Genomic DNA, 72,089 nt, shown 5'->3' with positions numbered 1-72,089 from the left:
CTCTCTGTCAGTCTTATTTCCTTATTTCTTGATGTAATGAGGTGTCTAATTACTGCGACATCAATTCCTTAAGGAACTTCAAATAATTACATCTGTGTATTTCAATGACATCCTGAAGAGTTTGGGGGAGGTTTGCTTCAGGCTCAATAGCATCAGGTGCCTCCTGATACATACACTTTCTGCCAAGATCTCCCTTCTTTCCTACTTGCTGAAACATCTAGAAACAAATATATGTCATTCCTAATTAAAACAATCACCCAAGTACTGGATATGACTCAGAGATTGTCATTGTAATTTTAAGAGCTGCTTTCTCCACACAGTTGTACAAAGCATCTCATTTTATTTGGCATCTTTATATTTCAGTGAAACCACATCTCAGTTTTTCCTTCCTTTAATTTTCAAAAAGGGTCAAATTATACAGTTGCTTTTGCTGTAGTTATGTATACTCAAAAGAGGAACAGAAATAGCAATTGGCCAGAAAAAATTGCTTTGTTTTTTTGCAGGATCGGTATAGTGTGTGATGTGTTTTCTCTTTCTTAATGCGCAAGCAGAGCTACGGTCTTGTTTGCCTTTCCCTGAGCCAAGGAAGGGGCAGGGGAAGCTGTTCAGGAGCAGCGGTGGAAGTTGGCCACTGCTCTGGTCTCTAGGTAAGACCAGCTCTTGAAACACAGTGCCTTTTAGTACCGGTGTCAGCTGAGACATCCACGATATGGGATACTGCCCCTGTTTCCTGTACTATCACTTTACGTTTGTAGGAAAACAACACAGTAGCGCAGTAGACGTGCAGGCCACTGCTCCCCAAAATGAGCAGCCACAAAGCATCTGAACAATGTCAGTATTCACCCTTCCTAGCTTCTCACATCTATGCCTGTGCCAGTCACCTAAACTCTAAGGCAAAAGAGGGTTTTCTAGGGTGGATTAATCTCATCCTAATGCAGCTATGTAAAATAACGCAGGTACATTCTACCACAGAATGCCCTTTCTTCCTCTTCCCAGACTATAAAGTCAAGAATAAAACCTTAAGTGTTGTAAGGTCAATCTTAACTTTCGTTAAGTGCATTTGGGAAAGAGCTTGTGCTCTTGATAAAGAGGACGCATGGGGGAAGAAAGAAGGGAAGAAGGTTGGTGGTGTAAATGTACTTGACTACACAGTCAGAAGGCTACATTCTCTATAACCTTGGGCCCTTCTTACTAGAACATTGTACGAGGATGTGGGCAGAGGCTTTTTTGAACATTAATTGTCCTTGGCATATGTTCCAAATAAATGAGCAGAATGAAAGAGCATGGAAAAATATTTTGTACTGGGATTATTAATCTCTGTGGATTCAGCCACTTCTTAGCAACAAACATTCCCCTGAGGAATTATTTCAATTGGAACTCACTTCTTGGTCTCTGAGTCCTTTTGGGCGTATTTGAATTATACATGGTGCATGAAATATATTTTCCGGCATAACCACAGGGCAGTTTGGAAACACCTTGGGGTTAGTTTTGTACATACACTGTGAGCAGATAAATTGCATTTAAAATCATTCAGTTGGAATTCCAGTGTTCTTGAGGAAGCTGCTGCTTGGGTTCAGCATGAAATGTCTCCCAGCTGAATCCTCCTACATACCAACAAACAGCACCCTACCCGCAGCAGCAAGGTCCAACTAAAACACAGCTCTGTGTGTCATATGCAAACATGTCTTATCAGATGCATAGTATCTGTTTTAAATTGCATTAAAATCAGTGATTAAAAAAGTTAGGGAGCCGTTTACTGATTGGAAGATTAGGTGATTTCATTCATACTTCAGAGATGGTAATGAACATTCTTTGGCATGGGAAGCAACAGTATATTTTTTTTCTTTAAAGTATGTCAACAGCTTGAGAAGATTACTTCATCGTGCAGAAGACTGTACAAAAGGCTACACTGAAGATAAGGAGGGATTTTATAAACAGATTTTAACTACACATTTGGATAGTAAGTTGGAAATTGCATATTCAGTGATCACTCCAATGGTCACTTATCAGTAAACTACTGTGACTCTGTGACTATTCAGCACATTATGGGGTAATACTGCATAGAAAGACCACAGTGGATGATGTAGGGAATGAGTCCTAGCAAGGCCCTTAAGCCTCACACTTCTTTTCTGGCCTTCGAGACCAAAACCTATGCAAACAATAGAATCTGGGGATGCTTGCCATCATCTCTGCTTCTGTTCCACTTCTATGGAAGGGACCTTGTATTTGTAATAATTTTATTAGGAACATAATGTAGGTATTACATGCAACACCTATATCATATGTAGGTATAGGGAAAAAGTAACCTTTGGAAGGTGAAGTGCAGCCAGGTGTAAGTATTGCTGTAAATCTAGCCTCCTTCTTGCTGCTGCCAGGCTTGGTTCTTACACCGAGCTTTCCACAGCCAGATCAAAGAAACTGAGCGTGAATACTTTTCCCTCTAGAACAACTTCAAGCCAAATCTTTGACACACAGCCAGAATGGTGTGAGTGTGTATTCGGAAGTTCATAAAGGTCATAATCCACAGAGATTGTAAATGGGCCTCTGATCTCACCTAACTTGCAGATATTCTTACATTACAGACACACCCGAACCAGGCATCTAGGTTCTCTTCTTAGCCAGTGGGAAGAAATGGGCATTTCTACTGTGCAATTTCTTTAGAATGCAATTAATTATGAGCTAAAGTGCTGGGAGAGCCCAAAGAGAATCTCACTGTAGTCATCTAAGGCCAGGTGGGATTAGCTGGCCTAGAGAGTCAACATGCAGACCCAGTCTCATCTCTTTGACCCAGAATTAGTCTATCTACCTCCAGGCAGTCAACCAAAGCACCCGAGTTCAGAATCTGCTATCCCTCAGAAACTGTCAAAGACTGATACCTTCAAAGACCATGACATTATGATGGACACAAGTCTCCTTAGAAATTTCTCCCAATCACAGCGTGCCTTTCAGTTGAGATTTGTAGGCCAGCATACAGAGGCCTCTCATTGTGCAAAATATGGTGCTGTTACTGCTGCTACAACCTTCTGCTGCGTGTTCTCTCACCAAGCCCAGGGCCACAGAGCCGAACTCCATCAGCTGCTGCAAAGCTGCCCATCTCTCTGCCTCCCTCACTGCTGCCTTTGTGCACAGGACATCTCATCGCTCATCCGACTCATCCAGCATCAGATAAAGGCTGCAGAGCACTCCATCTCAGCACACAACTTAAGAGAACATTTCTTGGATAATTGCTATTGTTTTATCCATTTGGTAACTAATTTTCATTGTGTATGCCAAGTTTCAGAGGCCAGTTAAACATTTGGCAACACTTAACAATTAGCAGATTTTCATTTACGTAGCAGTAGTCTTTTGGCAATTGCATTGACTTACAGGAGAACACTACTTTGCAGTTTATTGATATTACATATATTTCAGACATTTCCTAAAATAAATACTGATCGATGGCTAGAAAGATCATTATCTAGAAAATTCAGTCATTGCTTCTCAGAATCTATTTCCTGTACCCGCAAAGTCTCCGTTAGTCTGCTAGCAGTACTAACACTTATTTTACTTCGGTGTGCCCATCCTGGGATTAAATAAATAAATAACAGAGAAAAATGTCAAATAAGGCCTTTGAAGATATTCATTTTTCTAGTATATTTTTTCCTACTGTGGGGAGACAGGCATTGTTGTTCAGTTGCTCTTTCAGTGTCAGCTCACATTTTGCTCTACTCTAAGAATAATATAGTCATTTATTTAATTTTGATGGCAGCTGGGCCAATAGAAGCTTTTGTATAGCTGAGATGTTAAAAAATTGTAAAATTTAATATGTTAAATTTTGCTTGTCATTTAATTTACAACAATTAAATTGACAGCTTAAAAATCCTTATTCCTTTGTGGAAAGCTCTGACCAAATAAAACAAAGGAGGGAGGAAAGAATGAAATACAGTTTTGCAAATATCCTTCTCTGGTTCTCTTGCAATTAGCTACCTGAAATTTAATTTAAAATATGTAAATATAGTAAAATATATCTCAGGTCGTAATTATCAGTCAACAGGCCTGGGCTGCATAGCACAACCTGCCAAAGACCATTTTAAAGACAAAGTCTCTCGCACTTTTCTAACAGGCCTAATCCTTCATATTAGAGAAGGTGGAGGAGACTTGTTATTTTGATGAGGAACATTCTTATCAGAAGCAGCTCTCAATGGAAGGGAAGGCAGCCTTTATTTCTTTCACTGCATTTTTGTTCTTTTTCTTTGTTTTCTTTAAAATTAAACTCCGGTAAGCTTAATTTTGAAATGGAAAAAAACCCAAACAAACAAACAACCAAAAACAACCAAAAAAACCCCACCACCAAACAAAAAACCAGTCCTCTAAAGAAAAATCTAAGTACAATTCAAAAGCTTTGAACTGAACTGTCATTTCTTTTTGAAAGAAAACAATGTAATGAATTTTACACAGATGTTTCAATTAACTTGAACGGATATTTCTTAAAGGAAAAACATCCCCTCCACATTCTTCTGTAGAACTAGTCTGTTAGAAACACACTTTGCTTTCACTGAAAGGTGTTTGCTGTTCTTGGTGCAGAAAGGCATCTCTGCCCTGATCCTTGCTGTCATCTGTGGCAAAAAGCTGTGCAGCTTAGCTTTCTCCGCTTCTAAATACAAGGTAATTGTTGAGGGTGGCTGCCAAATTGTATCCCTTCCTTTTTCATGCATTTGCGCAAAACCTGGGCTCAGGACCTCCTTTTCCCTACTTGTACCCCTTGTGCACACAGTGGACAGGAAGGGACTGGTTACGACTGAGGATGTTGTAGCCCACTGGGGTTGAGTATTTTTTTCTCCTAGTGTAAGAATGGGAGGGTGCCCAGGGAGGGAAAGTATCCAGTGAAGTTAGCAGATGGTAGGTTCAAAGACAGCAGAAGAAATCACTTTTTCATACATCAGAGAATCATTATGGAATGTATTGCCATAGGATATTGGGGAGGCAGGAAGAGTAAAAATAATTCAAAGGCAGATTAAAACAAGTTCGCTGGCAGCCTCTACAGCTATCATATGCTGAAGTGTAGAAACAATATCTGGCTCAAGAAGCCTCCACATTCCTGGTTTCCCAGCAAACCACTGAAAAGTATCTCTCTGTAATTGCCTTCTTCTGCTTCTCTTTCTCTAAACATCTGCTGCGGGCCACTGTCAGAAAATGCATGTTGGGCTGGCTGGACCTTCAATCTGATGCACTGTGGCGGTTCTTATGGCATACGCTGAGGGGATGAGACTATCTCACCCTGCACACCAGCCGCTGAAGCTGACAAGATGCAGAAAGGAGTGCAAACTGCGCCCTAATTAATAGTGATGCAGGAGCAGCTCTGGAGGCACTGTGCCTCCCTGAGACATGACAACTCCCAGATCTGGCACAGGAGTGATAGGGGCTCTACACTGTCCCTAGAGCATAGCTTGTTGCTTGATGCCGTAGTTTAGTACTAAGTATGCAAGTGCATTTTCAACATAGCTGGTGGCAGAAATTGCACTTCTAAGCTGTCTGGTGGATTTATATGCTTAACAGATTATGAATTATTGCAAACCAGTACCATTTGTGATGTTTTGCTTTCTATCCTACAGATCCAATTACTTGAGGGCATATTTGATTGTGTATGTCGTTAGGATAGGGGTTTGCTCTGGTTATTTTACATTTTCATTACAGTAAGTTAATACAGAGGCAGACCACAATCTGACAGACTCACACTAAACTTCAGCAGTGTTACTTAACAAAGTAAAGCTAAGTATATGAGTACGTAAAGGATTTAGCACAGGCTTCAACAATCTGACATCTCTAAAGATGGAACCACAACATAAATAAGCAAATCTGGAAGGATATAAACCACACCTAATCCTGCTTGAATGGCAACAATTGTTTGCACCTGAACCACTCACACACAACCAGATTTGAACAAACAATTTCTGGGATAGGAAGCAGAATCTATTGTATATAAAACTGTCCAAGTAAATAAGAAAAGACTGCCAGCCTTGCTTGAAAAATCCACCTGATCTCATCAGGAGTTCAAAAGTGGTGAAATCCATTTGCACAGGGCTGTTCATCCTGGTACTGAACTGGGAGGTGCACATAGCTCTTATCTTGCCAAGAAGGTAAGAGAAGAATGAACACACAATGTGAGCCAGGCCACAGAGGGAGATGAGAGATCTGGGAGAATGCAGAGAGACCTCTATTCCACTTGCATTCCAGAGAGACTGAGATCTCAGGGATCAGTTGTCTTGTATCAGTACCAACCCTGCGTGAAACTTTATATATCATAGAATTCCAGAAAGGAGGGGCTCATACTCTTCTCTGGTTTTCCTATTAGAACTAGCAGAGGGCATACCTGTCCAGGTGGAGTGAGCAGGACACACTCCAGTATGTCCATCTTCGGGTGAGAATGAATGCAGTGGACAGGTGTAGCTCACAGGATTGAACAACTGTGATAATTGTCACTGAGAAAAACCGACCCCAAAACCATGCAGAAGGAGGAGTAGGACATACAGGGCTCCTTAAAGGCAAGGTGTTTCCAAGCTACCATCTACTACCATTTGGAAAAACTATTATGTGGTACAACCGGGACAATTGTTGCACAACTGGCACAAAGGGGGAATTTAATTGTGAGCAAGAAGAGCTGTAAAGAGACACTTTGTTACCTGTATCGCCTTTCTTTTTGTATTCTCAGGTAAGGCCATTAATGTTCCTTCCAGCTACTCAGACCAGTTGTGCCTCCTTCCCGGCCTGCAGAAGCCTTTACCCAGTTCTGGTTTTAATGACTGAAACCTGACAACTATTCAGAGTACCTGTCTTTCTTCTCCAGCCGTTCATACAGCTCTGTAAACAACTGCAGCATAACTAAGCAATGGGTGGCTATAGATGAGACAGACTCTTTTTGGACACGCATAGTGATAGGGCAAAACCAAGTGGACACCAGTTGCAACAAGGGAAATTCCAACTAGATCTAAGGAAAAAATCTGCACGATGAGAAGGGTCAAACACTGGATCAAGTTGCCCAGAGAGGATGTAGAGCCCTGATTGCTGGCGATACTCAAATATCCACTGGACAAGGCCCTGAATAACCTGCTGTAACTTTGCAGATGGTCCTGCTCTGAGTTGGATTTTGGACTAGAGATATCCAGAGGTTCCCTTTTACCTAAATGAGTCTGTAGTGCTAGTAAACTTGTATCAAGTAAATGCACCTTTGTCACTAAGTACCAAAGGAGACATTTTGTTACTAAAGAAAAAAAAAGAAAAAAGAAAAAAGAAAAGATACAGAGTGTAGCCTCATGCTTTCCGTCATTGCATTATCTGAAAGTCTGGCCATTAGGTAGACGAAGCACTTTAAAAACAGTCTGTCTAGATTCATACTTTCGGAAGGAAAAAATAAAATAAAAAAGTAAAATAAAATAAAATAAAATAAAATAAAATAAAATAAAATAAAATAAAATAAAATAGTAAAGCACCAAACCATAAGTTCAGCTGTCACTTGTTCTAGTTTTTATGAACATCCAACATAATTCTCCTCAGTGCAAGAAAGATTTTGACCAAGTGCAGCAAGTGTGGTGGAGGACCACCAAGACAGATGGGGAGGGCTCCCCAGGCTACAGATGAGGAAGACGGGAAGAGCTTAAGCAGTGTCAGAATCCTCCTCCAGTTTCACATAGTCTGGTGCCCCCACACTGACAGACTGCTAGTCAAAGCCTGGGTAAACCTTTCATAGCTGCAGGAGTCTCCCCGGTCATGTTCGTATTTCATTCACTGGTTGTGTTTCAGATGGAGCTTGGTCACCAGGTCCACATCCATTGTATCTGATCAAAACTGGTTTAGATCACATCAAAAGATTACAATTACTGTCTTTCCCCTTTGTGATCCCTGGGTGCTGTTACCACGGTTTTTACCTTTCATGTCTCCTCTCCTACCTGACACATCATCCCTATCTTTTATCTAAAAGGATTCAGAACAGAGTGAGAATCACTGGTTCAAACCATTCCAGCTCCGGGAGGGAGCGGCAAGGTTGGAACCTCTGTGCGCAGTGTGTGCTCCCAAAAGCAAAATCAATAATACGGAGGGGGAGAAAGGAGAGATTTCCCATTACTTAAAGAGGAATTTCTACTCCTTGTTTGTTAGATATAAAATGTAGATACCGAAAAACACTGCTGTGGAACTCCAGGAGCTCTCAAGATCTGGAGAGACTGCCACAAAAAAGCAAGAACAAAAATCAAGGGATTGTGCATAACTTACTTGCTAAATCCACAGCAAACTGGGAACACTGCCAGACCAAACTGCTCCAATGAAGAGAGGCATTTGCCACAACAAACATTCCACTCCACTCCACATCCTGGATCACACAGTTTTAAAAATATATATTTGAGCAGCAAATAAAATGCAATGACAATATCAAATTTAACATCAGAGAGGAATCTCGTAGTACCTGCCAGTCCTTTGAGTGTCAAATACAGGGAAAAAATCAGAGAAGCCAGGGCTCTGCTTTTTGCTTTCCACTGTTTATGATGAAATGACTTATTCAGAGGACAGATACTGTGAATATGTGAGCTGTGCTGTGACCAGCTGGCCTATTTTGGATTTCAGCCGCAATACACAGATGGAAAGTATGTTTCTAGATTGCATGATTTCTTTTTAAAATCTGCCTTTTTTTTTTTTTTTTTAAGCAACAATTACTGAGGTTAAGGAGAAAGTGTTGCAGTTCCTTTGAAGCTTAAAGGGAGTCCAAAGATCATTCAAACACCTTTTTTTCTTAATGTTTTTCTAGAGACCTGCACATCTTTTGTAATCCTACTGTTGAAATCTCAACACAGGTGACAGAAATTATATGTTGTTTCACAGCTTGCCCTATGGAAAAGGCATGAAAAAAGTCAAAAGATTTCACAGGGAAATATGAAAGCTACCATGTGTATTTGCTGTCTCTGTCAACACGAGCTACATTTAGTTTGGGCAGGAGTCTTCCATTATTAACACCTCAAGGAATACGAGGAAGTGGAGAAAATAGAAAGTAGGACTGTTCTAGGTGCCTTGCAGCATTGCTAGAGTCAAGTTGTCAAAAACAATCTCTCTCCCTGTGCAAGATCAATTTGTGTACAAACTGCACAGGCTGAATCAGTCCTCTCTTCTTCCTTGGAAAGCTGTGTGGCAGCATTTCTGGATTAGCTTCCATTAAGCATTCCTGAATCCCAGCACTTTTGTTTCTTTTAAACCCTCACAGAAAACCTCACAAACTCACTCAGGCTGAGATCTTGTTTCAGATTGCAATTGCTATACCAATGCCCTGTTTTGGACCAGTATATTTTACTTCGTTGTTTATAGGAACATATTAAGAAGTAGATTTAGTCCTTCCAAAATGTAGTATTCACACACAACTAAACTAGGATGCTGTACGAGATACTGGGAAAACAAATGGTTCCAGGTGTACCCATACACCAAACTGATTTCTACTCTTACTCCTTCAAGACACGGAAAAGGAGGAATCTTCCCAAAACCAGGAAGCAAAGAGTTGTAGCCACGTCTTTCCTACCACCCCTCCACAAATCCCAAGGGTGACAATTGTCCCATAATCTGCATTTGGAAGAAACTGAAGCTCAAGATTTGATGTTTTCCCTACTTAGAGAAGAGCCAGCTCAGGCCTCAGCAAATGAAGAGCAGACCTTGTTATAGAACAGATAGATGTTTACTTCTGGAAATGACCCCCACTTATATTTGATCCAGGCTTTGTTACTCTGGTCAGGTAAGGCTTGTTAAAGAAGGATTTTATTCCAAAACCTGAAGATGAATCAAGCACAGTCACTTGCTGGTGAAACAAGCACATAAATAACATGATTTTATTTTACAGGGAAAAAAGCCCAACAACTCTCTGCCTTCCCTGTTCTTCCCCTCCCCACACACAAAGCACTCTAAAGCCACAGGATTTTTATTCGCCCATAAACAAATTGGCGGTTTAGTTCTCTTCTTGTACTGACAGTAAATGGTCTACTCTGACCTGGAAAACTCAGCAAGTTTCTAAATAGATACATCCACATTTCTGGGTTGATTTTTTAAATTTGTTCTTAAAGACAAGCCTACAAATGTATTTTTGTCAAAGTCCTTGGCCCTCCTGTAAAGAAAAAAAACACATTGTAGAAAATATATTTTTGGGATCTTCAAAGTTAGCTTCATAATGAGCCATTTTCTCTTTCTTTACAGGTTGTCTGTAAAACAGTGAAGAGACCTTGAGCAAGTAGACCTGTGCTGTAATGTTTTGCCATGCGCCATGATCATGTATTTTCAGTGATCTAGTATTGAGCAAGGGTAGCGACAGACCTAGAGAAAACAAAACATGAGTTGCATATGATAGAAAACATCTTGTTTATATGCTCTGTAAAAATGCATTGCAATATTCCCAAAACGGTAGACGTTCCTTTGGACAGACAGGCTTTCTAAAGAGGGGAAGAGAGAGTATAGCCACAGCCACAAAAAAGAAATACATTTGATCATGTCACGTACCAAGAAGTACCTTTGCTCTTCAATCAGATTCAGCTCTTTTAAAATCATATGACCGAAGTTTTGGCTCATGCTGGTGCACATAGGCAGTGCTCCAGATATATTATTATTATTATTATCATCATTATTATTATTATATTTTTAATAGATCCAGATATATTATTATTATATATATTCTCCACTAAGAATATAATTTTAAAATTAGGTGAACAAACAAAAAGAAAAGCCTCTTGAATAGGTTTAACTTTCTAGAATTTGCCAAGGCTGCTTTTTGCTAAGCTGCTCTCCCTGCAGCACTATTTTCATGGCTAGACAGCCCAAGCCCCCTGGTTTCTTCAAGCCTTCTGCCTTGTAAGCATTATGCTCATAGAATGGCCAACAATACACAATTATTGGAAACGTCAGAACTAAACAAAACAATTCACATTTTCACTATCAGATATCAACTTCTCATAGCGAACCATTTGCAACTTACCCTTCCAACAGAAAAGTCAGAGAAATATTTTCTTTTAAAACTTATGACAGGAATTTTATTTAATTCATTCAGTTTTGTATGGGGGCTTCGCATCATTTCAGAAGAGTTAAGAAAGCCATACTATGAAGAGGAACAGTTTCTCAAAAGAGTAACTCCCCCATCAGGTTATTTTCCCCATGCCATCTTATAGACATATCTGTTGATTTTTCTGCTTAAATTTATTTTTAAACTTGTCAGTAGAACGTTTAGAAGTATTAGAGGCCTAATACTCTAATACTTTTACTAAAGTTACTCCAGTAACACTAATACTTGGAGGAGTATTAGAGGTCAGGATAGACTGAGAGGGGTTATATTTTCCTTGTGCATCTTCAGCAATATTGCTTTTAAGATTTGAGTCAACAATAAGCGAGATAGCCCATTAAATGGCAGGGACCTATCTCTGAGTCCTCTTTAATCAGGTACATACCCAAGCACTTCAATGTGTAAGAAAAATCAATAGATACTCCTTGTTTACAATACCTGTGTCAGTAGATATTCATGGTATTTCCCTTCATAAGACTCAAGTACTGAAAGAAGGATTTGAGTCAGCGTGTAACACTCAACGCAGGTCTGCATTCTCCTGTTGTCTTACATATGAGGTTAAACAAGAAACAGAATTAGAAAGAAAAACAGGGACCAATAAAGTAAGAATGCGAGACATACATTTCATGCTGATGAGAGTATGACTCATGTTTGCCCTCATCTTTGTATAAGCTGCTCAGGAGCTGTGGAAAGTCACTAGGAAAGCTTTCAATATCTACTTCACTACTTCTCCCTCCATTTAAAATACATCTCTTAGTCCTGCTCTCACCATATTGTAATTTAATCCTGAACTGATATGAACACAGTTGCACAAATACTAATGTTTTCAAGCTTTTTCCTGTAAAATATATTCTAAAATATTTGTACTTCTCTGGTAGTTCCTTTATTTCTGATCATTCAACATGACATAAACCTGACAATCAGCGTTTGCACAATGTTTGTGTCTTAGCACTCAGCAGACTGAAAGGAACCCCACTTTGTTCCGCATACAATACAGAAAACAAGATACAGGCCAGATCATGCTCCCTAAAAGTTTCCCTTTTTGATTCTCACACCCACTTCTCTCCAGTCTCGGGCAGATGTGCCAATCCACCATATAAGCTGGCTGTAGTGCGGCGCCGCTGGGTTCGCCGAGGTGGCTGTCGGAAGGTGGCACCATGGAGATACAGTTGACAGCAATGTCCCCAGCAGCTGTGCTGCTCTTGCTCGTGACTGGCACCAAAGCAAAACCTCAGTTATATGTTGTTTTTTCCAGTAGGATAACAAAACACTAATCCTGGCTGCTGGTTGGCTGAATTATAACTATGTCTCTCATAGCAAAACAAAAGGAAGGAAAAAATGTTGTCACTACCTTCCAGTACTGGGTGGCCAATTGGGTGACATTGTACTTCAACTTGCTGAGAACAGAAGTTGTAGAGATTCATATTCTAGCAAGGAAAAAAGCATACAGAAGGTGGAAACGAGGTCGGGTTAGTAAGAACAACCATAAAAAATAGTTGAAGTACACACAGATAAAATTAGAAATGCCTGTGTGAGATACCTAATGAGGGATATGAGTAATGTCTTGTTATTCTTTCCATAACAATATCAGTGCTAAGCAGATGATCAGGAAAAAATTGGTCTGGTTGTTGAAGAGCAATTAATGGTATGGACAAACGAGACTGAGAACATAAACATGTTTAATTTCTTCTTTTCATTTTTCTTTTTCTTTTCACTCTTCACAACTGCAACCCAATGAATAACAGATCAGAGCCAAAGACTAAAACAGGTTACTAGCGCAGGTTACGGAACATGTTTGGCTGTTTTCAGATCAGCTATGCCAAAAAAAAGATTCGCTGTGGAATAATCTGGGTCAGACATTTGCCACAAGGAGATTTGCGATTATTTTTGAGAACTCGCAGAAGGGAGGGAGATACCAGAAGAACTGAAAAAGACAAACTCCTGTTTTAAATTGTGGATGAAGAAGAAGCTTGGAGGGGAAATCATAGACTTGTCTTCACTTCCATTTTCAGGACAAAAATCTCAAAAAAATAAAAATAAAAAGAATGAAGTGCAGTATCTTAGTAGTTAATATTTATTTACTTGGTAGAATGATGAGATGTGCTGAGAAGAGATCTGCAGTAACTTCTCTTGGACTTCTTAGTATTCAATATTTTTATTAGAGACATGGAAGATGGATGGGAGAGCCTGCAAACTTAACAAGCACACAACACAAAGCTGGGGATGACTGCTAGAATTGAGAAATACAGGCTTAGAATACAAATGAGCTTGACAAGATGGAGGAATGCCTAGAAAAAAGACTGGGTGCAGTTCAGTTAGAACAACTGCAAATATTTATACTTGGGTGAGAAAGATAAAGTGCACAAAAATGGAGGAAGAATAACTGGCTAAGCAGCAGTTTTACAGAAATGGATCTAGGTATTATAGGAAATCACAAGTTGATTTATGTGTCAACAATGTAACGCCATAATGAAAATGGCAAATCGTAAAAAAGATAACTGAGGAAAAATGAAAATAATTGAACCTTTTGAGATGGGGCATATTTGACAAAGGTAGAAAATGGACAGCAATGGGGAGTCTTTCAATTAAGAATGTGTAAACGTATTTTATTTTGGAAAAAAAATAAAATAACAAGGGAAAATACAAAAGAAAACAGACCAAAATAGGGCAAATGTAAGATATCAATTGTTTTCTTAAGGGAATTTAACCAACTGCAATTTCATACTTATGCTGTATATCAGAGGTTAATATCTGAGTAAAGATAGTTAAATTGGCTTTTTATTATTGAATTATAATCACTTGAGCAATTATAAAAACAGGTGTTGCTGATTGAAATCAATTATTCCTTCACCTGATCACTATACAGCTGATAAGAACTCAAGATTGCTACACAAGTACTCTCTCACTTCTACTAAAGCCTTCTTGAAAGGCATTTATTAAGCCAAGATGCTCTGGAAAGAAGCTCCACTGAAGGACAAGGGCAAAGATTAAAATCTTCTAAGAAAGAGTGTGCAGGCTGTGGTGTCTGCAGATCTTGATTTGATCATTAAGTAGCCTTGATACTTAGGTGACTGTTGAAGTGTTTTCAATATGTCTACAGGAATTTTCTCAGGCTTCTAGACCTATCATTTAATCTTAAATCTCTCAGTCTATGAAGTTTGCAAGAGTACACTGTAATAGTATGTTTAATGGCTCAGTTAAACATAAGTAGTAGATAGTGTGTATTTGGTTTAGCCTTAGCAATAAGATGACTGGAAAAACACCAGGGGGGTTCAGAGGCAGCAGAAATATTTTCCACAAGCAGCTGGAAAATAAGCTTGCCTGCAAAGGCAGTGGATATAGCTGCTGTGCTAAATGGAGTACCAGTGCTTTGTATGAAGTAGCAGGCATTATCTGAGATAATTTAATGGGATCAATGTAATTCTATATTGGTGATATTAAGGAAATTGTCTACTCCGGGATGGTTTATCTGCCATGCAATGGATGCTCATCCTGATTTTCCCTTCATCAGAATCTTATCTGAAATTTTTTCTAAACTGGGGTAAATTAAGTGCAACTTTTTTCCTTAATAAGTTGGCTACACATTAAGGTCCATTAGTGCCTATTAAAATTTTGGTGTGGATTCTTAATCTTTGTTTCTCATTGATCATCCATCCAATCCAAAGTTTCATATATTTGTGTCACCGTCGTAAATGACATTATACCTCATGATTGGCATCACGGACTCAGCAGGCTGTGTATTCCGAGTGAATTTATTTTTATATACTTCTGTGAAAGTCCATTTCTTTATCAATGTGGAAATCCAGTACCTTTAGTTGCACAAACTGCGTGGAAGTCAGCAGGTTGATTACTTCTGTTGTGAAGCTGAGAAAAATACAGCATTTTGAAATACTTAGATTCTACAGCCTCTGAAATGTAAGTTTAGTTTTCACTCTGGCAAAATCTTGCATATTTAATGAACTGCATCTTCCTTTTTCATCCAGTTATTTTCTAGATGGAGCAGTAATTACTTCAAATGCAAGCTGTGCCAACTTTACGAAGTATGGAATTTATAATAAGGTGTCTACAAGTTTTTACAGGAAATCAAATGCAGAGTTCCAACATCAGTGTTTTTACTGCGCTCCTACATTCTGCTTTCGCTGACTTTTGTTTGAGCAATAGGACCTAAATGTCTGCTCCCAACCAAAGCTGTCATGGAGACAGTGCTAAGTTAGAACTTAACAAGCCGTCTTAACAGGGTCTGTCTGTCCAGCTGCTTTGCCTTTTGAGTAAGGCAACACTGACAGAAAGCTTTCTCAGCAGGCTACTGTAAATTCCTCTCTCAGTTGATGATCTATGTTGTGCAAAGAAGATTAATTCTTTTGGTACAAGCCAAAATAGCCACTACCAGAAGTAAAAGAATATGATAGCTTTTATAGAAAAAGTATTTCACATGTTGGGAAGAATTGCTTTTGAGGCGATAGTTCATGAAGAGACCTGCCTGGTGGGTTTCTGAACTACACCTAATTCCATCTATGCAAAGATGCTCCCAGGAAGATGTAGACAGCTGGACACAGGTTACAGCAGCCTCCTAGAGAATCTTTTTCAAGTCCTCAAATCAGCAGTGGAATCATTAGTAAGTAGTAGTATAGGTTTATAAATAAACCTCCTAAAATAAAAATTGGCTGATCTTGTGGAGAGAAACAGAAAACTTTTAGGGAGCAGGAATGCAGTAAAAATTGACTGATATTAGCAAAACAATTGATGCTGTTTCATGAAAAATTTATATCAAAAGCTGCAACTACAGCACCATCATGCAGAATGAAAACTCTTTCAAAAAATTCAAGAAAGTGCATTTGTAGGCTTTGACTTCAGCTGGTGGAAACTATGTTTTAGATAGGCCTTTTTAAAGCATCACTAACTTGGAAAATAATATAGACAAATCATTCATAGCATGTACAATTTAGAATGGTGTCCGTAAGTGGCTAAGTACCATAATTAAAAAGTGCAGTCAATACCTTAGATATCTCAGAAAGGTTAAGATTTTTTCAAAGGCACTGACTTCTACAGACGATTGCTGGAAATGATTGTTGGTATGTATACTGTGTGTGCACTATTTTTAACAGTAAAAATTTGAGTGGCTCTGGATGCATGGATGAAATGGTATGTGTTACTCTGTGATACCTGTTTTAACATACCTCACCAAATAATATTTTCAGAGTAAAATTAGTTTATTGAATTCCTATGAAGTATTTCCATAAATATTTCTTAATATTTCTGTAACATTTGTGAACACTTCATTCGATGGATTGCCTAGTGAAAACAAAACAACATGAACACAAACCAGAATAACATTTTCCTTGAAATATTTTCGTTATTCAACAATTCAATCATATATCTGAAGGCTGAAAAAACATGACTGTACTATTTGTGTGATATTAGGAAAACCTGTCTTAACATTTTAGAAAGCAAGGACATGGCATTTCTAACACTAATCTGGTTAAAAATGTGAAAGGCTCTGTAACAAAAGATATCTTGAACCTGCAGAGACATTCAGTAGTTTCCTTGCCTCAGTCTTTGAACCACCAGCTGTCTATGAGGCTTTGCACATGGGCTGCTCAAACCAGCTTTGCCGGGTGGCGTTTATTGCTACAGCTTGCCAAACTTTGATTTAATAAGCCACTGTTTCAAGCAGATTCTGCAGCCACTGTGCATCACCTGTAAATGTGCTAGCACGTTGGGTCCCAGCAGATGGCACATATCACCATGGTTCCACCTTGCTATGGGGCCCTACGCATCTGACAACTTCCACTACGTGACTGACTGTTTGTCAGCTTCTGCTGCTTCACAGTAGTTCACAAAAAAAAAAAAATTATTGGGGCATTGATGGCTAGAAAATTCAATAGGACTTCTCCAGCTGAAGCTGAAATTTTATTTTGTGATTGTTATTTTTATATATAAAAATATTCGGTGGTGAAGTATTAAATTGAAAAGAAAAAAGAAAATTTGGAGTAAAATCCTTTGTTAAAACAGATTTTGATCATTCAGGCTATGTAACGCGCTGCACATGAATTCTGTTTTCTCACTGACCTCTATTCAGTCTCACATCTTGGGGGGAAAAAAGAGCAAACTATCACCATATCAGAAACCTAGATGTCCAGTTCCAGAAGTGTGCAAGTGCACCGAAAACACTAATTCAGATCAGTGTTTTAAATGAACATTAACATGTTACCAGGTGGCTTGTCTTTAAAAAATATTTGTTCTTCCCAGTTCTTAGAGTTTTGAGGAAAGCAAAGAGGACGAGTTCAGAGTGCCTCCTTTATGCTTTTTAGCAGGTAGAAGTACAACCCTAATTGTACCTGAATCATAGTACTAGCTAAAGCACCATTGCCAGACATCACCAGCTATCTGTGGTTTTTTGAGCTAGCTAATGGAGGAAAGGCAACTACTTTTTTGAACTACTTATTTCCTCATATACCCCCAAATGTCACAACATAACATCAAGAGTTCTCATTTGGCATCATATTTAGAGAGGGTGGCTTTCATCCCTCAAAAATGTACATGCTATCTTTGGTGAGGTATGGTATGAAGTTCTTTTATGTTAATTGTCTTTAGTGCCAACTGTCCAAAGCTACAGCCTGAGCGATGGCAATCTGCATGGATGAAATACAAAAAAACAGAATAATATTTGAATACCATGGCTGGGCCATGATCACAGAGCTACCAGGCTTCTCTGTGACACTGTATCAATTGTTGTGAAATTCGACAAAAACACCTTAATTTTAAATTCCCTGTGCAGTGCTCCTACTCATTACATCCCAACCATCCTATCTGGGGCCTCTCAAAGCTTCTCAACAATATTTGGCTGATTCTTGTCAGTCCAGTGTGAGTTTGGTTGCTACTGCAGTAACAAAGGTCTGATCACCATCCAAAACTCTAGAAAAACTTATAATTACATAGCCAAAAAATCTGGATCACATTTCTTGCTCTTTCACCCTAGAAGGAAGTATTCCAAGTACTGATAAGTAGGTAGTCACAGAATCACAGAATGGTTGGGGTTGGAAGGGACCTCTGGAGATCATCTAGTCCAACCCACCTGCTAAAGCAGGTTCACCCAGAGCAGATGGCACAGGAATGTGTCCAGGTGGGTTTTGAATGTCTCCAGAGAAGGAGACTGCACAACTCTCTGGGCAGCCTGTTCCAGTGCTCTGGCACCCACAAAGTAAAGAAGTTCCTCCTCATACTCAGATGGAAATTCATGTGTTTCAGTCTGTGCCCATTGCCCCTCTACCTGTCATTGGGCACCACTGGAAGGAGTCTGGTCCCATCCTCTTGACACCCACCCTTGAGATATTTACAAGCATAAATAAGGTCCCCTCTCAGCCTTCTCTTCTCCAGGCTGAACAGACCCAGCTCTCTCAGCCTTTCCTTGTAAAAAAGATGCTCCAGATCTGAATGTCCATACCTGTGTCCTGCTTTGTAGGTTCCTTCAACTATTTTTCCATTTCCTACTGAAATGTTCTCTGTTAGTAGATAATGGCAGGATGGAGATCAGGACACCAAAGGGGGAAAGTAACCAAACCATTCACCTTTGATACTGTTCTCTCTGGCTCCTGTTAATCAGGCAGTGGAAAAAGAGCAGGGTAATTTGGACTGACATGCTGCAGAAATAGCAAAAGGACATTTTCAGGATACATACATGTTTTTCCACTGTGTTTTATTACCAGGCTGCTTCAACAGAAAGCCAAAGTTAGCTTTCACTATCAGAATTAATGATGATGATGCAATTTGAAATGTAAAGAGATTTTAAATTTGATTGATCAATAGTATTATTGAGTTTTCACTTGAGACCCCTTGTAAGACAAAAATGCCCTGTGGGAGTTTTTGTTTCCCCAAAATATTTTAAATTCGTCTACTAGCTCTATATTCTCTAGAATAGAAACTTTTCAGTTCTTTTTCTTTAGGAAAGTATTTGAATTACTCATATTTTTATTTTTAATTTTATTATATATAGTGTATACATTTACAATGAATAATACAATTACAAACACAAAGTTTAAATCCTTTGGCAAGATCTGGTTACATCCAAACTCACCTCTTTCCTTCTGCCAGGGGACCCACGTCTCTGTTGCTCTTGGAAAGTGTCAACATGCAGAAGCTTCGCCAAACATGCTGTAATTCTGAGCTCAGAGCTAGTTATTAGCTGCAGTCTTTTCCCCTCACAGCTTTATCAGCACAGTACAATACGCACCATGATAACTTACGATTGTTGAGGGCTAATTAAAAGGCACTGATATTTCTAGCGACGGTTAGACTAGATTATCTTCTCCCTTTCCTATAAATAGATTATTTTCCCAACAGGAAGCAACATGATGATGATAGGTAGATACTGTACACCTACTTGTTAGAAAACAGTTTACATCTTACTTATTTCTCAGAAAAAGATTTTTTCAGTAGAAAGTCCAACATTTGTAAAACAGCAAGCAATGCATTACATTTGCCATACAGGGAGAAAAAAGGTTTTTAAACAATGAGGAATATATTATGGGCTTGCTTAGCTATTCTTCAGTCATTAATACTAAACCTGTCGAATTCTGTGTGCTTAACGAAATCTGATAATTGCAGATAACATTAGTTCTGCATCTTTGGAGAATGGCCAGCACAGATTCTAATGAAATAAGCCAACCATGCAGCCAGGGATTTAGAAAGTACTGCTATGCTGCCTACAATGACATTTTATTACTGATTAAATAATCTCTGAATCTGACTGTTCTGCAGTATTTTGCAACCTTACAGTAGCTAGATTAAAATAACAAAAATAAGAACAATGTGATTCTCAGAGGGCCTAATCTTTTGAAAATGAAGTCAAGTTGTTCAGAACCAGAAGCTCATTAGCTAGCTCGTTGCAGATTATATTAGGGCTGGATTAAAACTGTAATGAGGAGTGTCTTTGAAAGCATATAAAGTAAATACATTCAGGCATATGCATTTTGAAAATTACTATATTCATTCAGTAATATGAACAATGATTCATGCTCATGCTTCATAATCTGCTGAATTTTTTTAAGTTTTCTAGGTGACAATTTAGGCTGGGCTCCAGGCTGTGTGAAAGACTGTTCCTCCCTACAAGCCTCACCTATATTGTACCTCTGAACCCCTATAGCAACCACAGCATTTCTGCTCTCTGTCCAAAATTTTACACTGTCTGTGTGGTCGGATCAGGCAGCACCCGTCCTTACAACAGAAGGATGCCATGCTTGGAGCCTTTTCTGTAAAACAACCCAGAGTGTGGCACTGTTCTGCAGTGCCCATAGCATGTGGTCATCGGTCCACCTTGCAGAGCTTTTCTTTCAGATGGGACGGGTCACAGCATCAGAGTGGATCAGGGATAGCGACTTCTGTTATTTGTGTCATCCAATTTAATTTGTGCACAGGCTTTCTTAGGAAAATTATAGGGCAATTCACCTGGACTGAATTTCTTTTGAAATGCATGTGTCTCATGATGCATGAAGACCTCAAGCAAGCACCAAGACCTGGTGCAGAGGCCTCCTTTCAAGAAATGCAGTTCCATAAATCAATAGTAAGAAAAGAACTAGAGGAAAATGTAAGATCTCAGCATCACTGAATAAATTAACCAGTCAAATCAAATTCATTCGCTCAGTCTTGCTATCCCATGAACTCACATGCTACTGTGCTTAAGAAGTATCAGATATTTTCAACAGCACAGATCTCAAGAACAACAACATATATTTTACTCCAGGGGAAATACAGTACATGGTATTAGTGTTACATTTCAATTTACTAGAGGTTCCTTTGGATACCAAGAGATCTGTCACTTTCAAAGTGTTTCTTTAAGACCAGGGGCTGTATTGAAAACCTGATGTGTGCACTGGAGGAAATGTTTGGAGATTCTTGCAAATAAACTGGCACAGGACTCAGTAAGACATATTCTTTGACTTCTTTTTTTTTTTTTAATTTTAAATATACTTTAATAATACACTGTCCTAAGGAGGCAATGACAATGTTTGAGTTTTGGTGACCCTGAATGATTTGCAAATCTTGATGCCTATGAAATGCAATCTGTCCTCTGGAAAGACATTATTTAAAACATTTGGGAGGAATTTTACTGTATTCATTATGTAGACTCCTTCTTAACCATAACTGCAACTTTCTGGGACTTCTTGTCATATTTATGGTTCTTACCAGGAGTGAATATGGTTTGTATTTAACAGTTATGATGAATAGTTTTTATGCATCACAGCAAAACTTGATATTTTAAATTTATAGTTGCTTTGAATTTGAATCATGAAATATTCATTACATTTTCACAACAAAAAGTTCTTCTAACAAATCATTCACTCAGTTCATTTTGTATACTAATTTCATGTAGGTCTAGAATATAAATTCTGTGCAGAAATAGGAGCATTACCACAACAGGCAGCTGGTTACCAAACATTTGGAATCTGAGCTTTTGAAGAAATAATATGATTTTAATTATTTTTTCCTTGTAGGCTGAGGTGGAGTCATAAATTCTTTGTTTGGTAAACACTGCTCACACTCTGTAAGTTAATGGTATTTTTGTAAGGAGAAAATCAACACTCCTTGCTCTGCTCTGCATCACTGTCTGTATCCATGAAAAGCTGATGTGAGCTCCCGTAACAAGTTTTAACTGACCATATTTTAATGTGTTCATCAGCTTCAGACTTATTTAAAATATTTGTGTGTATGCATGTTGCTGGCTGGGGTTAAACCATGACACCAGGCTAGGCATAAACAAACAAACAACAAAGAGTCATCCACACTCCCAACAGCTGGCCACCACTTTAGTTTAGCCATTGGTTTCAGTGACTGGAGAGGAAACACTAAAAGCCTACACCAAGCCTGTCGCATTTTAATCACTATGCTTTTGTTGTGAATAAGCATAAAGACAGTTAAAACCACAGTGACTGATTATATATATTTTTATGGGTAGGATGGATTTAGGAAGGTTACATTTTGAAACCTGGGCCAAGGTTCTTCTCCATAAACTTGCACGGATCAGTGACTGATCTATCAAAATTGCTACTGTTCTAGAAGCTGGTTCAACTAGAAAATTTAAGATGTGTATTTGACAATAGACATAGGTCCTAGTTACCACTCAGTAGGAGGACTAGAGTTGTGTATGAGTTACAATTTCCATATTTAATTAAATTTTATTAATAATAAATTTTCTATAGTTTAAGTCAGACAGTGAAAGATAAAACAACCTGTTTAAATTCCAGATGAACCTAATATCTGTTTTCCTACCAAAGCTAAAAAAAAAAGGGTTTCTTTTTGTGGATGTCCATTTTACTTTTAAAGAATTTTCCAAATTAAGTTTAGGCAAATATTGTGATGAAGTTACTTTTAAGTAAAAATCTAAATTTTCTATAAAAGGATCAGAATCAAAACAATCTGTTTCCACTTTTTCTTCAGACTTCTGCCAGGTATGATTCAGAAATTCTAAATGGGTTAAGCTGTTCCAATCACCTTAAAATCTGTATGATTTTTAAAAATGCTATCATGAATTTTGAAAATACGCTCGTGAAAAATTTCTGGACCATGTTGAGTAAAATGTAGCTTGAAATGCATTTTTCTTAATTTTTACTTATGTGCTTGCTCTTTTTAAAATCAATACAAATGAGACATCTGCAAACATTTTGGTACAGGATTCAGTCTTTCTTCCAACATCCTTATACTTCTGACTATTCTGTGGGTACATAATGAATGTAACCAAAGTAAAAAGAAAAGGAAAAAAAAAAAAGTAAACCAGAATACTTCTGTTTAGTATTTGTAATGCAAATGTTTTAAAATCTGAATCATGATTTCAACACTTTAATGTGACTGTGCAAAAATCGGGCTATGTGTGTGATAGATTCACTGAAGACAGAGTCTGACCAATACGCCTTTAAGCAAATCCTTAAAAGGTCAACATTAGTACCAGATCCAGACAAATAAGTGATTCTAGCTACAAGATACCAGAAGGAAAGAGAATGGAGAATTACCACTGTGGACTCAAAAGGCAAAGGAAGTGCTGAGAGAAACAAATATAAGGTTGTTAATTACACCAGTAAAATAAGGGGGAGAGGTTACATAGAAGAAATTAATTCTGAAGCATAAATGCAGAGATAAAACTGGAAATTCCACCATTAGACAATAAAGTATTCAAGAACACAACATTTAATATCTGCCGTTTCTTCAGTATAAAGAAATCTGTGGGTTGCTAGCACTATCACTGAAAATCTCATCAAATTGTACGCAGAGAGTAAGTTTCATCTTTTGGAAATAAAGCTATTACTTCTCCCTTATGTGTCTTTGTCCAGGAAACTTACATTTAAGTCCAGATTGAAAACAAAGACACAGTTTCTTATTAAGTAGTCAACAACCTGAAGGCACTGCTTTCTCTAAAGCCTTAAATAAAAAAAAAGTAAATAGGGAAAGGGGTCCAGAAGGCAGGATGTAATGTAATTTAAAACTGGAATTATATCAGCAGTTTCAAACAGATGGCAGAATGTAGAGATAAATGTGCTAGCTCCTTTAGCTTATTTGGTCTCTCCATTGTTTGCATCATTAGAAACAGGACTAGTTTACAATTTAAAAATATACTGTGTATTATACATTGGAAAAATGGACATGCACCTACTGAGTGAAAGGAGGTAGGATTAAATTAATGTGCCATACTTTAATGTACAGTATCTGGGATGCTTTAGGCAAGTCTGCAAATAGGTTTCCTAGGAAATGAGATGAACAAAAATATAATGACCTTGAAATTATACGCCCAAATGTCCCAAGTATTTAGCAACCTGGCTCAGAAGTGGTAATTACATAAAAAATACAAAAGATCCTTAATTGCTTCAGTTATAGTGTATCTAGGCAGGTCAGTTACTGTACACAGCTGCAAAAAATGGTACGTGATTAATAGGGGGTTGCTTATGATAGCGCTAACTAGCTCGTGTATAGTGCAAAACACTCATTTCTTTTCCAATTAAAGAAAAAAAATCTGGTTTTGATTAGGCTCTTCAGAAGGTCTAAGTCTGTAGCAGCAAAATACTCCACTCTCACATTGTTAAATGTTTTAGTCAAGGACCGAGCAGCATATATCCATGAAAACCAGAAATGTTTAAATAAAATTCTGGGGCAAAAATGCTGCAAATCTCAAAATAAGACACTTTAGACCATTCTGGTTATTCTAGTTCATTGACTCTAAAACTAAATTTTGCCCATCACACAAAACTGGGGGGAGCTGTCGGCACGCTCAAGGGCAGAGAGGCCCTGCAGAGGGATCTGGACAAATTGGAGAACTGGGCAATCACCAACCGCATGAATTTCAGCAAGAGCAAGTCTGGGATTTTGCTCCTGGGACAGGGCATCCCTGGCTGTACATACAGACTGGGGATGAGATGCTGGAGAGCAGCTCCGCAGAGAGGGATCTGGGGGTTCTGTTCAGCAGCAAGTTGAACATGAGCCAACAGTGTCCCTGGCAGCCAAGAGGGCCACCCGTGTCCTGGGTGCATCCAGCACAGCGTTGCCAGCCGGGCAGGGAGGGGATTGTCCCGCTCTGCTCTGCACTGGTGCACTGGAGCACTGGGTGCAGCTCTGGGTGCCACAGGATAACAAGGATATAAAGCTACTGGAGAGTGTCCAGAAGAGGGCTACGAAGTGGTAAAGGGTTTGGAGAGAAAGCTGTATGAGGAGCAGCTAAAGTCACTTGGTTTGTTCAGCCTGGAGAAGAGGAAACTGAGGGGAGACCTCATGGGGCTGCAGCTTCCTCACCAGGGGAGGACGAAGGGTAGGTGCCAAACTCTCCTCTCTGGTGACCAGTGACAGAACCCGAGGGAACGGCAGGAAGATGTGCCAGGGGAGGTTTGGGTTGGACATGAGGAAAAGGTTCTTCCCCCAGAGGGTGTTGGAGCACTGGAACAGGCTCCCCAGGGAGGTGTCACGGCCCCAAGCCTGACAGTGTTCAAGCAGAGACTGGACAAGGCCTCAGACACATGGTGTGACCTGTGGGGTTGTCACATGCAGGGACAGGAGTTGGACTCGATGGTCCTTGCGGGTCCCTTCCAACTCAGGGCATTCTATGACTCTATGATTCCACTCTATAAAGGGTAAACCAGTCCAAATAAATAAGACTGATACCAGTGCATCTCCAGAGCTGGAACCAGACACCAACTTTTCCTGTGATTTGATAAACTGAAATTAATCATTCTTTTCCATGTAGCTCTAACCTCATTCCAGCCAAGTTTGAAGAAGGAAGCATTAAAAAAATCACATTACAAGAACTTGCAATACTTAAACATAGTATTGCGGTTCCAAGAGATCCGGGAGAAACACTGAACTCTATAGAGAGCTCTCCAGATTTGTGAACTTCTTGTGGTTCACTCATCAACAGGTTGGGAAAAATGTGCAGTCGTGATCTTTGGAGCATTGCCTGAAAAACGTGCCCTGCAGATGAGTCGCTAATATGGAACCTGCTCAGATCAGATTGTACACGTGTTGAAAGTACAACTTAGTCCACTGTGATTCTGGAGCTTGACTGTCCTCTGGGAGTGTTCTAAGTGTGTCTGTGGGCTTTGCTGAGCTCCAGGCATTACTCTGTCTAGGTTTGGGGAGGGGAAGGGACCAGGAAGCAGGAGACGAGTCATAAACGGCAACCATCAGTGGGGCTGAAATCCAGAAAATGTGTGGTTTTCCTCTTTTCATCTGTCAGGAGAGGCATGAAGCTTAACACTGACAGTTCAGTCTTCATTCCTGGGTGTAACATTCAACACTTGACAGAGGTGGATAGAGCAGCCTTCTCAGGCATTCGTTAAGGATTCTGCTTGCAGATCTCTCCATATCTCAGCAAACTTGATTCACATGTCTGAGGTTACCACAACACCTAGGCAATTATGTTTTTTTCATAGCAAGTGCTGAGAGTCTGGGAAATGAAACAAAACCTTAAAATAAATACTGTTGTGACAAATGGGCTTTTAAAACTGTTCTCCAAATCTTGGTCACCCCCACAGCCTTGTCTTCACCTGAGAAAAAATGTTAAAAGCTGTTTTTCTAATTTCTGGTGTGCATATGTGTGTATAGTCACACACATTGACTTTAAATCCTGCCCAACTTGCAGTTTTCAGATGGAGTAACAGATAGCTTTTAAAGCCCTCGAAATGATCTTCTTATTCCCAGGCAGAGAAGTAGATTTAATGGCAAAACAGAATTATTTTGTACCATAATTTGGCCATTCATGTTATCCTGCATATTGAGTGTGATCAGAAACCACAGCATTAGATCAAGCACTGGGAAAAGAGGCCAGGGAAGAGATTTTCAGAAATATAGACCCACATTCTACTTTGCATATCAATGGGATCATGCAAAGTGACAGAGGGATACTTGGGATGCAAAGAAGTAATGCAGCAGCTTTGGGAACTCCTGGGAAAAATCCTGAATTATCTTACCAGAGAATCCTTCTTGAACTCTCACTGAAGCAGTCTGTGGCAAACCCACACCACTGCTCTTAAAAAGACATAGAGTTTGCCCAGCTCTGTGGCCACTCAGCTTTGCTATATGTTCATTGTGGACCCGTGTCTTTTTCATGCTGAAGTCTCCTTGTGCCTCAGAGAAGAGGCCAAGATAAGCTCCCCGTCAGATTTTCAATTTGGTGCTCTATAATCTCACCTTTGGCATCTAGGCCAGCCTGGATGGGGCTTTGAGCAACCTAGTCTAGTGAAAGGCTGGAACTCAATGATCTTTAAGGTCCCTTGCAACTCAAACCATTCTGTGATTCTATGCAAGGACCAGCCAAAATCTCATTCAGAGAAAGCAGAATTTCCTACAATCCAGGCAAAAGTCATGCCAAATGGTCTCATTTCCTGAAGGGGTCTGATTTTATATGCTCAGCTTCTGTGTGGATAATGATTTGCAAGTTATGCCTTTCCTATATCCATTCCTGCTATACATTGCCACTCACCAGGTCAAAAAGAAAATTTTCATTTTTTAGAACTGAAAAGCAGAACAGAGAGGGCATCCCCCCAAGAGAAATCTGCACAAAACAATATTAACTTCAAGGCAGGTCAAATGTTCACTGACACATCTTGACAATGCCCCTTTTCTTTACATTGACTCTACTTGATTAAACTGATTGAAAAGCATTTCATACTTGTGCTTTGTCAGTCTATATTTTGGGCTTCATGAACAAAATGATACTAGATTGACTTACCCAGATACTTCACAAAGCTTGTCATGTTGAATTAATTAATGTTGCTTGTACAGCGTGAGAATATGGAGATTCATCTTTTCATTTCTGTATTTGCTTTATAACCAAACAAGGGGATGATAAAACATTACGCTGGTAGTTAATAGACATTTTAAATGTCTTTGTTTCTTTAGAAACGTACAATGGAAATATTACAATAATTGTCACACACATCACGTAACATTAGTTACATAAAACCAGAAATACTATAGTAGTAACCAAGAGTAGTAATGAATAAAACTCTTTTCTCTTCTTTCCCTTCCTTTAATGGATGGTGGAGAAACTGATCATACATACAATTGCTCTTTAGAAACCTGAACACAGAAAATTTTACTAAATCGCCGAAGTCTTGGGAGGAGGTTTTGCACTAAAGTCTTGTGATATTGATAGTGAAGTCGGTAGAATTTTATTAACTTCATTTACTACACAGTAGTGCTTCTCCCATCTCACTTATAAAACCCATTTGGGCTTTTGGAGGTTTCTTATTATATCCAAATGCCTTGTTATAAAACACTATGCCTTAGTAATGCTGAAGTCCATTTTCATGCATTTCTTTTTGTACTAAATAAAACAAGCAAGCAGTGTAAAGCATGAAATATGTCAATAAGTTTAATGAATGCAATTAGAAGCGATGATATGAATACACTGTATTTTCAGGTGAGAAGCTGGACAAAGCATCATCAAATAAGATTGTCATTCAAAGAGATGTAAGATGGTCAAATACAATATTCTGTCCAGAAGCTGTCATTATTTGGTTTTGTCAAAAGCTCCTTTTACCTTTTATTCCTCAGTCATAAGATACATGAAACAGCAGTTGTCATTTTTTTATATTGGCTCACTGTACGTACATTGCTTTATTTCATCAGCAATGGAGTCAGAAGTCCAGATGGAAGCTATAGAAGCCCCCATTGCCAAAAGTTTGATCACTGTATTTTATAGGTTACATGCCATAAAGATACATTAATACATTTGAGTGCCTGAGGAAGTATGTACTTATCCTGGCACACTAAATTATCTCTCTGAACTCCACGGCTCAGCTCCCCTTCGGCTCAATTCCCCCTTCTTTTTCCCCTCTTTGTGGCACAGGAGCTATGAAAAGCAGTCCTGGTCCTGTTACTGGTAGCTGGTATAGATTCTGCCTTGGCAGGGAGGAAAGTTGGAGGCCATAACATCATGCTGGTGGGAAGGAGGGCAGCAAATGTACCCAGCATCTGCTGAAAGAGTGACGTTGAAGATTTGCAATGGTATGTAGGCTGCTGAAAGAGGACTATACCAGATTACACCAGATCTCCACCAGACTGCACTTCGGGCACCACCAAACTCGATACATGTGTTTGAAGCAGCTGAGCAGACACAGTGGTCCAGAGATGTGAGTTCAAGGCCTTGTACCAAAGGTTGATTCCAACTGACCTGGTCCTTTGAAGGGGAAGGAGGAGTCAGCCTGGGGTGCCATTATCTATAGAAACAATGATGCCATAATTACACTGGCTGGTGGGGCCACCCAGGTTTGAACACAGCTATTCTACCTTTCCAGACTTCAAACCTGTACCTGCTTCCCTGTAATTTGAATATCATTCATTTTTACTTCCAAAATACATTGAACATGACTGTGCTTTCAACACACTTTCTCTCTTCTGGCTTTCTTACAACTTTAAACTAAATAAAAACTCTGTCTTCTGCTTTTTATTATATATTTTTTACTTAGGAATAGAAAAAAAATAGAGATAATTACACTCTTAACTTCTGATAATGGCAAACATTCTAAGGGGGCAAAGGAGGAAGGCAGAGAGAAAGGGAGGGAAAAGGGGTGAGAGAAGAGGGAGACAGAGGGAAGAAAGGAAGGAAGAAAGAAGGGGAAGAAGAGGAAGAGGAAGGGGGAGGGGGAGGGGAAGGGGATGGGGAGAGAGAAGGGGAAGGGGAAGAGAAAAGAGAAGGAGAAAGGGATAGGGATAGGGATAGGGATAGGGATAGTGATAGGGATGGGGATAGGGATAGGGAAAGAGAAAGGAAGGGACGGGAAGGGAAGGGAAGGGACGGGAAGGGAAGGGAAGGGAAGGGAAGGGAAGGGAAGGGAAGGGAAGGGAAGGGAAGGGAAATTTCAAAGGAGATGATCATAGGTAGTAGCTTGTAGAAGGAATGAAGTTTTCAACTCAGCACCCAGAACTGACAAGATGAACTTTTCCAGCAGCCCCATAGTACAAAAACTAGGCTTCAGGTTGGAGCCAATAAGTCTAAGAAAGAATATGACAAATGAAGTATAGCTGCACATCATATTTGTAACAAAGCAGCTTAATTAGAAAGTGATCAGAAAGCATAATGGTTATCAAATGATACTTATGCCTGAGATGCATTACAACTCATCTGCACATGCTATGAGACCCATGCTTCCTCACAGAAACTTAGCTGAGACTCTCCTGTCCCAGGCAAGCTGTCAGTTACTGTTTCTTATTATGGTAAAATGCTCAGAAATTTAGCATTGATAACTTCCTTTCTCTTAAGTTCATACTACTATTCTGCTTATATATTTTTTTTATCCAATATTCATATAGCATTTTATAAATCTGTTTGGTCAGTGACTAATATTTTCACTTAAGTGCTTTTCAAGTTAGTTATTTGAAATACCTTCCTCTTCTGTAAGTGGGTTTGTAAGCTTACTTGACTGCTTATCTATTTGGTCCAACAGCTGAAAACACTCACAAATGTATAAATCCTGACTGTGATGGAATACAACTTTTGTAAGATATCCAGTATTGGCTTACAGATTTCAAGTGACAGGAGCAAGGTTCATGTCTAGGTAAGTAGTTTCCAGGGGTCAACTAACCACATGAAGAAGTAGGCACATAATTTCTAGCTTTATTTATTTATTTATTTCTAGCTTGATTTACTTTCCAGAAATCTCATTTCTGCCATTTTCTTTAGTGTTCAAGAGTTCATGTGCCATAAATGAGTCTTCTTTTAAGCTTTTTAAAAATAGAAACTGAACAGCATATTGCATCAGTCACACTTACATAGGTTTTACAGACTTGTAAGTGTTTTCTGAACTCTTTCCTAATGACAGACTGTTTGGTGTGTCGAGACTGGATAGGATTTTAGTGGTGATTTCCTCAAGGCACCTTCTCCTATTGTTACTCAACAGCCTGGCTTTTCACAGAGCATGCTCAAGCACTCTTAGCCAGAAGTTCGCATTCAGTTGTTTATTCACTTTACATTTGAGGCTTTTTCAGTCACCACTTTTCAGATTATCCTTTGTGCAAATATGAGTTTACTCTATTTTTGCATGTATCATTTGAGCAGACCCAGCCAATGCATACATATTGTTCTAATAACTGCTCATTCCTTGCTTCTATTATTTTTTCCCAATCTGTATCTGTCAAATAGAATAACACCACACTCACATTTTTGTCCAGATGAATGTACTGGAACTACTCAAGAAGGCTCCCAATGGTTCACTGTTATGAGTGCCCCCTGATGCTTTTGATTACCCACCGGCTGCATCAGGATGAAAACAGAAGAGCAGTGATGCATGTCTGTGTAGGTGTTGGGAGGCTGTTACTCCACTCAGAAACAAACTATATTTGCTGTAATCCAGAGGGTCCTTCACAGGACCACTTGTGCCCACCTATTCTTCTGATAACTGCTAAGTGGCATTCACACAGTTCACACTTAATTTCTTAGGTGGATGAAAGTATTTGTTCACAAACAGGATAATTTCTGATTTCACAAGTATTTTTTCATTTATTATTTAATATTTTCCTCTGTTAAAATCCTTATCCTCATTTAAATGATTTGTAAAACAGTCACATAAAAAAGCAGGCTACGAATGATTCTCCAACAGTCAAAGCAAAGGTATCACAAGTAGCTCCCATGTGTTCACATCAACTACCCCTCAGACAGCAACCTGCAGCAAACAAACAGTTTGACTTATCATGAACCATGTTCACTTATGTGTTGTAGATGAACGTTTGTGATTGATACTGAAATAATAGAAGAGGAGTGAGTTTTGTGCAAATGAATAATTGAACCAACCTTGCTATCTTCAGTACAGACTTAGTTTAGACAAACCACATTCGGCTGGAATGACAGTACTTAATGGAATACACATCATGCTGCATAGTTTGCTTAGCTGAAATTGTCTTCTGCTTGAATTAGTCAGTGTACATAACACAGAAAAGCAATGCCAATTACCTCCTAGTGGAACCTCTTCCAAGGTTTTGGAAGATCTGAGGATGTGCACAAGTTACAGTGAAAGCAGAATGATGTCATTCCTGCAGTCAAAATACTGCATAGTTTGTATGGTATGTTTTTGCATTGTCCAAAGCATAAAGGAAATTCCAGCTTTAAACTGTGTAGGCAGTCTGCCTGCCTTCAGGGTGTGAAAGCTATCACTGGGGTTTTGACTTTCCACTTTCTGTTATAGCAAGTATAAGAACAGGAAGTATAAAATTTTATACCCTGGTAACTGGAGGCACCAGAAGGTTGTAGCACAACAAAACCACCGAAGAGCATATAAGGTGAGCATGGGAAAGTCATATCGGCATAACTGGACCTCCCACATCTTGTCACTCCTTTCTAGTCCCACCAAGATTTCATCCCCCTGCTCCCTGATCATGAATAGTAGCACCACCAGGAAAAAAGCTCAGTGTCAAAAATTGTTAGCAACTGAATAGAGTAGAGCCGGTTATACAATGTCAGATGGGAATTAACTGCATCATATTGTAAACAAACTTGAGAAGGTTGTAGATTTGGTTTGTCTTTACTGTATAATAAAAACAATAGCTCATACATTGTGAGCAACTCACTAGGACACTTGCCTACAGCTCCATGCAGCAGTTAAACAATTGGTTTGGCATTTTCAAAGGAGCTTAACTGGTTGCCATGCCACTTCAATGTATCTGTATTAAAATTATACTTATCTTTGTAATGTGTTAAATACTTTCATATTTCATATTACATTTAGGCCTTCTTTCTGTAAAATTGCCGGTGTCAGAGAAGGGTGGATTTCAGTAAACTGCCTGCTGCTCCTAGATATAGATGTAAGATATGTAACTGAAAATTAAATTTCAGATTTCTTTCACAAAGACAAGATACATTTTGGTTTTTAATCTTGATGTTAATGTTATAGTCAAAATGACTGAATTTTTCTTCTAAGTCATAAAAAACCCATTGATAAATTGCTCAGTTTCCTTGCTCAGTTAATGTAGCAAAGAGAAAGGATTCTTTAGAAACATTGGTATAATGTCAAGAGGAGTTTCTATCTGGAGTTTGCCTTTTTAAAGAGAGACATATTTTACACTGTAGAAAACTGTATTTTGCTGCAGAAAACAACAGCTGGTTTCTATGCTGTAGCCTTGGGACTTGCTTAGTGCTCATTATCTTCAATGGAGATGAACATGTATATCTGAGGAAATATTTTGGCCTTGAGTGAAAGAAAGAGGGGAAGTAGACGAATTTGGTTTTGAATGCCTGCATAACTCCAACTTATTTGTTTAGTACAGCTGAATCTACTGGTGACTCTTGGTAGAAGCTAGCTTTTCTTGCACTGAGTACACAGCCCCAAAGAGACTTTTGTCTGGTGCTTGGCGGATGACTGAAGTGGTAGAATCAAAAGACTTTGTTCTATGGGACACAGGCTAGTAGGTGGAATGGTAGAAGACAGCCACTTTATCATCAGTTTGTGTTTATGTTTGTCTAGTTTTGTTGTATTGCATAGAATCATAGAATGTTTTGGGTCGGAAGGGGCCTTAAAGATCGTCAGGTTGCTCAAAGCCCCATCCAACCTGGTCTTGAACACTTCCAGGGATGGGGTATCCAAAACTTCTCTGGGCAGCCTGTTTCAGTGCCTCATCACCCTCATAGTGAAGAATTTCTTCCCTATATTTAATCTACATCTACCCTCTTTCACAGAATCACAGAATCACAGAATGTTAGGCATTGGAAGGGACTTCAAAAGATCATCTAGTCCAATCCCCCTGCCAGAGCAGGAACACGTAGATGAGGTTACAGTTTAAAGTCATTACCCTTTGTCCTACCACTACATGCCCTTGTAAAAAGTCCCTTTACACCTTTCTTGTAGGCTCCCTTTAAGTACTATAAGGCTGCTATAAGGTCTCCCTGGGCTGAACAACCCCAGCTCTCTCAGCCTATCTTGACAGGAGAGGTGGTCGAGCCCCCTGATCGTCTTTGTGGCCTTCCCCTGGAATTGCTCTAACAGGTCCATGTCCTTCTTATGCTGGGGGCCTCAGAGCTTAATGCAGTACTCCAGGTGTAATCTCACAAGAGCAGAGTAGAGGAGGAAAATCATCTTCCTCGACCTGCTGGTCACGCTTCTTTTGATGCACCCCAGGATACAGTTGGTTTTCTGGGCTGCAAGCGCACATTGCTGGGTCATATTGAGCTTCTCATCAATCAACACCCCAGAGTGTTTCTCGTCAAGACTGCTCTCAATCCATTCTCCATCCAGCCTGTATTTGGGCTTGGCATTGCCTCGATCCATGTTCAGGACCTTGCGCTTGATCTTGTTGAATTTCATTAGGTTTGCATGGGCCCACTTCTCAGGCCTGTCGAGGTCCCTCTGGACGGCATTCCTTCCCTCCAGCATGTCAACCACACCACACAGCTTGGTGTCATTGACAAATTTGCTAAGGGTGGACTGAATCCCACTCAAATTCCTGAGCTAACAAACTCTTTTCTGGTGTGTGTGTCACTCCCTCTTCAGAGGGCTATGAGAGATGTTAAGTTTTTCAGGATAGGAAAGAAGAAAGAGATAAATAGGTTATTTCTCTAGAAAGACCTTTCAAGCCTTTTCTGTTGATACAACACAGTAGAAGATTCTCAATAGTGAAATGCTACCTGTTTTGCTCCTGTCCACTTTTTCACTTAAAGTAATACTGAATCTAAACTCCTGCTTCACTTTTCAGCTAAACCGCAGCAGACCTGCACCTGTATATCAGCAATAATATATTAAAAAGAACAGGTAAATGTGTTGACTCTCTATTCTTTGACATTCCTTTTTCAAACCTCTTTTGATAGTTTTCTTCCAGAAAGAGATTGAGGAGTGTGTGCAAACACTTGTCCTCCACATCAAGCCTGACTGAACAATTTCTCTGCTGTTCTGAGCTTCTGGTGAACTGAAAATTACCAGCTGTACTGAATTGTGACAAACAGCATGTCTGTGTGTGTCTGCGTCCGTGAGCCTGTGTGTTTGTGTGTCTGTGTGCGGGCACGCATGTGCGCACATGTGGAACAAAAGAGATAAACAGAAACTATCGTATCTGATGACAGCAAATTCATTTTCACATTTATGACCCCATCTAGTATTTTAATTCAGTAAAAGACAAATGCAGCCTTACCTTCTATTGTTAAGATTATTTCTTGGAGCCCTCATATAAGCATTTATTGAGCACATGCAGAACAAGGAATCCTCTAACGCATTTACTGGCTGAGACATAGTTAACAAATGCAGCCATCATTGCACATATTTGAAATAGAAAATGAGATTGGGCTAGTGAAGAAGACAGGTATGTTAGAGGTATGCGGCTTCCACTTCATACTTCAGGATAACAGACCCACATCCAATATGCTCAAAGATTACAAGCTAAATTTGTCATCTTCTAAAAAGATTAGAAGCAATCAGGTTATCAAAGCTTAACTGGCTAACACTCTTCACATGATTTGCAATGACAAACAGTAACTCATTAATCTGTAATAACACATTTGCCACCTTTTGATGTCTATGCTCTTAGTATTACAGTGGTAACAACCTAAGCTTTTGTGTGTGCTACATCACTTCTTCCATGTCAAATTAAACCACAATAGCTGTAAAAAATGTGTGGTAACAGCCCAGCTAGCTAAATCCCTGCCAAAAATTGTTTTCAATAGCTGTCTACAGAGTCTGCCAGAATACTGTCGGTGAACTCATACCATGCGTACCTTGTAGGGTCGTGGCTTTAAAAGGATAAAAGTGTTGCCAAAATCTATCTGTCTTTTCTGCTGGAGTCTTCTCCATCACTTGGAAATGTAGTTATATCTAATAGGAAGGAAACAGACAACAGCCATCAGCACAGGGCATACCTGGGAGAAATAAAACAATGTTTTTAGACCCTGAATGGGAACACTTCGTGTTGGAAGAATGGGACTACCCAGGCTGAGATGCATAATTGCATCCTGAAAAAACACTTTTTATGAATCGCACTTATCTGAGAACCTGGGAGCCAACAATTGTTTCTCAGTGTTCAGGCAGTTAACTAAAACTCATACCTGATTTTCTCAAAGGACATTTGAGAACTGGACCTACTATAAAAACTACCTCATTTCTGGACAACACTGTCCAGTCAATCTGTTCCTCCAAAAGGACTGCTCTGTCAGAATGCCACTCCTCATAGAATCATAGAATCATTTTGGTTGGAAAAGACCTCCATCTTTCACCAAAAGTTTGCTGTTGTGGGCAGGGACATGGGCAAGAACAGAAGACTTTGAAAGCCAAAGACCTGATGGTAATTTCATTATAATCATGATTAGATAACTCTACACTGTAAGTGCAGATAAAAGTACTACACAGCAAGTGCAGCAAGCTGATTACACCTGGGACAGGTGATCTGTATTGTACATGCACAGCAGACTTGCAGCAAGTGTGTGGGAGACAAGAACCCTCCTATTTTTAGATCTGGAATTTGGTGGCCTTTATGTTACCTGATAGAGCTGGTAGGAACGCAGACCAACAGTATGCTTGGAGGTCTAGCAGACAGCATGAGAGATGGCTTGCTACAGAGTCCAGGTGGACTTAGGTGATACAGTTCTTGTGTCGCTTTCATGGACTTGGAAATACAGGATGACGGGCCAGAAGGAGGTCACTGATGAAATAAAAAATGAGACAAACTCTGATTGCCCCGAATGCCGCTGCTCTTTGTTCTGCTCTGTGTATTTGCCACATCTGAGCTTGCATGGAGATTTGCACCACATATCTATGTTTCCAGGATTACCTTTATTCAGATGGCAAAAAGGGATGGTGCTCTGATTCGACAAAGATAAGGCAGAAGCAATGGAGACCTGAATTCTGGGCAGAATGGCTTAAATCAGACAACCTGAAAAGGACACAAGACGAGGACAAAAGAGATGCAGAGGGAGTAGAAAGAAAAGGAATAACAAGAAACTGGGCAGAGAAAAGGCGGACCAGAGTGGACACACAGGAACAGCCGAAAAGGAAGGAAAGGCAGAAAAAAACACCTTGGGAACTTGAAAGCCATGAAACATTACAGTTTTGCAAATCAAACTTGTATCAAGGATCAGACTTATTTTTGTAACTGAATTTGCCAGGAAAAGAATGAAGAAATACCCGGCTCCAAAGACCTGGGCTGAGCCTGGGTGTCAGCTCATTTCACAGTAAAACTCTAACAGCAGGGAAAATGCTGTGCCCATGTGTAAGGGGAGCGTTAGGGACAGCATGGTCGTGATAGCACTGCCCTTACTGACCATGTGGCAGGTGAGGGGCAACAGAAGGGGATACAAGCAGCTTCAGCAGAACACTTCCCAGAGACAAGAAAGTGGTCAGTAGGAAACTCCCCCGTTCTCCCTCTGTCACCCACGATGATGGATGAACCTCTCTGTGGCCCTGCCCTGCTCTTTCAGTGAAAGAATCCAGCCAGCTTTCTCATAACGGCAGAAGTAATTAAAAAGAGGATCAACTTCACAGGAACATAAAGCACACACCAAAATTCTGTCTCTTTAATGATATCCCCTACATACTTTACTGGCAGGGATTCTCCTAATCTAATACCTGTTAATTTTCTTTCTAATTAGGGCTATAGCTCACCAGAGGCTGTTTTATACTTAATTTGTGTGGGTTTTATTATATGGCTCAACAGTCAACCAACCAGTGTATGCATCATATGATCCTGGTTGAGATCTTTCAGGCATTACTGCACACTGAGGCCCTTGGAGAGAACGTGCCACTACAATTTGTGAGTCACCCGTTCTTGCTCTGCCTAGGTCTTGTCATGTGTGTGCTTGTCAGGATTCATCTCCATCTCCATTACCCCTGGGGCAGAAGTCATAGTTTGTTTCTGCTCACTTGTCTGATTTTTAGCAGATCATATTCCCATCTTCAGAACCTTAAGCAAGTGCCATCTTTGGAGAATTTAAGGTGGAATTCTAAGTGCCGATCTAATTCAACTCAAAAACATCTTTTAATTGACAGGAAATATGCCCAGTTCAATCGTTTCCAAGGTTAACACAGACTGCTATACAAAGGAAAAAAATAAATTAAAAGCATTCTTTGCTGTTACCAAAAAGAACTGTTCTTAACTGTTTTCCTTGTATTTCTGTCGGGTTTTTTAATATTTACTTTCAAGACTTTGAAATGAAGTTGAGATGTGAGGCAGATTTTATTTGTCTGAAATCACACCTGAGATCTCCATTAATTCCATTTTTGCCAGAAAAAAATTACAGCCAAATTATGTACCAGTTAAACAATTAGCTTGGAAATTATTGGGAGAAAAATGAGAAGGTGGATCACAGATAAACAGTCCGTGATGCTTTAGTACCAGAACATAGTATGTGCCAATGTAAGAACATTTTATTAAGCTACTATAAGCCAGCCCAGGGGACTGACCAATCTTTGTTTTGCTTCTAGAATGTCAGCTTCCAGGTAAACAAGGGTATTAGGACATCATTGATTTCTAATTGGTAAGCAAAGAAGGTCACCAATAGTTGTTAAATTTATCTCTGTGGATGCCAGGAAGGATGACACCTACAAGTTGTTCAGCCACGCATTGAGGATGGTGGTAGCTCTTGTTACATCCTAAAACAACGTATAAATTCCAGAGAATCAACATCCTGCTTGCCTGAATCCACAAAGGGATTAATTTCCATGCAAGCAATTCCCATGACTTTGTCATTGCAGCTCCTATAAGAACAGGATAATTGAAACTCTTGCCTATCTCTGCAGCAGAAATAAATTTCAGAAAATTCCTACTTTCTCCACTGTCATCTGGTAGGATTTTACTGAAAGAGGTGCAAGTGCAAGGTCGAGATAGTGGTCGTTGCTGTTGAAAACCTTCAGGAATAATACATTAAATAAAAGTAAAATAATAAAAATTATAAATATAAAATCATTCATATAGCCAAATAACCTGATCCGCCCATCTAGCCATACATCTAGTAGCTTTCAATATGTGAGCTAGCTCCATCTACTCAAAAGAAGAGCAATTGGTTTTGTCTATAGAAGCATGTCTAGTCAATCTTCAGTGTTATTTGGATGAGAAAACTATAGGAATTAGAGTTTCTAGATTGGGAAGTTTACAGCGAAGTAAAAGAAGGAAGCTGGACTTCTACCTGCTGCATGTAGATATACAAGATGCATTCGACAATTCAGAAGTGCAGTTGAGTTACCCTCCATCAGCCTTGGAAGACTACTTGTTCCAGGAACAAATAAACTAGGGCACAAGGTAATGTGTTGCTTCTTTTCCACCCAACAAAATAAATCATCCTTAATTAAAACAACATATATCAGCTGAAAAGGTTCTACCTTACTGTCCCCTGAAAGAACACAAAGCACAGCAAAACAGACAACCCAAGCTCTACCAGGAAAACTCACAGAACTGATGGAGCTTCAGATGGCAAGAGGAGTTTTACTGGTGATGTGATATAACCATATTTTTCTGAACATGCCCCAGCAGGCCTCGGTAGATCTCTAGAAGTGAAGGCCTTGCATAGAAAAGAAAAATAGAGAGGGGAGGGCTGCACACTACGCACTGAAATTACACATTCTATGTCACCCACTGCTAGGTAGGCCTAACAAACTTATCTGAAAGAAAATGAACATATGCGTGAAGTTCATGTTCATTGGAAGTCTTTAGATAGAATGGTTCCGATTCTTGACCAGGAAGTCTCTACCCCAGAGACTTCTGGAGATATGGAGGAAAGATGTGACAAGGGAGGACTGACTCCAGAAATGACCAGCTCCTCTATTCTTCCACAGGCACCTGCTGTTGGCTCCTGTGAGAGAAAATATGCTGGGCTGGATGGAACTTCTCCACGAAGACAGCAGCTCTTCTGTTCTCTACTCACCTGTCACCGGTATCCCCTCCTGCTCTCAGCCCCATTTCCATGCAGTGCTCCAGTCCCTGGCCTCCTTAAGAGGGACTGCAAGCATCAAGGGACATTACTGCTGATGCGATCATCAATGACTGCTGCTGGAAATCCATGCAGAAATATGTGCTGTGCACAGGGAAGCAGACAGCAACTATACCCAGCTCTCCTCCCCTCTTTCCCTTCCTCCACCTGTAATTGAAATTCATGGAATCTAAGTCCCACTATATCCTGTCAGATATTTCTGTTCCTTGGGGAAGGGGTTAGTAAGGGCAAGCCATGCCTTAGTGGCACCTATCCAAGCAGTGTACCCATACCACATGTGTAAACAGCAATATGTGCATGTAAGCACCTGATTTTAGCCAGGACTTTTTGAATGTGCAAGAATGAGGGGTAAGAGCAAATTCATGTACACAGGCTGGTCAAAATTATGATGCTTTGCTCCATCTCGCTAATTTTCCTCACAGAGAGGACAAAGGAAAGGTCAGATGGCGGAAGCACCTCTACCCTTTTAAGATAAAACACAACTTTGCACATCTGAGGCATGAGGCCTGCTGTAGTCCCAAGCCGTTTGTGGTAACAAGGTAGGTTCATTGCCAAGCCTGACATGCAAATCATCAAGTCAGGGTTAGGCCAGGTCTGACAGCAGCAGCAGGAGCCAGAGTCTTACGCATTCTCGTGATCAGCAGCCAGAGTCCGTCACGTTCTCGTGATCACCAGGCAAGCCCATAGTGACGAGGTAGGTCCAATGTCAAGCTAGGAGCAGAGTCCACAGGTCGAGATCTAGCCAGGTCATGGCCAGGCATGACTGCAACACAGTTGGAGCTAGATACAGGCACGCTCACCACGTAACTCAGGCAGGCACTGTGCTGCAATGGAGCCCCTGAGCAGAAGGTATGGGTGGTGGCCCCAGGTGAGGTTGGTCAGAGCAAATAAGGCACATCTATGCACTTGGGTCTCTGACACAGTTTTTCTAGGAGCTGTACAATCAGGTGAAAAAGTGCCAAGAAACTTCGTCCTGAGCCAAGGAATACCCAGCAAAATAACAAGCCCCAGCTGTTGCAGCAGGGCTCATGCTGCAGGAGTGTCAGACAGGCTCAGACGTTTCCTGTCCCATCATTTTTCCCCAGAACATTTGAAAAACAAACAAATAATGGCTAGAGCCAATCTGTGGTGACCATGCTCAAGAGAAGAGGCAGCCAGCCAATGTGACATTTACTTTCCTCACACCCAGAAAAAGCAAAAAAAATTCTTAAGGGGGAGCTAGGAGGAATATTAAAGGCTTTGGGTTGTGGTGGATTTTAAAACAATCATTGTAAAATTTAGCACAAAGTACTATTTTAATAGAGTGTTTTCGTAATGCATGGTTTATATGCAAGAACACAGAGCCTTACCTTTGGATTTCTCAGATTTTGTTGTTTTCAGATTCACCCTTAGGATTCTGATCATGACTTTATTTTTTATTGAATCTCTCTACAAGAAAACAAGTAGCTGGGTGAGCACATGAACTAATGCAGCCTAATTTTGAATGGCTTTCGGGCTTGTAATAACTGACTTTTAAACTTCTTAACCCCATTCTTAATGACCAGAGTGTGAGAGTCTACACAGGAACAAAAACTTTGCTGTGGAGATCTCCTGTTATCTGAAGCCATAGACTCTGGACCAAACATTTCCTATGGCTGGGCATTCATAACAATGCTTTTCCAAGAGTATCTCTGACAGGTAACATAGGCAGCTATCTTCCCCCCATGAGGATTAAGAGTATCACCCTTTCCTACTCTGTGCCTAATTTCATCAAGCATCTAGGAACTGAGAATGTTCAAAATCTCTTGTCCTCTATCAGATCTCACTGAAAGTGGCCAGTGGATATAAAAGACGCATGCATACGCAAAGAACGGCAAAGAAAGCAAGCAGGATTGCTTAAGTGTCATTCCTTAAGAAACCAAGCTAAGAGGAAAAAAAATCAATCACGTGATAATCATTCTTTAATTCGTTTTCACAGACAGGTTGTAAAAGCTCTGTATAAACAGAAGAGTGGGGAGGTTGGAGGGGATATATAAACACATAATAAATAAGGTACCGATATCCTATATTTTGTTCAAATACATAGATCAAACTGTCTGCAGACATTGCATACCTTATGCCTTGTCTGTGAGGGAAAAGAGTGATGACATTTATAAAATGGAGTATTACAAAGGTTTTGAGTCTTGCACAAAAGCAGCGAAAGAGAGTCCATTGCAAGGTTGACAGCAATACCTGAGTTTTAATGCCTAAAACAACTACAGAGTAAAAATTATGTCTTTATTCTATTGTTCTTCCAATCATAGGGCAAGAAGAAAGATAATAACAGGGGTATCACTTCATCACATTTGACAAAACAGAAGAGCAGCCATCTATTTTTTGAAATCTTAATGTTCTAGGGAAAATACAAGTAATTTCTTTAGTGGTAGTAGTATTTGCCAACAAAAGAATCATGTGAAAGATCATAATATTTGGGTATTTCTTTATGCTTCACCTCCAAACTGTAATAATCCTTTCCCACTTATTCTCAAGCATTTTATAGAAAATATGGCTGGAAGTCTTCTCAAAAATCAGCCTAGTTCCTTCTTTTAACCCACATCCAGTCATGCCGGCGAAATAATGCCTAAAACAATGGCAAATATCTCCCCTAATGATGGAGATTTAACAGCTTTTCCAGGCAACATAATTCACTACTGGAATACCCTTTAACATTTTTTTTCCCTTGGTTTGACCACAAATTTCCTTTACTGCAGTTTCGACCCATTGTCTGTTGTCTTACGCATTGTGAATACTCTGAGAACAAACTATGCCTTCCAAGCTACCACTTGCATATCTAAGGAATATTTCTCCTTTCTTCCTTTGGATTTGTCTTTTTCAGGCTAAATAAACCTAATTCTAATTCTGTTTTCCTTGCTGATTGCAGTTCCCAGTTATTTTTAATCTCTGCAGAGTACATCGATTTGGCCCATACATTTTCTGAAGTATGGTGCCCAAAATGGTATGGAATACTCCAACTGAGATTTCCATTCATCCACATTTTGACATCTCCAGATGTTTTCTTTTGGTTTGATTTAGTGTGTAAGTTCTGTCAGTAAGGACATTCATATTAAAAAAAAAATAAAAAGGCACCAAATGAAAAGCTGAAGGATTAAAGCATAGTAGGAGAGTTTGTGAGACACAAACTGTCAGATTGAACAGAATTACAGTGGTAGAAAGGGTTATTATTGGGAATAACTAGAAGTTCAGAAAGGAAACAAACAACCTAATTTCCTCCTGATCGTTGCCCTACATTACTGCAAGATGGCCATAAGCTCCTTTAGAATTCAAAGACTTACCAGACATCCTCTCCTTGTAACCTCATGTCCAGTTCCTTGCAGAAGCCAACCTCGGTGTGATAATACTTGCAAAACATCTTCAAGCGCAAGTTCTTCAAGTGAATCCCTGAAGTTTGCTCCTCATGCTTTGCAAACAAGCCAAGTGTGACCTTTTAAGGAGTAGAACAATTGTGAAAACTCCATATACTAATTTCAGCTGGATCAAGCTATAGATACAGTACAGTAAAGAACTATCTCTGCAAATAGGAGGATGAAGACTGGATACCTGAATAGCTTTTTTCCAAATGTAGTCTCAGTGACTCTCTGCAAAATTGTGGGAAACAATAATTTCTTGAGAAGACAGTCATCTATTATCTTTCAATACAAGCTGGGGGTGTTCTAGATGGAATGTGTTCCACAGTACAGCCAAGATTCCCGAAACTCTAGTTGTTCACATTAGTCTTCAACCTAATTCTAAGTTACTGCTTGTGGAGAATTTCAGACAAGGATTCTGACCAGCTACACAAAGTGGAGCTAAAAATAGAGGATTTACTGTTAGCAAGAGAATTTTGTAAGGCACATATCAGTGCATTCTGGGCTGACCTGGTTTTCAAAATAATCTTGGTATAGTCACCACTGAGTACCTACTAATCTTGTTGCAACACAAAATCTATGTTTGCAGGCCACTTTCTATAGGCTCTGGGCAGCTTCTGCAATTCACAGTTCTGTGGCAACTTCATCATACAGAAAGTGCTCCCACTACAGACCCTGGAAGCCTACTCCAGGACTTCTAAAATCTAAATCTCAATTCTGTGATGGGGAGGCTTGCAGCTTTCAGAGCCCCCTCTCTCCCAGAGCTTTTAAACTTACAGTTTTGGGAAACCTCAGACTCTGCATGTGCTTGGGAACCCAGCATTTGGCAATGTCCTCTTGGATCTCCCCTGAAACTGAGATATAAAATACCTGCTTCGCCAGGAATCCAGTTACTCAGAGGGGAAATCTGCAGGACACCTGTGTAATAAGGCAGTGAAAAATACTTTTAAAATACTCAGACTCAACAAAAATTTAATTGATCAAAACCTATTTCATTCAGATACTTCAGTCTAACTTTAAAAATGGAGCATTTGCCCTCAAAAGAGGCAATAAATATACATATACAGTTCGTTTTCAGAGGTGCTCTTTCCTCAGCAGCCAGATGTTCTCTTTCCTGCACTTCACCACTGGATGGACACTGGGGAGGGAGGAGGATGCCAGATATTCATAATTCTATTCTGCTAACAGCATAGAGGCCATAATTTTCTGAGTTTTCAAACATTGCATAAAACATGGCTGTAATGAAAATTAATACATTTATGGCTACGTTGAGCTTTCTCCCTATAAAATCCCCTTCTGTTCAAAGTAGTATAAGCTCCATGCATCTTCCATGGTGGTTCTGAGCCAAGATAAAACAAGCTATTGGTCTTCCAGTGTCTTGTCTACTGTGTCTTCTACTTTCTTCTTCTAAAATCTCTTTCCATAATGCCAGATTCTTTCCCTGAGTGAAAATAAGGCCCCTTAACCATATTTATATTAAATACAAAACAGCTTCCGGTGAGCTATAGCCCTAATTAGAAACAAAATTAACAGGTATTAGATTAGGAGAATCCCTGCTGGCAAAGTATGTAGGGGATTTCATTAAAGAGACAGAGTTTTGGTGTGTGCTTTATGTTCCTCTGAGTTGATCCCCTTTTTAATTACTTCTGCCGTTATGAGAAAGCTGGCTGGATTCTTTCACTGAAAGAGCAGGGCAGGGCTGCAGAGAGGTTCATCCATCATCGTGGGTGACAGAGGGAGAACAGGGGAGTTTCCTACTGACCACTTTCTCGTCTCTGGGAAGTGTTCTGCTGAAGCTGCTTGCATCCCCTTGTGCCTTTCCTCACCTGCCACATGGTCAGTAAGGGCAATGCTATCAGTGACGGTGCTGTTGCCAGCGCTCCCCTCGCACATGGGCACAGAATTTTCCCTGCTGTTAGAGTTTTACTGTGAAATGAGCTGACATCCAGGCTCAGCCCAGGTCTTTGGAGCTGGATATTTCTTCATTCTTTTCCCTCCCTGTCAAATTCAGTTACGAAAATCAATCTGATCCTTTATACCAGTTTGATGCATAGAACTGTAATATTTCATGGCTTCCAGGCTCTCTGACTTTCCCTCCCTCTCTCCTCGAATGATTCTTGAAGACTTTCGAGGTCTAAGTGGGGTGGACACTGAATTCCACAGTTTGATTCATGCAGACAGTACATCTATAAAGTGGTCTTTCATCTATAAAGTGGTCTTCTTTTTTTTGTTTTTAATGCACTCAATCTGCTAAACAGAAGTCACAAAAGATAGGTTGCATTGGGGCATTCTTCTACAGGAGAAACAAGTCAGTAGCAACTAAGAAGGTGGTTCCTATGCAATTCTTCCCATTTAAAGGCCTTTTAGGCTCTTTTGACATTTTGCTATGTGAAACAGATCCTCCAACTTGATTGCGATTTCATATGTACTCTCCAAAATACCTACTCATATCATCTTCTGATCCTGTCTTCACCAATGCTACGAAACAATATGTCCACATAGACATGATTTTGTTATCATGACTTCAGAAAACCAGACTAGAAATGTGGTGGCAACAAAAGTCAGCATATCTGAACTATTAAGTTAAGCAAATTGAAATATGCATCACCTAGACCTAGACATTTAGCATGTATTCTTTGTACAGTAACAGATAAGATAGATAAAAAAAATTGTGCATGGCAGTACAAAGAAGGACCAGTGGGCTCATAGTTGATGCACAGAGAGAGAGGCAGTGTTGTGAATTAGATGAGCAAAGTCCTTTGATTTGGGCCCTTTATCTAGAGGCCTGTGGAAGGTAGCAGGAGACTGGGTAAAGAAGCATTGACAGCCCTGCGAAATGCAAGATAGGGCTCAAAATAACTTTTTTTTTTTTCCAATCAAGACAGTGCCAATGCCAACGCATTCTATTTTGAAATCAGAAACCATAGAGTAAGGTAGAAAAAAATTAATTGTTCCAAACCTGTGCAACTCCTCATACCTTTTTTTTCTTCCCTCCCTCCCAATTATACGACGTTAAGGCAGTTAAGATAAGATAATACTTCAGCAAAACATCATAGTCTGTTAGATTCTTTGTAACCCAATTTTTATTGAAAATTTTAATCTTTTCCATTTATTCCCATATCTGTAGCAGAAAGCATCAGTATGATCCAGAGCCTAGCTGACCCAAGATGGGTTCTGAATAGCTCAATACTCAATGGAAATGGCTAGAAAGGAACAGGTATTGTCTAAAGGTAACTGAAAGGCTCTGCTAGATATCTACTGATTGAGTATTCAGTAATCTGTAACAAATATATCTGAGACTATCAGATAACAGAGAAATTGAGGCCAGTCAACCAAATTTTTAAACATATCTTAGCAATATCATGTACTAATAGAGAACAAAATTTTACAGATTCGCCTCTCCCTTCCTTGCATGTTATTGCCAAGAAAACGCAAACCAACCCCAAAAAACTGTGGATAGCATGGTGTGGATTCATCTTCATGCACGCTACAGCTCTCACTTCAGAAGAAGCAGTGCTTTGTTGAGATCTGACATTCATGCCAAAAGGCATGTCCTTTCACAGCCCAAGGAAGACAGTGCAGTACATTTTTCATTTCTCTTCATTTCTGTTTTTCGTTATCCTATGGTTAAAATCCTTGACCCAGTGAAGTCATTACAACATTTATCACTGATTTCTATCTTGCCCTATATAAGTGTCTACTTATAACTAAGGAAAGCTTGCTTGAGCAAGGACAGAGTGTTCTCAAAGTGCCATCTAAGGCTAAAATAATTCCCCAAGGAACTGAGAATCGTTGCAGATCTCATTACCTGCTTGTACAGGGCACTTTGAGTTTGCTTTCAGTAACATGAATAGCAACATGTATTTAAAAAACAACAACAGCCAAATTTTAAGATAATGAACATTAAAAACAAAAGGCAGTGAAACCTTAGTAAAGCCAATGGTAATAACAGATAGTGCTACAGTAAAACTCTTAATTCACAATTAAAAAAACCCCCAACCAAACAACAACAACAAAACCAACCAAACAAACAGAAAACCCCAAACAAACAAAAAAACCCCCAAACCCACTGCTCCTGTTGTAAAAAGGTCAAGCCTCTATGTTGGAAAGACTTTTCATCTTAACTAAGCTACATCTAGCAGTGACTTTACAGTTGTCAAAGACTTTGAAGCAGCAAAACCCTGCTCCATGTGACAAGATGTGGGACAAAATGGTGATGCAAAAATAGGAGGATAAATATAACTAAACGTGCCACTCAGAACACAGAAAGCTGAGGCAGGTGTTGTCATAGCTGTCAGTTTTCAGGTTCCTTCTTTCTTCAGATTTTCCAAATCACATCTTGATTCTTCCTTAAAAAACATGGAGAAGCAAAATAAGGACCAGATATGAGAGTTTTGGTTTCTAGAATTGAGAGCTTTGCTTCCAAGACATTAGGAAAGACAGGAGTTTCTGGCGAATGAAATAATAGTCTTGAAATATTAAAGCCTCAGATAAAACACATAACAATACAATTAAATATTTTATAGAAATCAACTTAAAACACTTCTCACTCGTAAACAAGTAATCTAGAAGAAATTTTAGCATGAAAGCACAGAGTTGGAACTTCTTAAGAAGGCTCAGAAGCAAAAGTATCTGAAGTTGTGTCATTTCTGTAAGGACTGAAATGAGAAAATCCCCACCATAGTGGGACTGTTACTAAAGTAGCCAGCACTGGCAAAGGACAGTCAACTGACTTCAGCAAATGAGGGAGATGCTGGCAAGCGTAAACCTTGACCTCTAGCAGCAAAATTCTCATTTCAAGACTCAGAGGTCTACACACATAACCACCTATTTCTGTCAGAGTCTGCTCTTGCTGCAGCACAGCCCTGGGCAGACAGCCAGTGCGAAATCTCTCCAGCACAGAAGCCCCACTTAAGCCGTGGGCTTAACAGGAACATAAATGAAGGGAGTGGTTGAAAATAACCTGGCCTTACAAGGCAATGGCCTTTCAGGATTCACAGGCTATAGAGAAAAGACATCTGTAAACAGCAGAATCTCTAAGACTTGCCTTTCCACATCATCTTCTTCTACTTGGACAAGGAAACCTTGAGCAATTTCTGTGAAAGGAGCCATCACAATGTGGAAAAAAAAACTTTCAGTGGTTTTATTTTTCCTTAAATTGCGTCTCTATGGCTATACTATCAGTAGACGAGCAGTGGAACACACTTTTTCCCAGTTCTGTACAAAGTGAGAGCAGGGGGACATGTGCTCCTGGAACCTCTTTGCAGATGGTGAGGTTTATTTCTTTAGGCCTTTGTCTTTTCCGCTAGCTTATAATCTGCCTCCTGGCTTCCCTGGGGCCAAGGGGAAGAGGATGATCTTTATATAGCTCTCCTCAGGGACTGGGTGAATCGCAGAGTAACATCTAATCCCTCTTGCACTCCGCAACTGTGTAACATCCCAGCTGAATATCAAGCCATGGAAAATAAGTTTTAAATACAAAAATCAGACAGAAAGATTACAAGCACACTTGCAGCAGTTAGCGGTTTCCACCATAAAACTCAAACTGAAAAGTTAAACAAAGCAAAGGTAAGAGAAGAAAACAACCGGAGACCAGGAAGAGTGCAGAAACCACCTAGAAAAGCCAGACAACGTGTCCTTTATTTTGGTACTTAATTTTTCTTAAGTGTTTGAAAAACGATATTCAATAGCCATTGGGTGAATCTATTGCATGATTTTTTGGTTGGTTGGTTGGTTTTTGGTGGAGTGGGTTTTTTGGATTTTGGTGTTTTTTTCGTTTTTGTTGGGTTTGGTGTTTGTTTGTTGTTTTTTTTTTTTAACTGGAGAGGGCAAGGAGCCATGTGTTTTTTTTTTTTAGATGTTCGGCCACCGTGTTTGGTATCTGAGCTGTATCTCATGCACTGTTTGTCATTTCATGCCACTTAGAACAAATCCCAGCTGGCTGGAATCCTAGTCCTGTGGACTGTGAGTCATGGATATTAAATGACCATCATGTGAGCTCCTGCATGCTGCTGTGGTTAGTGGATGACACTGTAAAGTTGTACAGTATCTTATCGCAGGAGATCATCAGCACAAATATACAGTTTGAGCGGGAGCACTTTCATAACAACACAAAATAAATTACTTGTTTTAGCAAGCACTAAGTGAGGGGTAGGGACATGTGAAGCTGAAGCAAAGGTGCAGTGTTTCTCTAAGCCACAGAAAATCGGCTGCTGGTGCTGTAATAGCAGAACTGGGGCAAGAATGGAAAAGATACTGTCTGTAATGGAAGGGTTTGCAAGAGACTTTAAATCTCCTCAAGCAAATCCTGTAGCAGTCTTTTTGATGGATAATTATAGTCCAGTCCAGTCTTACTGAAGTATCTTACCAGGATAAAGAACTGAACACAAGCATTGAAGAGTCTGGCTCTTACGAACCAGAATACATTTTGGGATTCACTAAAATACCAGTCCCAATTCAGAATTCTAAAACAAGCAATGAGAACTTTTTCACTGGCGTAATACAGACAATCCTTGAAGTGAATCGTTTTAGTCTAGCAAAAGCCCAAATTAGAAGATTCACTGAGCAATCCATTTCATGCTAATCAATGTCATGCAGGAAATTTGTACTAAAAATCAGACCGGAAAAAAACTTGGGGCAAGGAAGAAAAGTTTTTTCAAATAATAGCCTTTCATACCTGGATCAGGTAGTTTTATTCCATCGTAGTTATGAGCTGAGCAAGTTTCTGCCATCAGTGATAAAATGAAAATCCATTTTAGACAACATACAGGAAAACCCCGCAAGAGTGAGATGTGAAATTCCATTTCCATCTTCGTTAGCATGAGTAAGTTATTCAGGCTAGAAATTGTTGATATCCAGTCCGAACTGTTATCCAGCTATCTTCTGCAGGTTATTATGATATCACCTACTGCTGTCAAAGGTTCTTATGAGTCTATAATGTTTCAGTCTTCAGTAACAGCTCCAACAAAATGACTTCTCTAGCTGCCAGTTCCAGCTTAGATCTGGTTTTCTGTCTTGCATGTGTTTTTCTTCCTCGTCACAGCTACCAGCTTCTTCCCACTATCGCGGCAGTTTCCCTTACCTTTGCTTATGTTTCTTCCATATCAGAGCGGTGTGGTTAGCCCTCCTTAGGTCAGCAGAGCCAGGCATTCATAGCTTACACTCTCTAATGTTTTTCAAGCACTGAGGCACTTAAAATGTGTTATATTTCCTGAGTTAAGCATAAAAAATTTGCATTTGAAGTCTGTTCATGGGCCAAAAGAGACAGTTAAAACTCACTACTGATTTTTTGTATAGCAGTCCAGAGTTTTAAAGAGATAAGTATGACTTGAATCAGATGGGGAAAATTTATTCAAATTGATCCAGACTTAATCAAAACCACCATTATAAAGACACCAGCTATTCATATCAGAAGAAGATTAAAGCTATTAATGCACTGTATTCAAGTTGCTGTGATTGTCAGAGAAAAGTCAAACACTATGTTGAATGGTATTAATAAAAACAGCATGTTAAAAATACAACTATGTCATTAGAGATAGCTCCAATCTTGAATTTTTTTTTTTTTAAATATAGAGGCAAGCTTTTAAAATGCTGTAGAATTTAAAAGAGTTTAAAAGATAACATTTTTGACTATGGAAAAGCTTTCATGGAATGAAAAGACCAAGGGGAAGCAGGATTATTCTCATATGTATGAATGGGTATTAGATAAGAGATAAATCAGTCTCATTAACCAATTGGGAAGGCCAGGAAGTAATAAAGTAAAGCATTAACATGAAAAAATGGAGATTAAAAATTAGAGAAATTTTCATAACTCTGTGAAGGCAGAATAAAACTAGCTGCGAATGCAGAAACAAGGTGCCAGGAAAAGCTATGAAATTAACTTCACTGAGGATGTTCAAGACACCAGCCTGTGGGGAATCACTTCAGCATAATAAAATCAGAGCTTTCAAGATGCAAAGACATGAACTGGGAAATCCACTCACTACTTTCTAACCCAAATGATGAGAGATGGCTTCAGATAGCTAAATGTTATGTTGTCACAAGTTGTCCCCATTTATTACAACCCAGTTTTTTTGAAATACATGGAACAGGCCAACAAGTGTGCTGGCAACAGCCTCATGACCTAAATGTGACAGCAAGGCCAGACAGACACACTGGGGTATCTGACTAAAAGTCATTGCTATTTTTCCAAGTCAAAGCTTTCTTTTAAATTTATCTTCCTTTAGTGAAAGCATTTAAAAGCTGTTTCTTTAAAACATACTGAGACAAATCCTCAAAGGGATTTTTTATGAATAGACGTGCTTTATTTCTAGCAAAGATTAGTGCTTTTGCATAAATGTTGGAAAGCAGCTGTACAGTCGAAGGAAAACAGAAGTCACCATTGATCTCTCATACAGAGCGCGGGCCTGTCAGTCTCATTTTGGTGTCTGTAAATAGAGATATTTTCTTCTTTTCTTTCCACAACTGTGATAACAATTTGTAAGCCAATGTACAACTAAAGCGTCTCCAGAAATTACACTGTTTGCAAGAAATGCATTTTAAAATTATTTTAATAGTGTACTAAAAAGCTTGAAATTTCCATGCCCACAGGGCAATATAGCACTACATTTGTGATTTGATGTCACAAGCATGTAGACTCCTTTAGTTTTATAAATACTCTTCAAGGAAATATTTAATTTTTCTCTCCAGGGAAAACATTAAACCCTACCTCAGAAAGCTGTACAGGAGGAAGAAAATTTGGTTTGAGGTGGCCAGGTTTTGGCTTCCAGACACCAGAATCAAATCCCATATTCCAGCTTTAGGTTCATAGCCCTACTGCTCTGAATAAAACCTAGGACATATTTTACCCTTTATATTATATACTCCCTTGTAACATTCCAGAGAGTTTTTCTTGTTTTCCAGGATTCTGGAGATCCATTCTGACTTTGGTTTTCTTTTGAAACAGCAGAGTGATTTTATTCACACTTGGCAGGTGGATGGAGATATCAAAAATGAAACATTTCTACAAGTTTTGTGTTTGGGCAAAGGAAAAAGAACTGATTCGGTGCTGCCAAAGGGATCCCGCCACTGTGCGTGGTCAGAGACAGCAGCTGGGTGGCCAGTCAGCGTGTGTGTGCTGGCAGGGCAACCAGTACCACACGCGGTTCTGCCCCTGCCACGGCACATGCTGCTGCTCGCCCAGCTGGTCAGGAGGAACTCCTGCAACAAAGCTGGAACGTCAGAAATGATCCACAGAGAACCTGCTTCTCTTTTCAGAGAGGTGTGTGGATTCCAGCCTCCAGAAGTACACAGTAGCACAAGATAAAACAGACCCCAGCGCTGTTGAAGCCACATAAGTGATGAGCCCTCAGGACTACCAAAACAGAGGCAGATATCTGTAATTACCTAATATCCGACATCAATGAGGTTCTGCAGCAAACACTGCCTCACTCAGAGCAGGTGCAGGGGTATGGCTTCAGATCTCTGTTTCTCTGCCAGAATTCATCCTGGCACGCTTGGTAAGGCACTGTTCATCTTGGACAATGATAGGATGAGGGGCAACGGGCACAGACTGAATCACAGGAGGTTCCATCTAAACATGAGGAGAAACTTCTTTACTTTGTGGGTGCCAGAGCACCGGAACAGGCTGCCCAGAGAGGCTGTGGAGTCTCCTTCTCTGGAGACATTCAAGACCCGCCTGGACACATTCCTGTGTGACCTGCTCTGGGTGAACCTGCTTGAGCAGGTGGGTTGGACTAGAAGATCTCCAGAGGTCCCTTCCAACCCCAACCATTCTGTGATTCTGTGACTGCAAGATAAAGGTATATAGTAACCACAGAAATGTCCTGCCCAGTGCTGGGAACTTCAGCATAGCTGAAAACCTACCTATCGTACTGAGTAGCTGCATTGACATACAGTCCAAACAGTGTCTTTGCTAGCACAGCTGCCATACATTGTTTAAAGGTGGTTCAGTTATTAACTCCATCTGCTCCAAATCCACCCGGGTCATCATACGAAGCAATGCATACAAAGAAATTATTTGTATCTCTTTCTGATCAGCCATCTTGCTGGAGTTGGGAAGGAAGGTCTTTAAAGGATTAGAGTCTAGAAAGTTTAAATCTAGTTGAGCAAACATGAACTGGAGAGAGAATTTAGATGCAGCATGTCAAAACCTCAGAAGTGCTATCTAGCCAACAGTCTAATTATAATAACATGGTATTTATCTCCACATTTTCCTTGTTAGGCTACAAAGCACTAAAATTCTCACGTTTTACACACATACCACTGAAACTGTCTGCAATGTAGACATCCACGTATAGACCCCTCACCTAAGCACCCTTCAAATCAAGAGGAGGGAGAGTGGGCACTTCGAGGGCACAAGCTACCTGAGTGATCACAGCAGTGTGCTCTGTGATGAGATCAGCTCTTTTCTGGGAAACTGGCGGCACATTAACACCGTGTCGTGGGTCCAGAGCTGGCTCTGGCATCCAGAGTGCAGGCACAGCCTGGGTCACAGGGCTGAGGGGAGAGGAAGAGCCCAGGCTGACAGCTGTGGTACAGGGAGCTGAAGAAGTGAAAAAGGCAAAGGGTGAGGGTCAAGTTGCTGCAGGAGTCAAGTGCCACGGTGTCTGGTTTCAAGCAAGAGCTAGAAATTATCTACCTGCACTTAACTCCTTTACACATTTGTATCCAGTGTGTTTGTTAACGTATCGATTTCTATTAGATGTGAAGTCCATACAGTGATGCTTCGCATGGGAACATGCCTAAAAATCAACAAATCAGAGGATGGGAACTAATTTTGTCTCTCATTGAGCAGAGACGTTTGCAGGAAATCACCCTTAGCTTAACAGAAAGTGATTTGTAGATGCCAAGGAAGAGAAATAATATTTAATTTAACCTAGAAGAATGACCAGGACAAAATCTGGAATGGATTTTTGGGGAAAAGAAAGAATTTATTGAGAACATCTTCAAGAAACTTGCCCTAAAAGCCACGACGCTTCACTGAGGTACAGACTATATGAAGGACTAAACATGATAACACTTTCAGTGGGAACGGCAAGCTAAATGGACAAGGGGAAAAAAGAGGAAGAAAGAGCAACCTTTCTGATGTAATTTTTAATGGATTAAGCCTGAGCTTTCTTCCCTATGTCTTTTAAAAACTATTTTAAGTGAATTATGTACATTGCATGTATAAATGTATGCCTCATGTAATCATAACCTGACTTGAGATTAATAAGTTATGACTTTATATGGATATCACCAGTACATTCCTGACCAACAAATGTGGCAAATTCCCAGTCAGGACCCCAAGGCACCTTATCGTGCACACTCTCTGCCCAACACACCTTCCAGACTATCCAAAGAGCAGTAGAGTGGATCACGTCAGGAACTAGTTCAGGTAGATAACATAGGAAACAGATGGCTGATGATAACCAGGAAATGCTCTGACATGCAGCAAGACGCTAGAGAGGCCCAGAAGAGCAACCAAGTCATCAGAGCATCATTTCTTCCTCTGTGCAGACCACTGGAAGCAAGACACCCTGACAAGATGACAGAGAAATCAGAAAATCTGGGCAGAGAAGGATATTTACAAAGTTCCCACCTTTGTGGGCCTGAAGAGCTTGTAGGTAAAAGCACCTTTAGGCATCCAACTTGATACTGCAGCCTCAGTTTTCATGTGGGAGGTAGTGATAGAGGGGAGCCTGAAAAGCCAAAATGAGCATGCCAGTTCTGTTCTGCAGAACCTAACCCCCCAAAAATGGATTGTCTCTAGTGAAAGCTATTGATGTATAATCAGGATCCAGCCATCAGTCTCATCACTGGGTTTAAGTGCAAAAGTAGAAGAGGAGACTGAACTCAGAAGAGAGATGTCATACCTGGCATAATACATACCTCTGAGGCCACCCCAGATAAATTAAAGGCATTCCAGCTTGAGATACTCAGCAGAATTTCAATTTGCATATCAATATCAGTGAAAGGACATCAAATGCACAGGTGGCAAGAGAGCTTCTGTGGCAGAATTTGGTTGCAGTATCTCAGAATCATAGAATGGTTTGGTTTGGAAGAGACCTTAAAGATCATCTAGTTCCAACCCCCCTGCCACATGTACCGACACCTTCCACTAGATCAGGTTGCTCAAAGCCCTATCCAGCCTGGCCTTGAACAGTCCCAGGGATGGGGCATCCACAGCTTCTCTGGCCAGCCTTTTCCAGTGCCTCACCACCCACATTGTAAATATTTCCTCCTTAAGTCCAATCTAAATGTACCCGCTTTCGGTTTAATGCCATTACCCTTTTTCCTGTCTCTACCTGCCCTTGTAAAAGGTCCCTCTCCAGCTTTCTTGTAAGCCCCCTTTAGGTACTAGAAGGCTGTAGATCATCCCTACAATAGGGATGAAAACAACTAGTAATGAGGAGCAAGGAGGCCAAACACTGTTAAAGCAGTACCATAACCTCTGTTTTATATATGTTATGAAAAAGGTAATTCCATTCTGGCTTATGGCTCTTTTCAGCAGTCTAGAAACCTGTATGGGGTGCAGGTGCCCAGGGACTGTCAGGGGGCTGCAGGTGCCTCTGTGAGGAGCTGCCGGGGCTGCCCCGTGCTGGACACAGTCGGTTCCAGCGGGCTTCAGCTGACCCACCACATGGCACAGCTGAGCCCCTCAGCTGAGCTGGTGGTGCCTTGGGGAAAAAGTGTTTGAGAAAGAGCAAAACACTGTGTAGGAAGGGAGTAGCTAGGGGAAAAAAAAAAAAAAAAAAAGAGAGAGAGAGAAAAAGTGTGAGTAACAGCTCTGTGAGCAGCAAGGTCAGAGCAGAAGGAGGGGGAGGAGGTGGCCCAGATGCCCAAGCAGAGGTTCCCCTGTAGTCCCTGGAGAGACCTTGGTGGAGCAGATGTCCACACTGCAGCCCATGCAGAATACCATGCTGGAGCAGGTGGATGTTTCCTGAGGGAACTGCCCATTCTGGAGCAGATTTGTCCTGAAGGAACTGCATTCTCTGGGGAGGACCCAGGTGGAGCAGGGAACAGCATGAGGAGGAAGAAGCAGCAGAGAGGAGCTGTTGTGGACTGATCATAAACGCCTTCCCCCATCCCACGGCACCAGTCAGGGCAGAAGGAGGTAGAATAGTCAGGAACCAAGGAGTTACAATGAGCCTGGGAAAAGTGGGTGATGAGCGGAAAGGTGGTGTTTTAATTTCTGTCTTTGTTTCTCACCATCCAATCCAAATTTTGTTGGTCAATTATCCCCCAAGTCAAGTCTATTTTGTCTACGGCAGTAATTGATGACCTCCCTGTCTCTATCTTGACTCATGATCTTTTTCATCTTATTTTCTCCCCCTGCCTTGATGAGAAGGTGGAGTGAGAGAGAGGCTGGGTGGGCATCTAGCAGCTGGTCATGGTCAACACAAAACAAATGATATTAATATTGATTCATAAGACTGGAAGGATGGTCAACAAATCATAAAGATGAGTATCTGCTCTGTCAAATAGTGGTAATGTGCAAAAGCAGGAAACAAGGAATTTGTTTCATCATGAATTTGTTTTGTGATGTTTCATTAAACATCACAAATTTAAGTCTGCCAAAGCAAAAATATTTTCATCTTGTCTGAGATGTAATAATTGATTCAGATGTGTTTGATTCTGGCCAGTTATTTCAGTTTCATACCAATATCATTTCAGTATTGGATTTTTTAATACATAAGGATTCTGACTTTATTTATAACGTTTTGTTAAAGCAGACTTACTTAAAATACTAAGGACTAAGGGGATCTGTAACTAAAACATCTAATTCAATTCAAATGAAGGCAATGTATCAGAATGTGTCCATGTATAGAAAAAAATATCTTGAAAACTGGACTTCTAGAATTTGAATAGGATCTAGACAACTGAAAATATAAGTTGTCAATTATCACTTTCAATCTTAAAAATATATAAACACTGGGGAGTACTTTTGTGTGGCTAGCCTATAGAAATCCCTTTGAAATGTGTATCCCTACAGAAGAATTGGAGTGCAGTAAGCATCTGACCTAATGCTAGGGACCGACCTTGTAAAATGACTGTAACATCAATCATACCCTATAGTAGCCTTTGAAGAAAAGAGAGAAACAGGTTGAAGTGTGAAACCTGGAGTCTTGTGAGTGGCATTTGGCCACAAAAGTTCCCAGACACCAGGAGAAAGAAATGGTGCTGGGCATCCTAGCCAGGTAAGGAAATCCTTTGGAAGCCATTTGTGACCATCTCTGTCTAAGTCATGTGTCCAATCCCAACTGCACTATAGAGAAGGGAATTCCAAGTAAGTTACTAGCACAGCAAACTGCTAGAAACAAAACTAACCACAGAGCTCTCCACATAATATTTTACTTTGCTTTCGACAGACTTTATGTAGTCTCAGAGTCTAATTTGGTACCTTAACCTCACTATGTTTCAAATTCTCATCCATATTCAAGACAGATATTAATGGTTGTGGCTTGGTAAAAGAACACGTGAAGATAAAGTTGCTTCTTAAGGTGACTTGAGTGGCTTCCTACATGCAAGTGCATACACATTTTAGAGAAAATTTGAGACAGAACTGCATTAAAATGTTTCTGAGGCACAGGAAAATTTTCAGAACTGTAATGTATTTACTGCACTCCCATGAGAAGCAAGACTTTAAAACAGACTAACCCATGGGAGAATGTAACACAACTGTGACACATTTGTACAGAGCTGGGCACCAAATACAGTTGGGTTGCTAGCAAAATCCCAATTTATGAGTTAGAAACACTTAAGCAGGTATTGCCTGTGAGGCTGTCTGCCAAGACAAGCAACAGCATCTGAAAGCCGTTCTTTCCATTCTATGTGGGAAAGATGATCACACAGAGGGAAGTTCCAAGAATAGGAAGGGAATAAAATGGATTTGCAACGATGCGCTGAAAAGTTGTGATACAGAGAATACTACATAAATAGTTAAATGTTTGGGATTACTCTGTTAATTTCCTCCTCTGACTTCATGTGTGTTGGCACCGGTCATCTTAGGAATCATGCCGTGGCTTCAGGCTCCATAGTGGTAGGTTGGAGAAGTATGTCTGCTGGACACCACTAGAGGCAATAAATGTCTGCTGGTCTGTTACCAATGCAGCTGTTTTACTTAAAGGTGTGAATTTACCCAAACACAGTAAAATCAGTACTATCCCAGTCATAAGATTGTAACAGTTCTGTGTGGCATCAGCTGTTAGTGATATAAGTACATCCTACCAGAATACCTGCACGGACAGTAAGGATGTTTTTTTGACAGCTTCTCTTGATTTCTTATGTAATGAATTTAACACAGTATAAAAATACACAGGGCTTAAGACCCAAGGGTAATTACAGGTACTGTAAAAGTAATGACACTGAGCTCAATGGGGGAGGTTCAGCTGACCTGGGAGGAAAGACAGTCGCTCAGGATCAGGAATACGATGGCTTCCTGGAGCCTTCCGTGCCCTGACGTGTGACTGCTCTGCAGCTCACACTGCTGCAAAGCAGAATAAAAGCATTTCTAACTGGCCAGCCCAAAGCCATGGCTCCACCCAGAGTTAAGAGTTTTTCTGAGATTCAACACTTGGGGACATCTAACAGGGCTGGGAATGAGGAAAGCAGTTAAATGTCAGAGGATAAAGGAAGAAGAAAGAGACAGATGTTTCTCTGGCACATGGCTAAACTGTCTGGTGGGAGACTTTGGCAAAAGCTCGTGGTCTGCGTGTCCCTATTGCTGTCGAGACGAACTATGTTTCGTGTACAATTCTGTAAACAAACAAATGACCTCAAGACTATCCCAGCTCTGAACCCATTTTTCACCCAGATGCACCCACCCTCCTGCAAAGAATCACTATTCGTTTTGCCGTGAAACCAAAAGGGCAGTGAGGCTATCATCCCCTGGTTCACACACTGAAGTAGCCCAGCAACAAGCAATGTAAAACTAAGGTACAGATCACCCCATCCATCAATCTGCTCTCTTCCCTTTCCCTTTTAACAGTGATGAGCCACAGGGAAAACAAAGAGCTGTTCTCATCAGATTTTGGACTAAGCCTGTCCTGCTTTAACCACAAGAAAAACTTGATTGGAATCAACAGGGTTTGTGTTTTCAGGTGATTTGAAAGGGGCTTAGAATGACATTTCTTGCTATATTTTAGCATTCCCTGGGCACAGCACAGAAGAATGCAAAATAGAAGTAACAATAGCTGACTTCAAATTTTGAACTGAAACATAAAATTCATTAGAAACCTGAAAGAAGCCCAGGACTGCTCTGACATTGTTTGAGTTGTGTTTTATTTGACATACACTGGAAAGGGTATGAAATTCAAGCAGATTAAAAATCTGCTCCTGAGTTCTGCAAAAAGCTGGCCTGCAGAAAAGATTTACATAGGAAAACACATTTTCTTGATTTGCTTTCCATCCAGCAGTGTTCTAAGACTGGGGTTAATAGCAGCAAAACAGTGACTTGCAATAGAAATACTTAATGGTCCTATAGGGTACGTGATAACTACGTAGCAGAAGCTGGCTGACAAAAAATGCAGTGCTCTACGACATTAATCTAATTAGAGCTCTTCATTGCAGCTTCGATTGACAGTTTGGAAACCCATAAACTTCTCTAAACATAGACAGCCTTCCATTTGTTGCAGTTCAAGAGAGGACCCTCTTCTTGCACTCTTCCCTTGAACTGTTTCCATGGAATGCTGTCCATATTCAGAAAAATGTACAGGTTGCCAAACTGTCAACTAAAGCTGTAATGAATGGCTCTAATTACATTCAAGTAGCAGAGAGCATTGCCATTTTAATCAAATCTGAGCCTTGTGAGATATTTGGCAGAAGTACAAGAGAAAGCCTGAGGATAACACTGCCAAAACGTTAGTAACCTTTTATTCTAAATTCTGCCTGCTGGAGAACTGAATACCAACTGCTTAGCAAAGGGTTTTGTTTGGTGGGTTTTTTATTGTAGCCTATATGGTTTCATCATGAATTATTATCCCATTCTCTGACAACAAAGCAAAACAAAACCGAAAACACAGCCCCACAATTTCAAGACTAAAAATGATGATCAGCAATTTTGCTAATCAGTCAGCTACAGTTGCATTGCCACTCGCAGAGGAAAGGGGGACCTAATAACATCCTTTCACTCAAAGAGTTTCTGCCAGCACTCAGCTTCGCGTTGCGTACAGCAAGAGACGTACAAGCAAACTGCTTTGTCACATATCCTGCCAGATGCTACCCCAGCCCTTTTCCGAATGGCACAGCTTCATGTTCTGCAGAATTTTTCGTACCCTAATAGTGTGAAAGAGTTATCTTTACCACTGTTTGGTGATTTTGATATTCCACCTCTTTTTGCAAATCAAAAATTTGGAACAAACTCCAAAATCATAGCTATTTATTTATTTATCACAGCTTCAAGACTTTACAGTGATTTAAATGTAAAGTATGACAGTTATTCAGTGATAGGAAAGAAAAAAAAATAATCAGTTATTCAATCATTGTGTAAATTTAATGGACAAGAAGAAAAAAAAAAATCTCCAGAATTTTACATAGTCTATTCTGGAGGGCGAAGAAAGGCAACAAAGGAATTTCTCTTTCTTCCAGAGGAATTTGTTTTGTAACATAAGGTTTTCAATGCCATTTCAGTTTCCTCTCATGAAAGCATCTGCACCAAAAGCATTATAGGTAAACAAGATAAAAGAGGAAGGACTCATATCTCAGATATTTCAAGTGCAGCACAATAGATTTATATCCACTACCTCTTTTCATTTTCATGGGGGTGGCTTCCATTTATTTCTCTAGACATTGTGCTGGTCTTGTCCTGCCAGCTGTCACACAGCAATCCTGCTGCTTCATGTCCCAGCAGAAGGCCACATGCCAACCAAGTCTTACTGCTCACTATTGCATTATTGGAGAGCTCTTGCGCCAGCTTCATTCCCAGCAACAAAGGCCCTCAGAAGAAGTCTTCTTCCAAAGTCCCAAAAAGATTCATTATTTGTATTTTTTAGACTACATACTTTGTTTTCACTCACTACAGCTTAAAATTGTACAAAAACTCACTGCAGTTTAAAATTGTACAAAACCTGAAAGAGGGGCAATCCAGGCCTAATGTCTAATAACTAATAACTAATTTTGAAATAGCCTACACTAGACCATTACTCGGCTTCCTGAATAGTGACAGAGGTTGTAGAGAGACATGGGCAGCCCTACCATGGCCTCCCTCAGTGAAGAAGCTCAGCAGCTCTCAGGAGACAATTTCTAACCCAAACCCTTGACACAGAACTGAATTATTAAAGTAGCAGTCTTAACCATGGCATTTCCTTTCCTTTTTGGTGAGGTTGTTTCTAAAGAATCTTTCTCTATTTTTCTTGAAACTTTTTTTTATTTTTTCATTTGGTAAGGACATTTGTCAGACTACTGATTTTTTTTTTGACAAAATGTAATCTTGCTGTTATCTTTTTCTGGAAACTGTTTCGAAGCTGCTGGTGAATTACCTTCCAGGTACACTAATGATCAGCATGGGATATGTCACTGGCAACTTCACTGTTGATGCAACTAAAATATCAGATTAGCTAATATAAGGAGGAAAAAGTTGTTTCTTTTAATGCTGGTTGTGTTCTCCGTTTTTAAAATGTATTCTTTAAATACATGCATAGGTCTTTCTGGCTTCGGCTAATAACAGATGTTTTAAACATGATGTAAAAGCTCTACACAGAAGGATATTTCTCTCCTATCAACTTCAGTTTGAAGCATGAAATATAATTATCCTTATATCATTATCTTAGCCTGCATAGTTCAAAGAAATAAGACACAATCTGGAAGTGTTTCTGTGCCAAAAAATGTGCTAGCCTTTTCTTCCTCTAAAATCTGAGTCGTAGTTAGGAGGGAGAGGAGAGAATCCTTTTTTCTGGGTTAGTAAAAATGGAGTGTTTTCTTCACTTTAGGTTTCAACACAAAGCCTAGTATCACAACTACCCTTCCTTCATGGCTAAAGCCTGAGATAAGAGTATTCAAAATGCATGGAAAACTGGAAGTGGAAGTGGAAATAGTTTCAGGCATGCTGAGTACTTTCCACAAATGAGGTACCACTGGTGCCTGTGGAGAACATAGCCTTGGGCACTCAGAACTCAGTTCTGTTTTACTGTGAGAAGTAATGTGCCTTGTTCTGTTTACCCTAATACCTTGACGTATCTCCCATGTTACTTCAAAAAAGAGGAGTAATGGCAGCTGTATGAGAAGAAAAACAGTTTAGAAATAGGAGCAACAAAAAAATTAACAGCTATTTTATAGAAATCTTTTGATACTCTAAGTTTTCTCTATGATCTTCATAAATTAAGGTGAAATCAGCTGCTCCATGTATTAGGAATACCGTTCGCTCGATGGTTGAAAGGTACAATGTGGACATTTCCATGGGAGCTAATCACCATAAATTGTTCTTAGAGACAATGGGCATCTGGTCAGTTTAACTAACACAAACTATGAAGCTACTTATCCCTGCCTAAAGCAGATTTCTGAGATACATCAAGCAAATGCCATGCTAACGGTGCTCATGACTTTCCACCACTTATGAAGGTGGTATGGGTGACAAAGTCAGCTATAGTGAGGTGAGAAGAATCTGATTCCAGGTGATGAAATATAAAGTGTAACAGGTAGATGTTCATCTTCACCCTGAGGTGTGAACCCTTGGGTCACTGCAATCTTGCCAACAAGATCTTGCTGCTTTACACTCAACTCACTTCTGTTTGCTTTGTTAATGATGGGACTCAGAGCAGCAGCCGCTTTATCAGACTCTGAAACTTTCACATACTAACACAATTATTTCAGCTACAGCATAAGATATTACACTTCGCGTCACCTGACTCCAGACAATTTAATATCATGTATAACACCTGCAATGTGAGTCACCTCGAGCTGCCTTGCAGTCGCTGAAGAGAAATGGACCTCTCCAATGGATAATTCACCTGACCTATCTTATACACAACCTATTTTAGGATTAGACGACTCACTTTCCTGGGGTGTTTTTTTTCTCTACGTTAACAGTAAGGACACTAGATATCCAACACAAACATGGATGTCTGATTTTGATCAACATAAGGCAGGGCAGTCTAATTTCACCCACTCTCATTGTCTCCAAGATCTGCTGTGACCTTTGCAGACCTGACTCTGTGTAGTATTTTACTTGAAGTGCTTCACTGCCTAGGTTATACTCTTCTTCTCCTCTTTGCTCTCTCTTTTCCCTTTTGTCATTGTTGTGAGAACAGATTTTAGTAATGGAAAAGATATTCCTGATTACCTCTGAGGTTACTATCCTGAGGACAGCAAAAGTTACATGCTGAAGCCAAGTTAAACTTCTGACTGTTGTGGAGATGAAAGAACTGAAGATGAGAACTTCAATACAGGGGACATAATTTCTTGCACAAGAAAATCATTACACAATAGCAACTAGTCACATTTGTGTATTTTTTATCTTTGGAGGCAAAGCGAGTATTGTTTCAAAGGAAGATGAACTCCTGGAAAAGTGCAAGAAGTGGATTAGTAACCCTTTCTTCAGTTATGAAGAATTTCTGTTATCTCCACCCAAGACCTCTTGAAGAGATGAACAGCTCCTTGGGAGAGACAGTGACAGTCAGGAAGGAGGAGAAGAAGCAAAAAGCTTATGTGTACATCGTGCAGTAGAGCATAATGCAAAGATCCAGATGCTACAGAAGGTTGTTTAATCCAACAAGTTGATGTTTGTCCATAGTTGTACTGCTATAAGACCTGAGACGATATATCTTAAAGGACATTGTACAATGTGGTGACACCAGCCCACTTAATTGCATAGTGTATGCGTACCTTACGATAGCTCCAATTAAGACCACTGCAGTGCCCGGACAAGATGAGGATGAGTCCATGGTGAAGCAACCCAAGTCCAGAGAATGGCTGTGGAGATTTAGGAATCCAAAGGGTTAGCTGAAAGGATTGGTAGTAAAGCAGTATTTCTCACTGCTGTTCCCAGAAGTCATTGCAAAAGACTACTCCTGGTGTCAAAAGCCAAGAAAGCATGAAAGCTGCTCTGTGTGAGGTAATTTTTAAATTGAAGGTGGAGATGGAGCATGAGCAATATGCCACCATTCTCAGCTCAGTGCTCATTTTTGGTTTGGTTTGTTTTTTTCACCTGTTTCTTTTTGAGGGGCTTTTGGGTTTGTTTTGGTTTGGTTTTTTGTTTGGTTTGGTTTGGTTTGGTTTGGTTTGGTTCGGTTTGTTTTTTACCAGTGTTTGGAGACAATACAGCCTGCCAGTCCAGATTTTCCAACACATTTGAACACTCAAGGACAAATAAAGGATATATAGCATTCTCTGAGTAGGCTTTCAGATATGTATTTAAATCTTTTGGTACCTTAACACAACTAATTATGATACCTAGCAGAAGCAATATGGCTCAGGAGTGGCAAGTTGCTCTGAAACAGCAGCAGGGTATGTGTGTCTTGGCTATCAACAGATGATACTCCGTTTCACATAGAACTTGCCACCATACTGCTGCCCGCTGCTGTATGAAGAGCATGGGTCAGTGTTATCCTTTGAATTCTAGATGGAGCAGACTGGGGTTCCCATCATATTTCAAGCAACAGACTTTACCTGAGTGTTTCATGAGCAAGCTATAGCTTGAGGAGAATAATCACAGCTTCCTCAGTCAACCACAAGTCTTGATAAATTTGATTAACCACCTTCTTTTATCTTTCTCATAATATACTGAATGATTATGACAATGAAGATAAGAGATAGTGAATGATTACTTGATACAGTGTCTTAATGTGTATTTAAGTGATATACAAAAGAACACAAATCTCTTGGTTAAAATGAAATTCTTCAGTTAAACCACTCAAATGATGGCAAGAACCCAATGTTCACCAGTCAACCATGTTTTACAGAAAACGAAATGCATAAAGGTGTGCCAAAGTCCTTACTGCTGAAGCAAAAGCAATAGCAAGGCAGGTTTTCTGTATCATTTCATAATCTGTTATTTCATATTGGAGGCTGACTAAGCAATCAGGACAAATTACTTCATGCTGCAACTCTGTGAACACATAAGAAGCTGCAGACAAAACTAGGAATGACAAGATCTTCCAGGCGAAGATTCTTCCATGTTAAAAACTGACGTTTCTGGAGATATCTAAAGTGCCTATGAAGAGATCTGTGTTTAAGAAATTGTGGACCAGCCAGTCTGCATACAGATTAAACCAGCAAAGAACCTTGCAGGCTGATACATGGAAAGTAGTCTGAGTCAGCAGGATTTGGACTGTAGCTAGACCTGCAAATATTCAGTCCTGATTGCATTATGATGTATCTTGCAAACTGGTCTACTCTGGGATTTTTTTTTTCCACATCTTAACGTATCTTAACACATCTTACATAAATGAAAGTAGAAGTCATTGCTTTCACATGAAGATTTATGGTCACCAAGTCCTGGGAACCAGAACCACAAGCAACAATGAGCAATTAAAAAATGAAAATGTTAGGAAGGAGATTACTTGTTTCCCAATTGGATGATAACCAGAGATCCACTCATATTCATTCAAAGCCTCCTTAGAAGTATTTGTTCCCTTTTGACTGGCCCAGACAATTCACCAGAAACTGTACAAAATGGGCTTTTTATTGCTTTTCACTTCACTTCCTGAAGCTGAAAGGTCCCCAGAAAAGACTTGGAGAAAGTGACTGCTGCATGCACTGATAGGCCTTAATTAAGGGCTTCATCATGTAAATCAATGATCTGATGCAGAGGCCAGTCAATTGATTAAATCTGTAATTCTCCCTTTAAGAAATCCAGGAAGACCAGTTTCAAAAGCCTGAGCTGTTCCTTATATCAAAGTTATTCTTCTGAAAGGCACTGCAGACAGGTCGTTATTGGCTGCAGGGAAGTCTCCAGCCTCACAGGCTCTCCTTCACTCCCCAAGATGCTTACACAGTTCTTACTAAATAACTCTGTCACGTGCTTTACCATTGTGGCTGCTACATGAAGTGGTGGCCTGATCTGGGCATGCACAGGGCCCTCTTGTCACAGCACTTTGGACACGAACCACCTGGATGGACATCCTCATTGCTTTAGTCCAGTCACAGCAAGTGTCACGTTGAGCTAAAGGACATGCCTTCATGCCTTGCAACTGAAAAGAAACAAAGAGGCTTAGGCTTATTTTGGGAGGGCTTCTTGATTTACCCAAGTGATGACAAAGGATGATAACTCTGTCTGCAAAGCTGTTCTGTTGCCATCGTCACTACTGGTGCTGACACTCCTGCAATCCCTGCTGGGATTGGGAGCTTCTGGGTATATAAATAAAAATATGTCAGACCTAATGCTGCTGCAGCTTTCATCAAAGGCACTGCCATTACTGTCATGCATTATTTCAGATTGACAAAAAGCTTAGTAGGAGAATTAGACCCAAAAGCAGAGAGTGTAATAAATGCATCAAAAATTTTCAGGCACTTAATCTCTTAGTAAATACTACTAAGAAAATATGCAGCTCTTAGAAAGTCAAAAAGAGAATGAAGTAAAAATTTGCAGTCAGGAAAGACACTTGGAAGTGCCATGAAGAAAGTGTAACTAGTGTGAGTCGGCACAGTCTCCAGGAATGGGGCTCTACCCATTAACACTAGAAGACAACTGGACCCAATATATGTGTCTGTGTTCAGCCCAAGTTTCCTCACACAAATTTTTACCATCCCAGTTCTGCTGGTTCAAGACCATTCCTTTTTCAGAAACCTTAACGCTTCCCAACATGAAGCTTTCATTGAGACAGGGGACAGAGAGGAAATTTGTCTTTTCCTTCGTATGTCTCCCGCAGTAGCATGCTTTAGTACTTTGCCCTGGGAATACAAATTTTGTGAAAAATTTTACACAGGTGCCTGCTGCTTAGAAGATCACACAATTCATTTTATTAGCAGCAACTATGAGCGACTAGATAAATTTCCTACAAGAAGCTGGCAACAGTCATCTCAACAACAGTCTTTCTCAGGGAGCAATGCAGATAAAATTTCTGTCTTACTAGACATATTCTTTGCCCAATTGTAAAATGGACAAAGAAAAGTAAACTAGAAAAAAACCCACAAAACCACACACAGTTTTGACAAGTAGTATGCTCACACTGACAGTTTTCAGAGACAAAGGCTATAATGCTACTTCACAAAATTCTAACTGATGTGACAATTTGTAATTCCCATGACATATCAAAAGGCTGTTTAGGCACTTGTGGATATATACTCCTTTAGTCAGTTACAAATCACAAAGGAGCTTTTATACATTAAAGGAAACGTTAAAGCAATTGAATTAAGCCACTGTAGCACTGTAGTGGAATCAGAATCAAGTCAAAGTGGATATGACTTTAATAGGACTCTCAAAGTTGTCTTATATGATAGTCTCATAAACAAGCTTGGAAAACACGCCTACACAGCAAGTAATTTGGCGCAACAGGAGCAGGCACAACTAGAGGCTTGTGTTCAAAGATAACTAAAGAAACAATCACTAGTTTGGACCTCACCAGTCTCTGGAGGGATTTGCAGAGTTTTCATTATATACCTGGAGCCAAACTTTGGATTTAGTTTCATCTGAAAAGTGTCTAGGTCATACACCTCAAAATCTCCATCAAACCAAACCAACGCACATAAATAGGCCAAAGACATACTGCTTCTCCAAATCAGATCATGAATGTAGACACAGACAGAGACTAGATGCAACTACTGTAGAGTAAGCAAAAAAAGTGGCTGAAGATGTTTGCACACAGAGTAGTTAATAATGGTGCATTATCAGCCTGATGACTGTACTGAATGGAGATCCATGAAAGGCTGTGCTGGATTTGATTTTTGTGCTGTTTGATATTTTCATTAATAGCTTATATGATGAAACAGAGAGGATACTTACTTTAATTAGCCAATGACACAAAATTGGAGAGGTCTACAAGTATGCTGGATGTCAACAAACTGGAGAATTGATCTGAAAAACTAGCCTGAAATTCATAAAGGACATCTAATTGAAATAATTATCTATAGAAATATAGGACATGGACCTACTGGTTTAGGACTAGTTCTGGAGAAGAGTATTAAGCAACTTTATCAGAAGCTGAACAGAAGGTTTTTTTAAAGGTCACCCTGTGGCAAACAATTAAAAGTCACGTCAGATTGTACAGGTAGGAATACAGTGTAAGAGCAGGTAAGGCTGGCAAGGCTGCAGATGGAATACTGTGTGCGCCAGATCTGGATCAGAAATGCCCATCTTCCATCCATGCATCTCCCCATACACACCATCCTCTATTTGCATTGTGATAGGTAGATGCTCTTGTAATAAAATGCCTAACAAATGTTAGCAGTAGTGACAATAAGACAAAACAAAAGCAGCAAAACTAACCCACGCAAACCAGTAACCATAATTGCCGACTGCATTATTACCTTAAGCAGTTTATTTCTGCAAAGCTACTAACCATCCCAAGAGGGCCAGTGAAGAAGTTACCTCACTTGTCACACCATTGGACAACTTCCCTCCTGCCAGACACTCATCAGCCTGCTGTGGTAGGACCCATAGTAATGCTTCTCTCTTCCAATGTATTGTCTCCTTTCGTCTCTAATCTTGCTCATTACGTACATGATTGTTGGCACCATTTCTCATAAAGTAAATTTAAGCTCTAGTGTCTAAGAACCCCAAATACCATGCCTAAATCTTGTCTTTTCCTTGGCTACAGATTCATGACTTGAAGCAAATGACAGAAACTCTGCAAAGGATTTCTTAAATTATCATTCGCTATTTTAGAAAACAGAAGAGGTATGGAATCTATACCACCTCCTAAAAAAAGTCCTATGTATGCTTTCATGCCTTGTTTTCTTCCCCGCTCTACTACTCCTTCAGGTTGGGTCCATCCTGTAGACAGTCCAGAGTTGCTCTTTGCACAGCCTGGCCTTGTGATTCAAGCTTTCTTTGAAAGGGACAGTGGAAGGCTTTTTCTTAAATAGACTTCAAATTCTTTTTATCAGGAGACATTCCTGTCACTCTCAGTCCCCCACACGCACCCCCAACCAATATCTCTTCATGGTCTAGCTCTCTGTCACATCACTATGAAGTAGCCTGTTCATTAACACCCAGCTGAATTTCAGATCTGAGAACATCAAACCTTTCTTTCATTGGTAGACTTTCCTTTGACCTAGTGGAAACAGGGAAAACCTGTAGCACTTTGCCTACATCAACCTTCTGTTTTGTGCAAGAGCTTCTCTAGAAGCCTTCTGAGTGTTTTGGCGTAGTGTAGACACCACAGATACAGGGTGAAGGCCCAGACCAGAGCATAGGCAGCACTCTTGCTAAAAATTAAATGATCTGTGTGGATTAGTGTAGATTAAAAAAGACGGTAACTATAGCTTGGGTTCCTGTGCTGCACATTGTGGTTACCTACACCTTCTGACAAGCAAGCACATATATGGCATTATCTTTAATGGATTAAAATAGCCTGCATTCACCATAGATAAAGCATATTGTTGCTCTTTTATCACTCACTTAAGCAAGATACCCCAATCTTCCTGAAATCCAAACTTCTTTTTCGACCGGCAAATCAAATCCTGCTCAACTTTTCTTTGTGTGAATGAGGCAAAAAATGTTTATGAAGGGCCAGATATGAAAACTCAATCTCAAAAGGTACATTGACAAAAGACTGTACATTAATAAGGAGTGTGAGAAGACTGTGTCAGGAATTTACCCATTTTGATGAGATAAGCGCAGAGCATTCAGAACATCTGGCACCATTTATTTTGATTGGCCTTTAGCGATGATAATCTTTTTGAGGGACTGTGTGGGGCCATAAAATGTGGGAAATATTGATGCATAAAAGCCCTTACATGTCTGAAGCAGAGAAATTAACTGTAAAAAGGCAGGTGAAACAGCATTTATTAATTAATATCTACCATATAAATTCAAGTTCAAATATGACTCTACACATTCATAAGGTATGTTCACATTTAAGGAAAAGGTGCAAGAAGAGATTGTTTTTAAAAGTCAGTTGCTTTCAGTTGGAATGGGAGTTTCTTTTGTGAACACTGTGGAGTTTTTAATGAGAAATAACATAGAATTCAAACTTTTTTTTAGCAGGAATGGTGAGTGAACTTTTGTACAAACAATGCCAACTTCTTTGTACATAATAAGCATTTTTTTTTTCCTCTATGCACTAGCAGACAGTTTTGGTAATGGATGTTAAAGAGAATGAATTCAGATGAACCAAGAGCACTGCAACTTTTAATTGACAAAATATGAGCAATTGTAAAACAAAAATCCTGTTAAAGCTTGTTAAATTGGGAAATGCACGTCACCAAAATGTAAATCATTGTGACTTACTTAAAAGACACAGTTCAGCTTTGTGAAGCGATTTACTGTCTGATTTAGCCATGTAATTTTTAGGTCCCTAAATTAGAGTGGATTAGTTCCACCCAGTGTTACTGTTTTCCAAATCTGTATTATGTCATAATTGCAAACAATGCAGCAGATCCTTTCCCCAGGCACTAAGAACGATCAGAATCCAGCAACCACTTTTGGGATCACCTTTTCGTGCCTCCCAAACCTGTGCTGGCCCCCAGACCATGTGTTGAGCAATGCTGGCTTCAGTTACCCAGGGGTTTGGCAGTCTCGGATCAGGGCCGGTTTAGGCAGATGTTGAGCCTTGAGGAGACCTCTTTGAGACTGCTAAGAAGCCTCAGCAGCCGCTCTCCCTGTTTCTCGGTGGAGAAGCTTTTAATATGAGGGTCTTGCCCTTGGTCTGAACTTGTAGCTGTGCCCAGTCCTGGCCGCCGTGCCCTGGCGATTTACACCTCAACTTTCTACCCCTGAGTTGACATCCCAGCTTGAGCATGGACCTGCCTCATCACTACAGCCACCAGACTGCATCTGACCCTGTCTTCTTTAGCAAATGATAGTACAAGAGGAAATGGCCTCAAGTTGTGCCAGAGGAGGTTTAGATTGGATATTAGGAAAAAATTCTTCACAGAAAGGGTTATCAGGCCTTGGAACAGGCTGCCCAGGGAAGTGGTAGAGTCACCATCCCTGGAGGTGTTTAAAAGGCATTTACATGAGGTGCTTAGGGAGATGGTATAGTGCTAGAATTAGGTTAGGTTATGGTTGGATTCAATGACCCTGGAGGTCTCTTCCAACTGAAATTATTCTATGATTCTACTGCATCCAAACTCAGGCTGGCCCTACCATTGACTTGCTGACCTGTTGCTGACCTGACCTGCTTGTTTGACCTCGGGCCTGCCATGTTACTGTGGACTTGTCTGGCAGTCTGGACTCTTGGCTGGAGCTGTTATCATCACGAGACCTGCTCTGCTTCCATGTCCAGGCCCTGCAGGACAGCACCCTTGTTGGTCAGGACACTGCCTCTGTGTTTGCCACGTTGGGCTCCTGGCTCCTCTTCCTGCTGAAGCCTGTGATACCATGTTTTGTTTGCTACAGTGGTTATAACCACCACAACTATGGGCAGATTCAGAGAAACGGGATGAAATGCTCATGGTTAAGGAGTAGTGTATGGAGAACGTGCACAATAAAGCATATTGTCAATATGAAAAATGCCAAGTCTGGTAAAAAAGGAGGGTAATTCTTGTACGAAAAACTGTTCAGGTTTTTGAAGATCAACTTCAAGTAGGCATGAACTCAATTTTAAATGGTGTCTTCTTCATAAGCTATATTTAACATGAAACAGAATTAGGATAGATATGACTATAAATGAGTACCTCATAATTTTTCCTCAAGGTTCACTTCTCTCAAAAGCCCTTCTGATGCATGGTAGAAGGATTTCAACTTTGGAAAAAGATGACACTTTTGATAAATAAGTTCCATATGTACTGTAAATTGCTACTAGCTTACACTTTCTATTTCCTAGCTGTGGTCTGGAAATCACCAACCCAGGGAGTTCTCCTAATGCTACACAAAATGGAAGGCATTCAGGTGAACAGTGAAAGGGAGGATGTTTGAAGGAAAATTGAGGGATCATATAAGAATTTTCCTCTCTGTGTGCAGTGGTTGATCAGATGAGAATGCAGATAAGTAAGCAGCTATGGGTTTATAGCATTCTTATAATTATATTTTCTTCAAGCAATGCAAGCTGGTGCTACCTCTCTATATGTAGTAACTAAAAAAAAAAATTTAAAAAAAAAAATCCCTGTCTCTATCAATTATGTTAACAGATATATAGCATGTCCTACTTCTCTGTGCAGTAACGCCGGGTAAGCATGCATTCAACATACCATAGGATGGTTTCTACCTAGCTAGTAGCTTCTATTCCAAATTAAAATGACAGGATTTTTCTCTCTTCCCTGGCCCCTCAAAAGT

The 72,089-nt window shown here is 40.0% G+C and overlaps 1 long non-coding RNA gene across 4 annotated transcripts; it reads right to left on the bottom strand.

The window, feature by feature from the left end:
• Positions 1-27,878: 27,878 nt before the first annotated feature.
• LOC135985164 (uncharacterized) lies at positions 27,879-50,035 on the bottom strand. 4 transcript variants are annotated; one of them, XR_010605755.1, is made up of 9 exons: positions 49,476-50,034; positions 42,993-43,717; positions 42,728-42,876; positions 40,766-40,844; positions 40,042-40,127; positions 36,266-36,367; positions 35,976-36,136; positions 35,217-35,313; positions 27,879-28,743 (listed from the first exon to the last, which is right to left on the bottom strand). It is a non-coding gene; the product is annotated as an uncharacterized LOC135985164 (long non-coding RNA). The 4 variants fall into 4 exon arrangements; XR_010605756.1 differs by having other exon boundaries at positions 43,577-43,717; positions 49,476-50,029; XR_010605757.1 differs by lacking the exon at positions 27,879-28,743 and adding an exon at positions 29,476-31,185 and having other exon boundaries at positions 49,476-50,035.
• Between the last annotated feature and the right edge of the window lie 22,054 nt (positions 50,036-72,089).

Source organism: Caloenas nicobarica, chromosome 2, assembly GCF_036013445.1.
Source record: "Caloenas nicobarica isolate bCalNic1 chromosome 2, bCalNic1.hap1, whole genome shotgun sequence".
NCBI lineage: Eukaryota > Metazoa > Chordata > Aves > Columbiformes > Columbidae > Caloenas > Caloenas nicobarica.
The sequence above is the reverse complement of the archived record's forward strand: the minus strand, read 5'-3'. Positions and strand labels throughout refer to the sequence as shown.